This window comes from Coregonus clupeaformis, unplaced genomic scaffold, assembly GCF_020615455.1.
Source record: "Coregonus clupeaformis isolate EN_2021a unplaced genomic scaffold, ASM2061545v1 scaf0360, whole genome shotgun sequence".
NCBI lineage: Eukaryota > Metazoa > Chordata > Actinopteri > Salmoniformes > Salmonidae > Coregonus > Coregonus clupeaformis.
This window is the reverse complement of record NW_025533815.1, coordinates 322,312-394,400: the sequence shown is the minus strand read 5'-3', so window position 1 is coordinate 394,400 and position 72,089 is coordinate 322,312. Positions and strand designations below refer to the sequence as shown.

Genomic DNA, 72,089 nt, shown 5'->3' with positions numbered 1-72,089 from the left:
TTTATAGCATTCTATTGTTTCCAGTAAAAATAAAAGATCTGCCTTAATTTTGCTGGACCCCAGGAAGAGTTGCTGCTGCCTTGGCTGTGTGATGTCCTCTCTCACAGGAATGACCGTGGTGTTGGCGACAGCCACATATGATCCTCTGTCCATCCTACAATGGATATCCTCTTCTCTGTGGAATCAAAGACAGCAAGTATAATGTCAATGTGCTGTGTTTGTGTGATTTTGAGTAATCCATTGTTCATTAATGCAATGATTGGAGACGCTTCATTTCAATATCCATTCTTGTATATTTCACATCTAAGCACCGTGGCACAAACTCTCAATATTTTCCCTGAATTATGGACTTGATGGAATGTGGTGGAAACTCCACCTGAGCCATACCTACTCCATCATACATATATGTATATACTTAACTGTATTCTTGATAAACTATGTTGGGAATTAATGTTGAGCATCCAACATTTCGTTTACAGCTTTCAGATCTGCTGTCATGAAATGGTTAAGGGGAATGGAATGAATTGGAACTTATCTGACATAATGTGTGTGTGTGTGTGTTAGCAGTACACTCTTTTTAAGGATACAGATTGATGACCACACCTCCATGTCTGTGTGGCATTAACCCCGGTACCCATTTTACACTTACCTGAGTTCTCTTCATGTTTCTAGTGCTGCCACATTCCATCAACCCGGCGGGAAGTATTCTCCTCACCAAAGAGCTCAACACTGGGAATCGACACAATGTTACAATTGCAACATCAACTATGTAGTGACCTGACTAACTCACTTTTTTATGTAGCTGTCATTAGTACTGTAGCCAGCACATCTTCCTTTTTTTCACAGCTGTCACTAATCCTGTTTTGTCCCAGAAACATAGATTGTTAAATTCTATTTGCTTCCATTTAGTTTGAAAATGTGTGTTTTTTTGTTGTTATTATTATAACGTATATTCTTTATATCTGGACATGGTCCAATTTGTACAACTCAGAGCAGTTTATCTTGCTGCCAAAATAAATAAAAATCATTAGTACTGTACATCCCCTTTGCCCATGTTTCTTGGAGATCCTTTGAATGGTTAAGTGTTGTGATACTATCAACTCATCCTGTGATATAAGCACATTCATAACTGTTTTATAACATCTAAAATGAATGTCACTTTATTTAAGGCGTCTGTGCACACTAGAAGGGCATATGACATGGTTATGACGCCCATCATCCCATTCAATGTAATAATGTGCAAGTTTGGTAAATTAAATAATACCCTGTTATAACATCTTGCATGTAGACTTATGTAGCATGTAATAACATTACAAAAGTACTCATGCAGACTTTGTAATAGCAGTTGTTATTAACAGCTGACAGAGCATATGACAACAGTATGAACAGTCATCTAGAAGACCAATTATAACTAGTTTTATAACATTGTATGGGGTTACTAAGTCATGACAACTTATACCAAATGTGATAGTGTTATATAGCTATTACAAAGGCATTATGAATGCATGCATAAGGACACCTACAGTAAAGTATTACTGTAGGTGTGGTCCTCTGTAGCTCAATTGGTAGAGCACGGCGCTTGTAACGCCAGGGTAGTGGGTTCGATCCCCAGGACCACCCATACGTTAAAAAAATGCCACTTTGCAGACGCTTTTATCCAAAGCGACTTACAGTCATGCGTGCATACATTTTTTGTGTATGGGTGGTCCCGGGGATCGAACCCACTACCCTGGCGTTACAAGCGCCGTGCTCTACCAGCTGAGCTACAGAGGACCACACTGGAAACTGTTGAGCGTGAAAAACACAGCAACATTGCAGTTCATGACACAAACTGATGCGCCTGGCACCTACTACCATACCATAATCCGTTCAAAGGCACTTCAAACTTTTGTCTTGCCCATTCCCCCCCTGAATGGCACACAGACACAATCCATGTCTCAACTGTCTCAAGGCTTGAAAATAATTATTTAACCTGTCTCCTCCCCTTCATCTACACTGATTGAAGTGGATTTAACAAGTGACATCAATACGGGATCATAGCTTTCACCTGGATTCACCTGGTCAGTCTATGTAATGTTTTGTACACTCAGTGTATATGGTTCAGCTAGTAACTAGCTAAAGTTAGCATTCCGCTAACTAGTGGATAATGATCTACCCTTACAAAAATGTACCATGGTACTACTATGGTACTTTCATTCATACCATGGCACTACTATGGTACTTTCACTTATACCATGGTATAGTCTGAATCATGGTATTTTTCAACAGTTGACTGATCATTTTCCAAGTTGACTTTATATTATTTAAGGATTCTTGGAATTTGTTAGTAAAATCTATTTTGAGATATTCGAAGTAGGTGAGTAAATTGTTTCTTGTACTTTTTGTAATTTGCAGAATTCAGGGGAGAGGGATTTGTGAGAAACTTTTTATACAACTTTTCTTTTTTAAACTGAGAATTTTTGTAGACTGGTTGTAAACCAAGGTTTCCAGAAGCCATCTGCTGCTCTCTTATGTGGTTTAACTAAGGGAAAGCAGTGGTGAAATACAGAATTCACCACTGCTTTCTGGACAGCAGACTCCACATCGGCCTGATTATCTAAATTGTCCCATTAAATATCATCAATCAACATTTTAAAGCGCTCACAATGACTTTGCTACTAATCATTCCCATCTGTTCATTTCCAGCTGCCAAAGAGAAGTGGAAAATTGGAAAGTGGTCAGAAATGTCAGTATACCTGTATTAGCCACATTATTCAAAGAATTTGTACAAATATTATCAATAAGGGTGGCAGATGAACTGGTCACTCTTGTGGGCTTATAGATGAGGGGATACAGATAGCTGGAGTATAAAGTATTCAAAAAGTCTGATGTCAGTGAATGGTTCTCACTTTATATAAGTTTGTTGTAATCACCCAATAGAAAACACATTTTATATTCATTATTAATCAAATCCAAGGTTGATACAAGGATATCAATGGCCGATAGATGCATCCAATTACCACTTTTTTACCAATAAAAAAATGAACAAAAAAAATCCTCTCTTACAAAGAATTGAAAATGTTTATGAACAAAAATGGACACTCATCCTCCCACTCTTGAGGTTCTACAGTGGTGAATAGCGTTATAAGGAGACATGTCATGAAGCATGGTTGTCTCTTCAGTCAACCATGTTTCTGAAAGGGAAACAATGGAAAATTCATGATTGAGAGAAGACAGATAATGAACAAGGTGGTCATGATTTTTAGGAACACTGCAAACGTTCAAATGAAATGTTGAAAATGAGCTGCTATACAGGTTGTTAAATGGCTTAACATTATAGTAATCACAAGTGGTAGACTCATCTCTTGTAAATCTCAGGAAATTTGAATCAACAGTCATATTTATTGTTCGCTTCATTAATATCTAATGGGTTAAAGACCATGTTATCAGGGTTGATATCCTGCCCAACTAAAAGAGATACGCAGTCGTAATCATCCAGAGAATGGAACGGAAACACAGAAGTGCATGCCTCACATGTCCAATACAACCATACATGTGTGTTAGTTTTATCAATAGGGGTGCACTTCCTATGGAATGCACACTGACACTGTCCACATAACACCACTGAAGACTTCAGCGGGTTATGACATTTATGCGATGTTGCCTTTCTTTCATTATTTACTTAGTCATGGCAGCAGTTCCTTTCTTTTGAGGCATACCTTTTTGGAGAAGTCTTCATTGATGAAGATTTTGGTTGCCTTCAGGCACTTGGCTCTCCTGAGAATCTCCTCCTTGTCTTTGAACCTGAGCAGTTTCACCACTATAGATCTGGGCCGTCCATCGGGGAACAAAGTGCCATTCCTGTGCGCCCTCTCCATCTCGAGGAGTTTAGTGTCCAGTTTGAGTTGATCTGCCAGGAGTTTCTTGCCTTGACTTCTGTGTTATGCCAAGATTCAGTTTTTACGTCTTCAATACCATCGATTAAAATGTTATTGCGCCTCGAATGGTTTTCGAGGTAGTCTCCTTTGGAAGAGTGCTTGTCAAGTGTTGTTTGGAAAATTTATAAATCTTCAGACATGGTTTTGAATGTAGTCTGGCTTTTGACATTCACACCCTTTAGCTCCTCCACCTCCGACTGCGTAAATTCCAAACTGTGTTTAAATTCCATTACATCCTTAAACAGATCAACCCTTTTGTTGGTAGAATCCCTAAAGAGTTGCAGGAAGGAGTTTAAGTTATTTTCCTGCAGATATATTAGATCTTTATATAACTTTTTGTTGATCGAGTAGTTCATGGAGTGTAATGCTTGATACGCATTCCTCTTCCGCATTGAGCTTTGCAGCGTTTTTCTTTCTAGTATTCGCCATGCTACAAGGTTGTTGTGAGCTAAAATGAGTCCGCAAACACAACCCACACCCCGCCTCCCAAAAACAAGCTCCGCCAGTGAAATGGCAAACACACACAAGCAACACACACTTCATCACACATGCACCAGTACGATAAATGGAGAAAGCAGAAAAATTGTTCACTGTATGGATCCTGGCTACACTTTACTAAACGAGCGGGAGATTACCAACTAGCAAGTTAGTGCTATGGATACAAGCAATATGCGGGGCAGTAAGCCAAAACACCGGTCAAAGATGCTTGGGCAAGACAGTGGTAGGAGCATTCGCTTAACCACGGAACGAGCAGCGTGAACGAGCAGCCAATGAGGCCCTTTATCTACTTCCCCAGTCAGATGAACTCGTGGATAACATTTTTATGTCTCTGTGTCCCATATGAAGGAAGTTAGAGGTAGTTTCGCGAGCCAATGCTAACTACATTTAGTGCAATGACTGGAAGTCTATGCCAACAGATACCCATAGACTTCCAGTCATTGTGCTAATGCTTGTTAGCAATTACGCTAGCTCTAGTTACCATAAAAATGGTATCCATGACTTCATCTGATTCTGGGGAAGTAGATATTTCCAAAACACCGAAGTATCCCTTTACATTTCTATCGGGAATCATGGAAGCTTTACAGATTAAATAGAGCCCTAAAGCTAGACCTTACCTAGCAGGCCTCTGGTGGCACTCATAAATAATCACTGCACATGCATGGGTGCCCAGAAGGAGCTGGAACCTTTTAGATGCTTCCAGAATATATATACTGACATGCAAATCACTATACAGTATTGAGGCTATAAACATTGCAGCGATAGCATGCAAAAATACACATTGGTAATACAATCAGGAGTAGGCCTAGTGGTATTCTATAAACACATGTAGCAATGGTAACCACACTGATAGAAAATAGCATGTAAGAGGTACATACAAACTTTCCTCTCTAATCCAAACAAGTAGTAGAGCTGTAGGCTAGCAAACAACACTGTAACTTATCTTAACCCTACAAACCTAACGCAGGACAGCCATAAACACACCGAATATCAACCCGATAATATTCCCACACTTACATGCCAAATAGAAGCACAATATCTCAAGTAGAAAGGCAGCATGTACAAAGTCCGTCAGCACAACATTAATTCTTCCAAATGCTTCTTCTTCTTCAGTGGGGTTTATCGGAGGTTGGCATCCAACGTTATGGTGCATTACCGCCACCTACTGTACTGGAGTGTGGGCCAGAGACAGGGAGAAACTAAATCCTACCTGCCAGCTCCGTTACAAAATATCTAATGACGTTCTACTCAATATACTCTTTAAACTAATTTCCTGTATCTCCTTCTCCCGCATACTAGATCTCATCCTCTCTCTTTCCCTCTGATACTGCCCACACTGTCGCAATACACGCTCTACGGTCTCTGTTTCTTGACAATAATCACACTTTCCTGTTGGGTGCTTTCCTATCACATTTAATGTCTTATTCAACTGGCTGTGTCCCACCCTTAATCTTGTAAAAATAGCCTCCTCTCTTCTGCCCCTTCCTGCCGTCCTCCCCTCCCTGACTTTCCTCTGTACTTGAAATAAATGCCTTCCCTTATTATCTCTTTTCCGCTGCTTCTGCCATCTCTGCACCATCACTGTATATATCAGTCTTTTTGCCTCTGCCTTGCTCATTGACACTTCAACATCAACATCCCCACTACTAAAAGCTTGTTTAGCCTCGTTCCCCTCCACCCCCACATGGACGGGGACCCAAGTAAATCTTATCTGTATACCCATCTGTTTAATCCTGCCATGGGTTTGTAGCACCTCATAAAGCAGGTCTTGTCTGCCACGTGCGCTAAAGGACTGGAGACTCATTAACACTGCACATGAATCAGAGCAAATAACTACTCTGTCTTGTTTGACTTCCTCCACCCACTGCAAGGCCAACAGTATGGCCATCAGCTCCACCGTATATACAGCCAGATGATCGGTAATACGTTTCCTGACTTCCACCCCACATTCCTGCTGACCCAGTACGTCCTGTCCTTGGATCTTATGAACCATCTGTGTAAATGGCCACAAAATCCTGATACGCAGTATCCAGACGTCTCTTAAACAAATCAGATGGATCAACACCATCCCTATCTTTCTGTAGTCTCTTCAACACTTCTAGATCAACTACTGGAGGCGGGAGTAGCCATGATGGATTTACAGGAATAACTACCGTTGGACTAAACTCCCTTCCATACAGTCCCATCTCCTTTGCCTGGGTATTACCCACCCACCCACCCACCCAAAGCTCGTGTTCTGTCTTCGCTCATGTTCCCAGCATGCCTGTAAAATCCCTTTCGCAGGATGAGACACCCCATGTCCTTGTAGGTTGACCCAATAATTAATTGCCAGCTGCTGTCTCCTAATCTGCAATGGCATTTCCCTATCTCCACCTGTTATGCAGCCACTGGGGACGTCCGAAACGCCCCACTACATATTCTGAGTCCTTGCCCCTGTATGACATCTAGCCTTTCCAGTGAGGTCCGGGCTGCCGAACCATATGCTATACTGCCATAGTCTATTACAGATCGGATCAATGCAACATACAGTGGGGAGAACAAGTATTTGATACACTGCCGATTTTGCAGGTTTTCCTACTTACAAAGCATGTAGAGGTCTGTAATTTTTATCATAGGTACACTTAAACTGTGAGCAACGGAATCTAAAACAAAAATCCAGAAAATCACATTGTATGATTTTTAAGTAAATAATTTGCATTTTATTGCATGACATAAGTATTTGATACATCAGAAAAGCAGAACTTAATATTTGGTACAGAAACCTTTGTTTGCAATTACAGAGATCATATGTTTCCTGTAGGTCTTGACCAGGTTTGCACACACTGCAGCAGGGATTTTTGGGCCCACTCCTCCATACAGACCTTCTCCAGATCCTTCAGGTTTCGGGGGCTGTCGCTGGGCAATATGGACTTTCAGCTCCCTCCAAAGATTTTCTATTGGGTTCAGTTCTGGAGACTGGCTAGGCCTCTCCAGGACCTTGAGATGCTTCTTACGGACCCACTCCTTAGTTGCCCTGGCTGTGTGTTTCGGGTCGTTGTCATGCTGGAAGACCCAGCCACGACCCATTTTCAATGCTCTTACTGAGGAAAGGAGGTTGTTGGCCAAGATCTCGCGATACATGGCCCCATCCATCCTCCCCTCAATACGGTGCAGTCGTCCTGTCCCCTTTGCAGAAAAGCATCCCCAAAGAATGATGTTTCCACCTCCATGCTTCACGGTTAGGATGGTGTTCTTGGGGTTGTACTCATTCTTCTTCTTCCTCCAAACACGGCGAGTGGAGTTTAGACCAAAAAGCTCTATTTTTGTCTCATCAGACCACATGACCTTCTCCCATTCCTCCTCTGGATCATCCAGATGGTCATTGGCAAACTTCAGACGGGCCTGGACATGCGCTGGCTTGAGCAGGGGGGACCTTGCGTGCGCTGCAGGATTTTAATCCATGACGGCGTAGTGTGTTACTAATGGTTTTCTTTGAGACTGTGGTCCCAGCTCTCTTCAGGTCATTGACCAGGTCCTGCCGTGTAGTTCTGGGCTGATCCCTCACCTTCCTCATGATCATTGATGCCCCACGAGGTGAGATCTTGCATGGAGCCCCAGACCGAGGTTGATTGACCGTCATCTTGAACTTCTTCCATTTTCTAATAATTGTGCCAACAGTTGTTGCCTTCTCACCAAGCTGCTTGCCTATTGTCCTGTAGCCTAGTGCAGGTCTACAATTTTATCCCTGATGTCCTTACACAGCTCTCTGGTCTTGGCCATTGTGGAGAGGTTGGAGTCTGTTTGATTGAGTGTGTGGACAGGTGTCTTTTATACAGGTAATGAGTTCAAACAGGTGCAGTTAATACAGGTAATGAGTGGAGAACAGGAGGGCTTCTTAAAGAAAAACTAACAGGTCTGTGAGAGACAGAATTCTTACTGGTTGGAAGATGATCAAATACTTATGTCATGCAATAAAATGCAAATGAATTACTTAAAAATCATACAATGTGATTTTCTGGATTTTTGTTTTAGATTCCGTCTCTCACAGTTGAAGTGTACCTATGATAAACATTACAGACCTCTACATGCTTGGTAAGTAGGAAAACCTGCAAATTCGGCAGTGTATCAAATACTTGTTCTCCCCACTGTACATGGTCTTCAGTGAGGATAACCCAGCCCCCCACTCCTTCCCCGTCAGACAGCACATCACATTTAGCACCTTCCTACACTTTCCCACCACTCTCTCAATGTGTTCTGCCCAGGTCAGTCTAGTGTCAAAGTATACCCCAAGGAACCTGAAGTCCCCCACCCTCTCCAAGTTTCTCCCATATAACCTCAAGCATACCTCATCTCCCACTTTCCTGCTGGTAAAGAACACTGTTTGAGTTTTCTCTACAGAGAACCTGAATCCCCACATTAATGCCCACCGCTCTACCTCATCATTTGCTTCCTGGTGTCCCAAAGGCATGTAAGCACACTCTGCTTGAGGTGTAGGAGGCAGGGCCCTGGAGTGCGTCTGAGCGTCCTGATTGGGTGGCATCGGCGGGTGATTGACGGGCCTGAAGGCCAATCAGATTGATAGTGCCTGCCTTTTTTTACATTTATTTTTTTACACATGATAATAACACAAAAACAATCTATGGCATTAGCTAACTAGTGCAACTATCCAGCTAACCTTTGTAGCTAGCCAGCAAAGCTAGCTAGCAAAACTAAAAGGATTGCATATATAACTCTAGCCAAACAAAATAAATGTTTTTCCAAATATTAGCTACAGTGAGGGAAAAAAGTATTTGATCCCCTGCTGATTTTGTAAATTTGCCCACTGACAAAGAAATGATCAGTCTCTAATTTTAATGGTAGGTTTATTTGAACAGTGAGAGACAGAATAACAACAAAAGCATCCAGAAAAACGCATGTCAAAAATGTTATAAATTGATTAGCATTTTAATGAGGGAAATAAGTATTTGACCCCTCTGCAAAACATGACTTAGTACTTGGTGGCAAAACCCTTGTTGGCAATCACAGAGGTCAGACGTTTCTTGTAGTTGGCCACCAGGTTTACACACATCTCAGGAGGGACTTTGTCCCACTCCTCTTTGCAGATCTTCTCCAAGTCATTAAGGTTTCGAGGCTGACGTTTGGCAACTCGAACCTTCAGCTCCCTCCACAGATTTTCTATGGGATTAAGGTCTGGAAACCGGCTAGGCCACTCCAGGACCTTAATATGCTGCTTGTTGAGCCACTCCTTTGTTGTCTTGGCCTTGTGTTTTGGGTCATTGTCATGCTGGAATACCCATCCACGACCCATTTTCAATGCCCTGGCTGAGGGAAGGAGGTTCTCACCCAAGATTTGACGGTACATGGCCCCGTCCATCGTCCCTTTGATGCGGTGAAGTTGTCCTGTCCCCTTAGCAGAAAAACACCCCGAAAGCATAATGTTTCCACCTCCATGTTTGACAGTGGTGATGGTGTTCTTGGGGTCATAGGCAGCATTCCTCCTCCTCCAAACACGGCGAGTTGAGATGATGCCAAAGAGCTCAATTTTGGTCTCATCTGACCACAACCCAGGTCTCCTCTGAATCATTCAGATGTTAATTGGCAAACTTCAGACGAGCATGTATATGTGCTTTCTTGAGCAGGGGGACCTTGCGGGCGCTGCAGTATTTCTGTCCTTCACGGCGGAGTGTGTTACCAATTGTTTTCTTGGTGACTATGGTCCCAGCTGCCATGAGATCATTGACAAGATCCTCCCGTGTAGTTCTGGGCTGATTCCTCACCGTTCTCATGATCATTGCAACTCCACAAGGTGAGATCTTGCATGGAGCCCCAGGCCGAGGGAGATTGACAGGTCTTTTGTGTTTCTTCCATTTGCGAATAATCGCACCAACTGTTGTCACCTTCTCACCAAGCTGCTTGGCGATGGTCTTGTAGCTCATTCAAGCCTTGTGTAGGTCTACAATCTTGTCCCTGACATCCTTGGAGAGCTCTTTGGTCTTGGCCATGGTGGAGAGTTTGGAATCTGATTGATTGATTGCTTCTGTGGACAGGTAACTTTTATACAGGTAAGATTATGAGCACTCCCTTTAAGACTGTGCTCATAATCTCAGCTCGTTACCTGTATAAACGACACCTGGGAGCCAGAAATCTTTCTGATTGAGAGGGGGTCAAATACGTATTTCCCTCATTAAAATGCAAATCAATTTATAACATTTATGACATGCGTTTTTCTGGATTTTTTTGTTGTTATTCTGTCTCTCACTGTTCAAATAAACCTACCATTACAATTATAGACGGATCATTTCTTTGTCAGTGGGCAAACGTACAAAATCAGCAGGGGATCAAATACTTTTTTCCCCCACTGTAGCTGGCTAGCATTAATGAGGCCAGAAAAAACTTTCCTCACACGCTAGGAAGGTATTTCCTCCAACTTAATAATGATAAGGTGCCTCTCTTTCCCAAAACACAAGTTTTCTGGAGACTAGTGGGCGGAATGCTGATAATGTTGGCCACTGTACTGTATGTGCTTTTGGTAGCCTGATTGTTTCCAGACTGAGGAGAAAGACTGGAGAAATCCGCAAAATATTCTGAAATTGAGGCCACAAATGCTCAAATCTAAGGTCATCCATCCTTTAATCATATCACTGTAGTACATTATTTTTAATAATTTTGCTCACAATGTTATGTCCCTTCATTTAAATTGACTAACACCATGTGATACTTTGGATTTAGACACACCAAATTATCAATGGAATCTTCAAATGTATGACATACTAAAAGGGTGTGATTAGCTAATAACCTTCTTTAATATAGACCCCTCCCCGATAAGTTTTCCACTGGGGAGAATGCTCAAGGTCCTTGTATGTCTTTGCAATCAGTGATTTTCAAGGTAGTAATACCAATGATATAGAAACAATGAGAACAGAAGGGTTCAGAACATTTGTGAAACATCACAGTACAGTTGAAAAATATATGGCAAATAGAAATCCAATATGGATGGTGTTAAGAGATAGATGGGAGGTGTTACATTTTACATTTTAGTCATTTAGCAGATGCTCTTATCCAGAGCGACTTACATGAGCAATTAGGGTTAAGTGCCTTGCTCAAGGGCACATCAACAGATTTTTCACCTAGTCGGCTCGGGGATTAGAACCAGAGACCTTTCGGTTACTGGCACAACGCTCTTAACCACTAAGCTACCTGCCGCCCCCAGGCTAAATGAAGCTGAAGGATGGGACTAATGACAACTAACAACAACTAATAACAACAAGATAACTAATGTACAGCATGGGCTCCCGAGTGGCTCAGTGGTCTAAGGCACTGCATCTCATTGCTTGAGGCTTCACTACAGACCCCTTGGTTTGATTCCAGGCTGTATCACAACCGGCTGTGATTGGGAGTCCCATAGGGCGGCGCACAATTGGCCCAGCATTGTCCGGGTTTGGCCGGTGTAGGCCGTCATTGTAAATAAGAATTTGTTCTTAACTGACTTGCCTGGTAAAAATAAAATAATGTGTCCATAATAAGTATATAGGTTGAGAGCTTTTGTGAAAGAGCACAGTTAGAAAGATATGGCATATGGAAGCAAACCGAACGGACATCATGAAAATGATCGGAGAGGTTGAGGGTAGAGGAATTTCAGGAGTAAAAACAAACTAAATAGAATTATTATAAAATTGACTGTGTCCATAAAATGTATATAGTATGTATAAGCTGGAAGTAGAGGCCTAAGCGTTGTTGTTCACTAGTTTACTCCAATTAGGGAAGGGGTGGTGGGGTTGGAAAGTAATAAAGAAAAAACAATAAATAAAAACACCAATGACATAAAACTGTTTTGTATTTTAACAGCCTTTGTTTTCATTGATCTATACCATAAATACTTCAATCACCTAACCAAACCTTCATGTAAATATTACCTCAATCAACCCAACTACCTCGTACCCCAGTACACTGACTCGGTACCGGTACTCCTTGTATATAGCCTGTATATAGCCTCATTGTTATTTTATTGTGTTACTATTTTCTTTTTATCTATTTGTTAATTTTGTTACTTTTTAACTCCATTGTTGGGAAAGGGCTCGTAAGTAAGCATTTCACAGTAAAATCTACACTTGTTGTATTCGGTGCATGTGACAAATACAATTTGATTTGATTTTTATTTGATAGCAGTGTCTAGGCTGGTGTTGACTGAAAAACTAATGAAGGATTGTGGCTTTAAACAATTTATGTTAGAATGCCTTTTTATCAAAAACTATTCACTTTTGGGTATGATAAGGTATGTACAGTATTTCTGCCAACAGAAAAAATATATCTACTAATTGAACATCCTGGAATTTGTTGGTGCAGACATCCTGCAGCCCCCAGGACCTCCATCAGTGTGACTTTATTGCTGCCCTCTGAGTCAGACTTAGGGCGTAGCTGCAGACTAAACCAGTAAAAGCATCCGATTCCAATCACTGTCACGAGCCAAATACAGTGGGGGAAAAAAGTATTTAGTCAGCCACCATTTGTGCAAGTTCTCCCACTTAAAAAGATGAGAGAGGCCTGTAATTTTCATCATAGGTACACGTCAACTATGACAGACAAATTGAGGGAAAAAAATCCAGAAAATCACATTGTAGGATTTTTTATGAATTTATTTGCAAATTATGGTGGAAAATAAGTATTTGGTCACCTACAAACAAGTAAGATTTCTGGCTCTCACAGACCTGTAACTTCTTATTTAAGAGGCTCCTCTGTTACCTGTATTAATGGCACCTGTTTGAACTTGTTATCAGTATAAAAGACACCAAGACCAAAGAGCTGTCAAAGGACACCAGAAACAGAATTGTAGACCTGCACCAGGCTGGGAAGACTGAATCTGCAATAGGTAAGCAGCTTGGTTTGAAGAAATCAACTGTGGGAAAAATGATTAGGAAATGGAAGACATACAAGACCACTGATAATCTCCCTCGATCTGGGGCTCCATGCAAGATCTCACCCCGTGGGGTCAAAATGATCACAAGAACGGTGAGCAAAAATCCCAGAACCACACGGGGGGACCTAGTGAATGACCTGCAGAGAGCTGGGACCAAAGTAACAAAGCCTACCATCAGTAACACACTACGCCGCCAGGCACTCAAATCCTGCAGTGCCAGACGTGTCCCCCTGCTTAAGCCAGTACATGTCCAGGCCCGTCTGAAGTTTGCTAGAGTGCATTTGGATGATCCAGAAGAGGATTGGGAGAATGTCATATGGTCAGATGAAACCAAAATAGAACTTTTTTGGTAAAAACTCAACTCGTCATGTTTGGAGGACAAAGAATGCTGAGTTGCATCCAAAGAACACCATACCTACTGTGAAGCATGGGGGTGGAAACATCATGCTTTGGGGCTGTTTTTCTGCAAAAGGACCAGGACGACTGATCCGTGTAAAGGAAAGAATGAATGGGGCCATGTATCGTGAGATTTTGAGTGAAAACCTCCTTCCCTCAGTGAGAGCATTGAAGATGGGTCGTGGCTGGGTCTTCCAGCATGACAACGACCCGAAACACACAGCCAGGGCAACTAAGGAGTGGCTCCGTAAGAAGCATCTCAAGGTCCTGGAGTGGCCTAGCCAGTCTCCAGACCTGAACCCAATAGAAAATCTTTGGAGGGAGCAGAAAGTCCGTATTGCCCAGCGACAGCCCCGAAACCTGAAGGATCTGGAGAAGGTCTGTATGGAGGAGTGGGCCAAAATCCCTGCTGCAGTGTGTGCAAACCTGGTCAAGACCTACAGGAAACATATGATCTCTGTAATTGCAAACAAAGGTTTCTGTACCAAATATTAAGTTCTGCTTTTCTGATGTATCAAATACTTATGTCATGCAATATAATGCAAATGAATTACTTAAAAATCATACAATGTGATTTTCTGGATTTTTGTTTTAGATTCCGTTTCTCACAGGTAAAGTGTACCTATGATAAAAATTACAGACCTCTACATGCTTTGTAAGTAGGAAAACCTGCAAAATCGGCAGTGTATCAAATACTTGTTCTCCCCACTGTAGATACTTTTGTACCTCCAGCATCTTCACAAGGTCCTTTGCTGTTGTTCTGGGATTGATTTGCATTTTTCGCACCAAAGTATGTTCATCTCTAGGAGACAGAACGCATCTCCTTCCTGAGCGGTATGACGGCTGCGTGGTCCCATGTTGTTTATACTTGTGTACTATTGTTTGTACAGATGAACGTGGTACCTTCAGGCGTTTGGAAATTGCTCCCAAGGATGAACCAGATTTGTGGAGGTCTACAATGTTTTTTCTGAGGCTGATTTCTTTTGATTTTCCCATGATGTCAAGCAAAGAGGCACTTAGTTTGAAGGTAGGCCTTGAAATACATCCACAGGTACACCTCCAATTTACTCAAATTATGTCAATTAGCATATCAGATGCTTCTAAATCCATGACATCATGTTCTGGAATTTTCCAAGCTGTTTAAAGACATAGTCAACTTAGTGTATGTAAACTTCTGACCCACTGGAATTGTGATACAGTGAATTATAAGTGAAATAATCTGTCTGTAAACAATTGTTGAAAAAATTACTTGTCATGCACAAAGTAGATGTCCTAACCGACTTGCCAAAACTATAGTTTGTTAACAAGAAATTTGTAGAGTGGCAATGTATTCGAAGCTAAAGTCTTTTAAAGTTTTATATTTCGAATTCAATATCACAGACCAGATTTGCCGTAATGAAAAATGCATCAACCCAGAACAAATATGTCAATTTATTATAATCTAATAAAAAGCATGAGCTGGCACACACCCAGAGAACATCACTTAGTGTAGAGGTGCTGACCAATGGAGAATAAACTGTAAGCTATATAAACAAATAAAGAGAGTCTCACACTCCATGTATAAACTCCCAGCAATTTATTGGGTAAGAAACCACCAACGTTTCGGCATCACTGTGCCTTCTTCAGGGTAATGTCATGAATGCTTGAACCTGGTTATGTAGACAAACGGTAGTGCAACCAATGACAATAGTGAGGGGTGTGTCATAATTCCTAGGTTAATCAGAATGAATTAAGCGAAACTATTAAAAGACAATAGCCCACAGCATGTTGAATATATTATGCCATTGTTATCATTTGTATCAACATACATTGTTTCATTTAATTTCACATCTATATTTAAATATTTTCAATTTAATTAAATGTTTTTGTTACATGTAATCTTTTGGTTCAACCATAATGCATAATAAGCATCATCAACAGGGGGAACATATTGGGTGTACGCTGATAAGCTGTAGAAAGAATGCATTCATTTTCAAGACCTGTTCACAAAAAATATAATTGGTCATAAGAAGGGCCTGAGATCAAAGTCAATATTCAGACCACTAGGGGTCAATGTTTTTAAGTAGGATATCCAGTAGGCCTCCCTCTGTAGTAGTAGGGTCTCGATGTTACCTCCTCTCCTTGGTAGAGCAACATGCTCAATGCCTGTGTATTTGAGGGAGGAGATGGGATGGTTAGCTTCAACAAAGTGAGCTGCTACTACCACCCCACGATACCTACCAATTGAGATCCAGGACGGGCCCCCAGTCCAACAGGAGCTAAATGTATTCAACTTATCAAGTAAGACCCTGACACCAGCCCACCTTAGTGTTCTCTTTTGTACCTACTACATACATTAATGACTTTGACGTCCAGATAGATCTATTCAAGTTTTTCCGTAATCTGAGATTGCGTGAGTTCTTTGATAAGAGTGAAATTTACATGACCACTTGAAATGTCATCCTCAGTGAGATATACAGTCGTGGTCAAACGTTTTGAGAATGACACAAATATTAATTTTCACAAAGTCTGCTGCCTCAGGTTTTATAATGGCAATTTGCATTTACTCCAGAATGTTATGAAGAGTGATCAGATGAATTGCAATTAATTGCAAAGTCCCTCTTTGCAATGAAAATGAACTTAATCTCAAAAAAACATTTCTAATGTATTTCAGCCCTGCCACAAAAGGACCAGCTGACATCATGTCAGTGATTCTCTCGTTAACACAGGTGAGAGTGTTGACGAGGCCAAGGCTGGAGATCACTCTGTCATGCTGATTGAGTTAGAATAACAGACTGGAAGCTTTAAAAGGAGGGTGGTGCTTGAAATCATTGTGCTTCCTCTGTTAACCATGGTTACCTGCAAGGAAACACGTGCCATCATCATTGCTTTGCACTAAAAGGCTTCACAGACAAGGATATTGCTGCTAGTAAGATTGCACCTAAATCAACCATTTATCGGATCATCAAGAACTTCAAGGAGAGAGATTCAATTGTTGTGAAGAAGGCATCAGCGCGCCCAAGAAAGTCCAGCAAGCGCCAGGACCGTCTCCTAAAGTTGATTCAGCTGCGGGATCGGGGCACCACCAGTGCAGAGCTTGCTCAGGAATGGCAGCAGGCAGGTGTGAGTGCATCTGCACGCACAGTGAGGCAAATACTTTTGGAGGATGGCCAGGTGTCAAGAAGGGCAGCGAGGAAGCCACTTCTCTCCAGGAAAAACATCAGGGACAGACTGATATTGTGCAAAAGGTACAGGGATGGGACTGCTGAGGACTGGGGTAAAGTCATTTTCTCTGATGAATCCCCTTTCCGATTGTTTGGGGCATCCGGAAAAAACTTGTCTGGAGAAGACAAGGTGAGCACTACCATCAGTCCTGTGTCATGCCAACAGTAAGCATCCTGAGACCATTCATGTGTGGGGTTGCTTCTCAAGGGAGTGGGCTCACTCAGAATTTTGCCTAAGAACACAGCCATGAATAAAGAATGGTACCAACACATCCTCCGAGAGCAACTTCTCCCAACCATCCAAGAACAGTTTGGTGACGAACAATGCCTTTTCCAGCATGATGGAGCACCTTGCCATAAGGCAAAAGTAATTACTAAGTGGCTCGGGGAACAAAACATTGACATTTTGGGTCCATGGCCAGGAAACTCCCCAGACCTTAATCCCATTGAGAACTTGTGGTCAATCCTCAAGAGGCGAGTGGACAAACAAAAACCCACAAATTCTGACAAACTCCAAGCATTGATTATGCAAGAATGGGCTGCCATCAGTCAGGATGTGGCCCAGAAGTTAATTGACAGCATGCCAGGGCGGATTGCAGAGGTCTTGAAAAGAAGGGGTCAACACTGCAAATATTGACTCTTTGCATAAACTTAATGTAATTGTCAATAAAAGCCTTTGACACTTATGGAATGCTTGTAATTATACTTCAGTATACCATAGTAACATCTGACAAAAATATCTAAAAACACTGAAGCAGCAAACTTTGTGAAGACAAATACCTGTGTCATTCTCAAAACTGTACACATAGGTCCACCACGTTAATCTATAGACTTACCTGCCCTACCATGAGTCAAGCAGGAGATGGAGCCATCAACCAAGCTGAGGTACCTGAGAACTCTGAGAGAACCACATTTAGAGCAAAAGGTTCATTCGTACCGCCACCCAAATGCAATGCATCCATAGAAACCTTCTGCAGGATTGTTAAAAATAATTTAGGTGACCTACTGAAAGACAAACAGAAACACAAATCCTATGATAACCTGTGTATAGACGAGAGAACGGCTCTTAAGGACTTACAATCAGATCCTTCGATTATCATTTAAAAAATGTGACAAAGGAGGAGGATTTGTATACAAAACAAATGTGACTATGTGAATGAATGTCGCTGACAACTATCTAAAGGTGACTTCTACAAACTGAATCATGAGAATTCCAACATAATATCACATCCACAGTGGAAAGCTATTTGGAATCAGGACAAATCACACACAAAAAAAAGTGAATTGCTATGTATGAAATTCCCTAAGAAATGTCCTTTTTATACAGTCGCTAAATTACATAAACAAGGGAGGAGGATGAATGCAGCAACTGACTCTATGACGTCCAACATTTCTAAGATTGTGGACCACCACAATAAACCGATTGTTGAGAATCTCCCATCTTATGTCAAAGACACTAGTCACATGATCTCATTGATAGAGAATGATAAACAATACTCAAAATGCAGATGTTTATTTCAACTAAATTTCAACTATATTTTAGTTGTACTTCCCCCCAGCTCCACGACCACGGGTCGTTGCTGAGATGATCTATGTAGTTGTTGCAATGGCCTTCACTAGTTAATGTTTGCTTGTAGGCTTGGCAGAGTTACAGATGAATGTTTTCAGTTGATGCCAAACAAGTTTGATCAGGTTCAAATCAGGAGATCTACATGTAGAGTTGAAGAAGAAAAGAAAACAGTTAGACATGCTGTAGGCCTACAGTAGGCATGATGAGTCTCACTACTGTAGAAGTGTTGAGTCATGTGCTGTGAAAAAGTTTTGTAGGTCTACTTAATCTGCTGGCGTCTTGACCCAGTTTATGCCCTCTTTTACAACGCAAACCCGGGCCGCAGTTTGTTTTGGGTCATTGTCTGCATTTGGGGAAAAGAAGACATTAGCCTAATAGCCAACATTAGGTAAAATAATAGATATAAGCATACTGTACATGTAAATAGGCCTAAACATAACAAAATAAACATGGCTAGTAGCCTACCTTGAAAGAAACAATGTGGTCCCAGAAAACCATCCCATCTCAAGCCTGAATAAGGAAGCAACAGTGAATTATTGTGGAACACATTGCAGTCCGTGAGGTGTAGGCTACAATATTTTATGTAGCCTTTGTTTGGTAAAGAGCTAAACTTACAATCAAAAATCAAATATGGGCCTGGTCCCTGGCGAGAAATTGCTTTCCACACATCGAGATTGAGGGGCTCCTTGGGACTCGGCTTCTTTGATCTTCCTCGTTTTATTTCTCGCATGGAATAGCCATCATTTCTCAGAACAAGAATAGACTGACAAGTTTCAAAATAAAGTTATTTGTTTCTGGACATTTTGAGCCTGTAATCGAACCCACAATTGCTGACGCTCCAGATACTCAACTAGTCTCAAGAAGGCCATTTTTATTTCTTCTTTAATCAGCACAACAGTTTTCAGCTGTGCTAACATAATTGCGAAAGGGTTTTCTAATGATCAATTAGCCTTTTAAAATGATAAACTTGGATTAGCAAACACATCGTGCAATTGGAACACAGGACTGATGGTTGCTGATAATGGGCCACTGTAGGCCTATGTAGATATTCTATACAAAATCAGCCGTTTCCAGCTACATTAGCCATTTACAACATTAACAATGTCTACACTGTATTTCTGATCAATTTGATGTTATTTTAATGGACAAAAAAATTGCTTTTCTTTTTAAAAAAAAAAAGACATTTTTAAGTGACCCCAAACTTTTGAACAGTAGTGTATATACACCTGTTATCAAAGTCCCCAGAGTCTGCAACACCACTAAGCAAGGGGCACCACCAAGCAAGCGGCACCACGAAGACCAAGGAGCTCTCCAAACAGGTCAGGGACAAAGTTGTGGAAAAGTACAGATCAGGGTTGGGTTATAAAAAAAAATCAGAAACTTTGAACATCCCACGGAGCACCATTAAATCCATTATTAAAAAATTGAAAGAATATGGCACCACAACAAACTTGCCAAGAGAGGGCCGCCCACCAAAACTCACGGATCAGGCAAGGAGGGCATTAATCAGAGGCAACAAAGAGACCAAAGATAACCCTGAAGGAGCTGCAAAGCTCCACAGCGGAGATTGGAATATCTGTCCATAGGACCACTTTAAGCCGTACATTCCACAAAGCTGGGCTTTACGGAAGAGTGGCCAGAAAAAAGCCATTGCTTAACGAAACAAATAAGCAAACACGTTTGGTGTTCGCCAAAAGGCATGTGGGAGACTCCCCAAACATATGGAAGAAGGTACTCTGGTCAGATGAGACTAAAATTGACCTTTTTGGCCATCAAGGAAAACACTATGTCTGGTGCAAACACAACACCTCTCATCACCCCGAGAACACCATCCATGGTGGTGGCAGCATCATGCTGTGGGGATGTTTTTCATCGGCAGGGACTGAGAAACTGGTCAGAATTGAAGGAATGATGGATGGCGCGGAATACAGGGAAATTCTTGAGGGAAACCTGTTTCAGTCTTCCAGAGATTTGAGACTGGGATGGAGGTTCACCATCCAGCAGGACAATGACCCTAAGCATACTGCTAAAGCAACACTTGAGTGGTTTAAGGGGAAACATTTAAATGTCTTGGAATAGCCTAGTCAAAGCCCAGACATCAATCCAATTAAGAATCTGTTGTATAACTTAAAGATTGCTGTACACTAACGGAACCCATCCAACCTTGAAGAATGGGTAAAAATCCCAGTGGCTAGATATGCCAAACGTATAGAGACATACCCCAAGAGACTTGCAGCTGTATTGCTGCAAAAGGTGGCTCTACAAAGTTATGCATGCTCAAGTTTTCTGTTTTTTTGTCTTATTTCTTCTTTGTTTCACAATAAAACATATTTTGCATCTTCAAAGTGGTAGGCATGTTGTGTAAATCAAACGATACAAACCCCCAAAAAATCCATTGTAAGGCAACAAAATAGGAAAAATGCCAAGGGGGGTGAATACTTTCGCAAGCCACTGTATGTTTGGTCACTGTGGGGACGACGTCATCTATGCACTTATTGATGAAGCCAGTGACTGATGTTGTGTACTCCTCAATGCCATCGGAAGAATCCCGGAACATATTCCAGTCTGTGATAGCAAAACAGTCCTGTAGCTTAGCATCAGCGTCATCTGACCACTTCTGTATTGAGCGAGTCACTGGTACTTCCTGCTTTAGTTTTTGCTTGTAAGCAGGAATCAGGAGGCTAGAATTATGGTCAGATTTGCCAAATGGAGGGCGAGGGAGATCTTTGTACGCGTCTCTGTGTGTGGAGTAAAGGTGGTCAAACGTTTTTTTTTCCCCTCTGGTTGCACATTTAACATGCTTGTTAGAAATGAGGTAAAACGGATGTAAGTTTCCCTGCATTAAAGTCCCCGGCCACTAGGAGCGCCGCCTCTAGATGAGCATTTTCTTGTTTGCTTATGGCCTTATACAGCTCGTTGAGTGTGGTCTTAGTGCCAGCATCGGTTTGTGGTTGTAAATAGACAGCTACAAAAAATATAGATGAAAACTCTGGTGATGACGAATGCCGAAGCCTGCCCGAACAAGGAGGGGAGGCAGCTTCGGAGGAAGTCGTGACAAGTAGTCAATACATGTTAGTCACCTTTGGCAGCAATAACAGCTGTGAGTTTTTCTGGATAAGTCTATAAGAGCTTTGTACACCTGGATTGTCCAATATTTGCACATTATTATTTTTCAAATTTCTTCAAGCTCTGTTAAGTTGATTGTTGATCATTGCTAGACAGCCATTTTCAAGTCAAAACTGTAACTAGGCTACTCAGGAACATTCAATGTTGTCTTGGTAAGCAACTCCAGTGTATATTTGGCCTTGTGTTTTAGGTTATTGTCCTGCTGAAAGGTGAATTTGTCTCCCAGTTTCTGTTGCAAACTGAACCAGGTTTTCCTCTAGGATTTTGCCTGTGCTTAGCTCTATTCCAATTGTTTTTATTTATTTTACTCCCTAGTCCTTGCAGATGACAAGCATACCCATATCATGATTATAATATAATAATATATAATAAGCCATTTAGCAGACGCTTTTATCCAAAGCGACTTACAGTCATGCGTGCATACATTTTTTGTGTATGGGATGTCCCAGGGATCGAACCCACTACCTTGGTGTTACAAGCACCATGCTCTACCAGCTGAGCTACAGAGGACCACCATGATGGTGGCTATGATTCATCCACCACCATGATTAAAAATATGAAGAGTAGTACTCAGTGGTGCGTTGTGTTGGATTTGCCCCAAACATAACGCTTTGTATTCAGGACATAAAGGTCATTTCTTTGCCACATTTTCTGCAGTTTTACTTTAGTGCCTTATTGCAAACAGGATGAATGTTTTGGAATATTTTATTCTGTACAGGCTTCCTTCTTTTCACTCTGTCAGTTAGGTTAGTATTTTGGAGTAACTACAATGTTGTTGATCCATCCTCACGGTTTTAAAGTCACCATTGGCCTCATGGTGAAATCCCTGAGCGGTTACCTTCCTCTCCGGCAACTGAGTTAGGAAAAACGCCTGTATCTTCGTAGTGACTGGGTGTATTTATACACCATCCAAAGTGTAATTAATAACTTCACCATGCTCAAAGGTGCTGTTTTTTTACCAGTGGGTGCCCTTCTTTGCGAGGAATTGGAAAACCTCCCTGGTCTTTGTGGTTGAATCTGTGTTTGAAATTCACTGCCCGGCTGAGGAACCTTAAATGTAATTGTATGTATGTGCTACAGAGATGAGGTAGTCATTCAAAAACCATGTTAAACACTATTATTGCACACAGTCGATGCAACTTATCTGACTTGTTAAGCACAATTTTACTCATCGTTGTAGTGTCTTAAGGCCTGGGTAAGGCCAAAATGTCAAAAATTTCCCAACTTATTTGTTATTTCTCAGTAATTATTTTGCATACGTCAAAGGTATGCCAAACATCCTTCCCCCAAGGGACCTTTCTATGAATTTCATGTCAGTAAGATCCAAAACATAATAAATATCTTTGGGCCAATCTCATATGGTGCAGGCAGCCCGCTATTGCGCTGCCTGCAAAGCACTGCAGTCTACCCTGGAGTTATATGAAGTAGACATACCATTTATGTCTTGTTTCAATAGTCTACTATGAATTGATTGAGAACATAAATGTTTTTTATTTTATTTTTTAAACAACTTTATTTGGCGTGCCATGTACATACTAATAAAAACAGGCATTTGCAAAGATTTGGTGTGCTGAAAACCTGAGAAAAAATAAGAAACCTGCACACTGCTCTTGCTAGTATCGTTGCTCTTTTTATTAAGCTTTACGTATCGGCCACAAGGCCTTCTTCAGAGCTTTTGTGAGTGTTTTTAATTTGCACCCTTATATAAACATTGCTCCACCCACATCCGTTCAATGCATCGATTGGGGTTGGTGTATAAGGAAAACAAGCATGTTCCCAAAATATAACAATATGCATTTCATAAGTATTCTAATAATTCTAAGGAAGTGTGTACATAAAACGTATTAAACAAGACTTTGTTATTTTTATTTTGTACTTATCTCTTTTTTACTTAACCAACAATGCAGTTTTAAGAAAAATAAGTGTTAAGGGCTTGTAAGTAAGCATTTCACTGTAAGGTCTACCTGTTGTATTCGGTGCATGTGGCAAATACAATTTGATTTGAAACCACAATGAGGACATCGACCTATCAAATAAGTTTTCATAAATCATTGGTTACAGTACAAGAAAAAACGTAATCTGAAGTGGCGGCATTAACTCATGTTCATATTTACAACATAACATTCATGGGCATTTCATCATTAAGAACTTTTGGGTATAATATCTGGAGGGTGAAAATCCAGAAACATTCGCTTTTGCTCAGAGTATTATTTATATCACCTCCCCGGTTTGATATCTTGACTTTCTCTATGCTACAAAATCTAAAGGTAGAAATGTCATGTTTTTGGTCATTAAAATGAACTTTGACCGGATAATCCCTGTAGTTTCTCCTGATTTAACTTTTATGTTCACTAATACTCTGAGAGAACGAGATGTTTTACCTACATAACACAGCCCATATGGACATTTAATCATATAGATAACATGGGTGGTGGAGCACGTAATAATGTCATTTATTTGGAACCGTTTTCCTGTATGTGGGTGGCAGAAATATTCGCACTGTGCGCAACTTCTGCATTTATAGCTAACATTCGGAAGAGGGCGTAAAATAGTGTAGTGTATTAAAATTATGTCTTTGTTAAATGTTTTTCATGAAGAAATGGAATGTTGGTTATGTTAGTATCAAAAGGCCATGTTTAGTATAATGTCACATATAATAGTCAGGAAGTGTGTTGTAAACTGGTGATTGGCCAGAAGAGGGAGCCACCCCTCTTTTTGCATTGTTAATAAATAGGGGGGTTAGGCGAGGAAGACGTCAGAACGGCCATGGCAATCGGGGAGCCGTTCTCCGGACACCGCGGGTCTGTACCTATGCTGTAATCTCGTGGTTTTAATAAAGGCCTTTGAACACGATACAGACTAAGGGGATTCTTTGATCGACAGCAATACCCACCAGCATTCGACACGATACCACAAATGGAGGTCCTACCGAGATTCTGATTGCATTATTCTGCCCCCTGCCTGAGACGCGAGGTGACTACTGCCCAAGCCGGCTAAAGGTGAGATTACTCACAAAATTTGGGCATTAGTGATTTCGTTGATTGGGGAGAGGGCATTGAAGGTGTACAGATTAAAAATACTTGGATCGTTGTTGATGTGGGGTGTTGCGGTCGATTACGGGTCTTTAAAAATATTCTAAAATTTATATTTCATTGGTAACGGGTGGCAATGACAAATTTAGAGCAAAAGGAACGGTAGAAGTTTATATTTCATTGGTAAAGATAGACAATGAGGATTTAGAGCATTAAAATGTTATTTCATTGGTAACGGGTGGCAATGAGAAATTTAGGGGAAAAAATGATAAGGTTATTTCATTGGTAACGTTGGGCAATGATGAGGTTATTTCATTGGTAACTATGGGCAATGATAAGGTTATTTCATTGGTAACTATGGGCAATGATAAGGTTATTTCATTGGTAACTATGGGCAATGATAAAGTTATATTTCATTGGTAACTATGTGCAAGGATACGGTTATATTTTAAGGGAAGCGCAGGATGTGTGATTGTGTAGTAGGCCGCAGTTAGCTAGAGGCTAAGGCTAAGGCTGGATTGTTTTGGGCCACGTGGTGCCTCGTGGCTAATGCTTGATTGTTTCAGGCCACGTGGTACATCGTTGCTAAGGCTAATTTTTGTAAGGCTAAAGTGTGAATCATGCTACATTCTACCTAGTGGCTGAGGTTAATGCTAAAGACTAATGCTAATTGTGTTGTGTGCTACATGCTAACGTATCCTTAGAGGGCCATTGCGATGGATTTAAGCCTCTTAAATTTGTTTGCATTTGGGTGGAATTCAGAGTTCTACGCAAATGTAAGGTCTGTTGTGTAATTGTCTGATTGTAAGTGTAAAATAGAAAAACTGAGGTAGGATGCTGGCGTTCTATTGGGCGTTCTATTGTGCGGTAAGCATGGGTTTAATTGGATGTGCGCATGCGCGGGATTTTACAGGGGCTAAAAACTACGACATGAGGTCGCGCTGAGCCTACAAAACAAAATGGTGGGTACAGGTCATAGGTCCCATTTGGCGTTACCCTGCAAGGGAAATAGACAGACAGAGGAGAGATTTTAGTTTCAACGGCGGCTGGTTAAAGATGAAACTTGTTTTGTGACCTATTGAATTTATACATTAGATATATGGTAACGGATTATAATAAAGGGAATTAAATTAAAGACGGATTAAAATAAAAATGTTTTTTGAGCGATCTATTTAGTTCTGAGTTTAGTCTTAGAGTGAATAATGTAGAACGAACGAATATTGAATGGTTGGAAATACTCAGTGATTGCATTAACTGCTGAAATCTTGTGTGTTTCTATGTTTTTTGAAATATGAGAGGAACATGGAATGAGAGGAGAGAGAGAGAAGGGGCTGACGTGTGCGTCACGTGACAAGGTGTGACGAGGCAGACGAGATGATCAGATCAGGCTAGTACACAAAATCATCCTGACAAAATATGTGATGTTATGACAATTTCACATAGGCTTGGCAAATACTATTTCATTAAAAATTGCATTTTGGAAGCTCTGTGTATCACTGGGGTTTGATTACAGATGTGTTGGGAATCGAAGACTGACATTCTTCTGTAAATTTATGATAATTATGGGTTATAGAGCAAGGGGTTACAGGCTTTGTTTATGGGTATTTTAGTCTGAAGAGGACTAACTTGCATTTACTTGCAGTTGATGGGTTGTGGTAAGATAGCCAACACTACTTGATAGATTGGTAATATAGGAATAAAAATTGGTTTTAATTATTCATGATTGTTAATTGATTTATTTGGAGTTTATTTGAATTTATTTGGAGTTGTTAGGGTTATATTAATAATTTAAGGGGGGAAGCCTTAGGCTATACAGTCTAAAATAACATAGTTCACAATAAAGGAATATAAAAGGATTGATATAGGGGTAAAATAGTAATCCTTTAATTAAAGTAGGGTTAGAAAGTAGGGTTACAAAAACTAATGGCAGAAGTTAGTACACCTTTCTCACATACGGATTCAGCAAAAAGACACCCACCTTATGAGAAGGAAGCTTTCAGTGATCATCTAGGAGGGTGATTATGGCATCAGAGATGAAGACGAATACAAGCAGAAACGACGATAAAGATGAATCCAAAACTCCAGAAGGAAGAAAAACCGAGATGTCTGGGAAGTTAAAGAAGATGAGTGATGATGAAGAGGTTATGCATGGGTGGATATGACTCTGTGATCAGAAGGAAGTTGGCAAGAGAGAAACGAAGGAGACAAGAGATTCGAGTTCTGATGAAGAAAGCGATGAAGATTTGGAGATTAAATGTGTTTTATGTTCAAGAGGATTTTATCCTACAATGACTGGTAAAGAAGAAATAGGAGATATAGACCGATGCTTATCATGCCTGGATAAAGCAAATAGTTTAGAAGTAACACAGTTGAAGATACAGAAGAGGAGAAACTGCTGAGAGGATCCCAAGAATTGGAGAAGAAGAAAGAACAGGACGAAGAAACTCTGAAAACTCAATCATACAACGGGTGGAGAAGATAAGTTTTGGTTATGAAGAATCAGAGTGAACCAAATCAACAATCACTGTTACAGCTTTAACTGAACAATATCAAATGCAATTGTACCAGCCAAGGGGGTACCAGTTGATTCATATCCAAAGCCAGTTTCTGGACAGACACAGAATTGACGAGAAGAAATAGAAGATGGAGGAATATTTCAGCTACACTTTCAGCAACTTTCAGAAGGCTGTTATAATTGTGGACAGATTGGTACTTTACCTGTGATGAAAATGAGTCGGGAGAAAACAACAGAGGAAGATGAAGGAGCAAGTGAAGATCCCCTGTTAGTGTCTAGAAGAGACGAAGGGGGGTGCATTGCTGAGGGAATCGATTAGAGAAGAAGAGAAAATAGCTAACAATTGAAGTAAAAACAACCGACCATTAGAAGTGATAGTGAATAGGGGAAAACTTATCTGGGTTCAGCCTAAAGAGGTTAAACATCTCACTAATTGCTAACTAATTAGGATAGGGATTTGAGGTAGTAAAACAGTTAATCAAAATAGACATACTAATATTAGAAGATACTGTTATTGCAGTGTTGGGAAGAGAATTGAATTGTACAATAAGATGTACACTAGACGGCTGTCTATTAAGACAATCTGTCTGAAAAGTTAAAAGGGGTGACTGTTTATTCGGGGTTACATTCTTACACTAAGAGATTTCAGGCTAGGCTAAAAGGTGTTTAGTCGGTTTGCCAAGTCTGTGTGTAATGAGTCAGAAGCAGGTGGGGAACTTTCCCAATCACATATTCTACAAATTTGGTGGTAAGGGATTTTGTGAAAATCAGGGGGAAAAAGTTGTAAATGTTATGAGAGAAAAGATTAGATTAAAATAAGTTAGGAGTAGATTAGGGTTGAAGGAACTCTGAGACAGTAAGCTAAGTTTCAAAGTTAGTGGTAAGACAGAGAGAGAACAGTGAGGAAGGACATTTTAAAGTTTAGTGGGAAGATATGGTAGGAGTTTAGATCGGTTAGGAGCAGATGCATTGAGAAAGTATGGGTTGCTGAATGATAAGAGAAGATTGAGGGTGAGTGAGTATCTCTATTTACAGTTCCCAGCAGGAAGATCAAGGTAATTATAGGTGTATTTTGTGTAATCAAAAGTTTGAAAGTCAGGGATTTAGAGAAAGGATTGAGATTTGGGGAAAAAGTGACACTAGTGGTGATAGATGGAAGTACAAGTAAAGAGTTCAAAGTCTTAGGGGAAAACTGGGGAAAATTAGGAGGAACTAAGGACATCAACACGTGAGTCTATTATAACAACAGTGAGAAGCAAGTTAACTCTTTCAACATTGATAGTTATTAAAGTCATAAATATATTGCATTTGATTATAAGGGAACCAATACAGCACCAATTTTAGGGGAAAGAATACTTATTAGGGTTAGGATGGTGACGTTCCTCCCATATGGAGAGATAATTATGGAGAATAAGTATTGTTATCAGGACCAGGACTAGAAGCTGTTGCACCTAGTCAAAGGAGGGATAGTTTGTACAACGATATGAAGTGGAAGAGGTTAGGAGTGACTGTTCACTTATTTGGCGTAATGTTACAGAGAAAGGTCAGGGAGAATAGATGTATACTTATCTAGTGCAAGCATTAGAATTTGTTATGGTTAAGAATTATGGGTTAAAAGGCTATGTAATTCGTAAAGTGATGCCTATAATGGAAGATTTGAAATTTGTTGAAGCTTCCGCAGTCACCGAGGGAGTTCAGGAGTAGATTACAGTAGCCACTCCAACAGTAGATAATACACAGAGGATATCGGTAGCTTTCCTACTAGAAGTAATTAAGGTTAATACATCAGGTAAATCAACTACTTTAATGGTAACTTTGGAAGGGATTAATGATACGATGTAGGGAGTATGGCATCGACAACAACTGTTCTGAAATTAAAGGGGGTTAGCAAGAAGGACTCAGGGGTTTATGTTACGGATGGAGAGTGCTGTCAATGATAGTACGAATGGGGTTAAAATAGGAGAACAGAGAGTAGTAGAGAGAATATAGATTCATCATGAAAGGACAGGATGAGGTCTTTGATTTTAATGACAGACAAGGAGAGGTATCTGATCAGTACCGCTCGTTCTTCTGTTGTGGAAATTAGAGATAGATTAACTCATTCTGTAAGATCAGTGAGGAATCTTGAGGGTCCATGTCTGTTGAGAATTCCAGCCCCAAACATGTTAGACGGTTGCGCGGCCTCTATCAGGTATGGGTCAGTCTTATGCTTTGTCATGACTGTGGTATTAGCAACAGTCATTGACAGATAAAATAATGTCGTTGTCAGAACAGTGGTTTAAGCCTAGGTTTAAGTGTTCTTGGTTAAATTAATTACCCTATGGGAATTGTTAAATGGGAAAGGAAAATCAGGTAACAACGGAATCCTGAAGTATTCAGGTGAAATATTGAGGGATAAAAGTTGTTTTTGTTCTAATAAAACATATGAGGTAAAGGGTATGTTTATGGGAATATCAGATTGGGATGTTATATGATAACTTTGGATAAGCATGAACATAAGGTTAGAGATGACACATATAATGTAATTTTTATGTACCAGGTAGTAGGAAGAGCAGGACTTTGATGGTTAAACGATTAGCTTTTGTCTGACAATGTGACTATGGACAATTTTAGAGATATTTGGTGGGTTTGTGATGATAAAATATATATTCTTACATTATGGATGGACAGGATTTGGTTACATGTCAATGTTGAAGCTTCCATAGGAGGCTTTTGTTATTAAAAGAGGAGTAGCACCGAACACAGATCAATTTGAAACTAGAGTTCAAAATAGGATGAAAAGGGACATGTCATAGTCTTCAAGCCTATTATTGAAGAATAAGTCTAAAGGAGAAGGGGGGACTTTATTCATGGTATGGTGTAACATTTGGGAAGATCATAGTGATAAATATTAGTTATACTTTCAGATAATATCACTGGGGTTAAATAAGGGATGCATTTGGAAGACTTGGTTGCATGATCAGTTAGGCCCAGTAGGGGCAGTGATGGGTCAGATTTTAGTTTCAGCTTTGATAACACTGTGTGATGTTTGTAATTTGTTACTGACCTTTGAGAAAGCTTTGATATTGAGATAGGTTGGAGAGTAATTCCTGGAGACAACACTCAGATGCCGGTGTTGACTGTTCCTGATCTGGATAAAGATGGACCAGTGGAACTGAATGGATAAATATCATTTTTGATTATTTGATGATTTTTCAACAACAAAAAAATTCCCTTCTCAATATTGGGGTGATGTTGGTATGATTTATGAATCAAAGGGGGGAATAGGTTTATGTGATTCATGCATCATTTATATATCATTGTTATATTCCTAGTGGATATTGATGTTTAATTTGAAAGGGTTGTTTTGCAAAGGATACTGTTTGGTCTTTTCTTTTCATTCCAGAAGCATTTGGGAGAACATGTGGAGATTGGAATATTCAAACAAAGACAATATGAAGGGACAATATGACTGGAGGAGATGAAACAAGGAGGGTGTGGCTGATTCCATCATCAACAATCCATTGGAAGTCGGGACTACAGGGAGATGAAGTGTAGTGGACTACATTCCAGTGTTTGCAATGAAATATAGACATGTGTAATACATAATTGTGTAATAGCCTCAGGGATTAATTTTTGTAGAATGATGTTTGATGTTATTGAATACATGTGAGGATCTTAGATGTTTTTGTTTATTTCGTGAATGTTTAGGGACAGAGAGGCTAGGAAGGGAGAGTTTCGTTGTACGGTCCAATGGGTTGACCAGCCTTACAATGGATATTTATTGGATAGGATTTTGTTTGCAGGGGCTTACATGTGTATTTAATTGCATCATAGTTTCAAAGGCATTTACATGGTTTATGAGGTTATCTGGAGTACCGAGGTGGTTGCCTGGGGCAGAGGGACCGTGAGAGAATTTTACTGTCTTGATTGATGGATGGATATCTGAAAAGATGGCTGCCGGACAGTTTTTCGCTCTTACACTCCATACAGATTTCTTCATATGTCATAGTAATGTATTCACACTTCATAAACAGTTATTGCATAGAAAGGTATTTACACTCTAGAGGAGAATGTTTTTGGTTTAATGTTAAAGATACTCAATAAGATAAATGGTTACTAGTCATAATCCTATTCTGTTTGTTTTCGAGACGTTTAGTTCGTCTCGAAGGGGGGAATATGTAGTGTATTAAAATTATGTCTTTGTTAAATGTTTTTCATGAAGAAATGGAATGTTGGTTATGTTAGTATCAAAAGGCCATGTTTAGTATAATGTCACATATAATAGTCAGGAAGTGTGTTGTAAACTGGTGATTGGCCAGAAGAGGGAGCCACCCCTCTTTTTGCATTGTTAATAAATAGGGGGGTTAGGCGAGGAAGACGTCAGAACGGCCATGGCAATCGGGGAGCCGTTCTCCGGACACCGCGGGTCTGTACCTATGCTGTAATCTCGTGGTTTTAATAAAGGCCTTTGAACACGATACAGACTAAGGGGATTCTTTGATCGACAGCAATACCCACCAGCATTCGACACGATACCACAATAGCCTGTCTTATTTTCTTTTGTGGATGGCAGTTGGCATGGACCAATTTGTCGTGTAAATTGCGACCTCTCCTATATACAATGTGGTGGGTTCTTAAATTTAGCTGGCAGAGCTGGGTCCGATGATAAAACATACGAGTGTTTCTTGACAGCATCTCCCACTTTGCACGAGTTCAAAGTGTATAATGGTTGTGAACATTACAGAGTGTTCTTTAGCTCTAGTGGGTCTTTTTTGTAGCCGTTAATTTCGTGTTTTCCCTAATACCAAATCAAGAGCTTCATCCACTCATAGTGGGGAGTAGCCTCTTCTTAGAAACCTATTGCGTATCTCCTCTGCTTTTTCTAGATAGTCCTCTGTGGAGTGGCATGTACGGCGCAGTCTGAAAAACTGGCTTCTTGGAAGTCCTCTTTTTAATGGCTCAGGGTGGAAGCTGTCCCCCTGTACTAGAGTATTTCTATCCGTTTCAATTCTGTACAGAGTTGTAAACAGGGTTCCATTTAATTTCTCAAACCACATATCGAGGTAATGAACATATTTGTCACATTCCATAGTGAATTTGAGATTGGGGTCAATGTCATTGAGTAATGCCATAAAGTCTGACAGCTCTTCTCCCGTTCCTCCCCATATGCAAAAAATGTCGTCAATATATCGATACCACTTCAGGATTTTATTCAAAAATGGATTTTCATTGTTAACAAAACGTTCTTCAAAATGACCCACATCAAGGTTAGCATAGCTTGGAGCGAATGCGGAGCTCATCGATGCTCCTTTTGTTTGGAGGTAGTATTCATCATCAAACCTGAATTATGTATACGTCAAAACATATTCAGCCAGCTCTAGAATAAAGTTTGTTGGTGGGTATTTGTTAGCAGTGGCGGCTCCTGAAAAAATTCTCAGGAGGGGCAATTTTTCTGATGATTTAGGTGACCTACACACATTTTAAAAAAGATATGTCCAGCAACAACATGAAGACAGGGGCAGCATATAAGTCAATACCAGAAGCATTTATTGACTGATCTGGGGAGATGGATTCCAGTTTCTGTGACAGATTATAAATAATCTCTGATGCCTTTGTTATATTAGCTTTTGGTTGAATGTACTGTCGTAGTAAATATATAATGTTATAGCTTGGTCTGACTAAAATCTTGTGCATGACCCATTTTGTGTTGGGCGTTTGTTTTCAATCAATGCTGTTCCTATCCTATAACAATGGACAAAAGAGTCCTATCTTGTCAGCCTTGTCAGCAGGTGGCCAAGGACAACACCCACGCCATAGGTCTCTCAGTTCTTCCAACTCACGAGTTCTTGCTCTGAGGACACACACACACACACACACACACACACACACCATCACTGATAACACACACACATCATCACTGTTAAACACACACACACACACACAAAACTCCCCTCTCTTTAGGCTGAACATTTGAAGACAGAGAACCCGACTCAGAGCCAATGCAACAGTGGAGGGGACCTCGCCCAACTCATCAGGACCAATCAGAAGATCAGAACTACTAGATTCAACCTACATCATTTATTGTATAAAATGTCTGCACACAATGTTTTCGGGGCTCTCTTCTCCCTAAGAGTTTGACGAACGAGTCCGTGCACGCGATTCCAGATATCTTTACCTCTGAATAAACTGCCTTTATTATACCATATCCACCCTGTCCAAAGTCTCTACTTGGTCTCAGTTCTCCAGTAAACTTGTGATTATCAACAGTACACAACGGTAACAAACAATTGGGGGAACTCACGGGGCAGATAGTAAGGTCGCAATGACACAGAAAGCAGTTCAATGTCGGGGTACAGAGTCGCTCTCTTACCAGGATCGCGGTCCGCTCTGACCAGGGTGAAGCCGGCCGGCTCCACTTCTCTGTCCGGGACTCTGTCATCCAGCCAAGTCTCCCAGCTGTATTGGGATTCCGCTGCCAGCAGCGTTTTCATTATTTAGTCCGTTCGTAGCGGGTATGTACACGATCAACAAGATCAGTCCAAAACCAACCACTGGAAATCCATGGTTGGCAGAATGTTTGTAAACTAAGTCTACAAATTAAAAACATAAAATAACGCCACACTGCAGGTCGCAACAGAGACGCTGCTAGCCGCTATTGTCTTAGTTACGTTCATGGTTACGTCACGTATGACGAAAGCGCGTAAGTGCAAGCCCACAGACACCCATAGAGAATGTATTGAAAGCTTTGAAATTTGAAAAAAATAGATTTTACATGACAGGCTATGAGAGACTTCTGGGCGATTTTCAACTTGACTGAAATCGCCCCAAAAACGGGCGGGGCCATTTGAAGCACGACTTTAGCCTGATTTGACATTTAGTGGCTGGCAGATCAGACGTGAACACTGATAACTACTGTTGCCGTGATATAATTGATTAGAAAAAAAATCCCTTCCTTTTCCCGTTTGGCAGTGCGTCGCCCATATCGCCCTATTGAACAGGCCGTCCCTGTTTGTTAGTATCTCGGTCTCTCAAATAGTGAGCTAGGGCTGCCAGCATGGGGAATGCTGGTATATAGACTCCCGACATCTAATGTGCCAAAATACCGTATTCTGTTAATCCCATTATTGGTGAGATCTTATTTATGAAGTCTATATTATTTCACATATGATGGCAATGCTTGCACATGAGATTTAATAAGAGTCTACAAAGTTCGACAATGTGCCGAAAACCTGACATACAAATTAAGCTCCAACACAAAATGACATTTTTATTTATTTCTTAGCCAGAATAAAATTATCTTCAAATTCATTCTATTCTCACTCTGTAGGCAAAACTTTTGTTTACAAACTAGGCTTATGAGCGGACACATTTCAATATTTCCATAGCAAGGCACAACAGAACTGCTGTAAGTAAATTAAAAACATGTCTTAACTATTTATTGTGTAGCCTAATAAATAACACATTCAGTGCAAATCAGGAACGAGACAGGACCAGTGCATTTGGCAAACGTATCTTTTCAAAAAAAAAAAGTGGATTTGCCAAATCAGTAATTTTGATAATCAAAGTCAATGTAAGAAAGGCTCTCTACACACCCGCAAAGTTATGGTTTAAGTGAGAGAGAAAAAAAGTGGTAAATTCTTGCTCTATATGGGTTTGAATGCAACTTGACTGGAAAGGTATATAATATGTAAACTCCAAGCAAAATAGATTATTATTTCACTACCAAACAACATCTACATAAAACATTGTGCATTACAAGCAGCTTATGTAAATCCAGGAGCTGGGTACCACATGATTTTAAACACTGCACCATGTCAGTTGATATACATGGAGGGGAGGGTGGGAGGGGGGCATTCAATGTTTTCTACTCTGTTTCCAACTGGGGGACTTCTTGCTTTTCTCCTGGTCTCTCAGGCTCCTCTTCTGTGTGTACGGTCTCTGCGGCCTCTGGTTTCTCTACATTGGGGTCTGGGGTCTCCTCTGTAGACTGGGCCTTTTCAACTTGGGGCTCCACTTCATCAGAAGGGGCCTCCAGCTCCTTCTCATCTGCAACCAGAAGACAGACATTAACAATACAATCTACCACTTGTTTGTTTCTGATAACAGGACTCTCTCTCTGCCTCTGAGCCACTATGTACAAATCACACATTCATAAGCCACTATAATATATTTACTGTATAATATTACTGTCAAACTGTCAGAGCAGCCTATCAAACATTACTAAAATATCAGAGAAAGAAGTGTGTGTGGGGGGGGTGAGTGAATGAGTTAAAGAATTTTAACAGTCAAAACATTTAATCACTACAACTTTGTGTAATTACACAACAATAATAATTTGCAGCATGCACAGCCTGTTAATATTATACCCAATGACCCGATCTGCAAACGCTGAAGCTTTACATTACTCCAGAATTAAGTTAATTATCAACAACTCTCAGGGTTAAAAGAGTGGAATCAGTATAATGGTCAATTGATGGTCATTTTAATGGTCCAACATGAAATAATGCAGCAACATCATTGTGATGCCATGCCATGTGTAGCTGTGTAGCGGGGAATTTCAGTTAATTTCCTGAATTAAAAATAAATTGACCCCAACTCTGGTTGTTAGTTGCTTGATCATATTAAGATTGTGATACGATTATGGGGCCAGATGCCACAAGAAGCCACATCATTTAAATAGCCTTTAATCAGGGTAAGTGATTGGTAGGACTAAAATCATTATTTGTAAGGGAATGCAAAGCACCAGGCTGTGATAAGATGGGACCTTTGTGGTGATGGTGGACAATGGCGAAACTGTGCACTGAACTCCATGAAGCAGTTGCTAAAGACACAGTGGGCACCCTGGTAGCCACATGACTGGGACCACAGTCTTCACTTTGATCAGCTATTCAAAGACAATGTATAAAGCAATGGTAAATATTATAAAACAAACATGCACAAAAATACAAAAATGGTTAATTGATCATTGAGTTTATAGCAAAACACTATGCTACATTTACCATGTAATTCTAATGACTTGAAGATTATGAATTCATGACTAACCAAGTTGGTCACTCTGTCATTTAGGTTAGTATTGTGGAGTAACTACAATGTTGTTGATCCATCCTCAAGTTCTCTCCCATCACAGCCATTAAACTCTGTAACTGTCTTAAAGTCACCTTTGGACTAATTGTGAAATCCCTGACCAGTTTCCTTCCTCTCCGGCAAATTAGTTAGGAAGGATGCCTATATCTTTGTAGTAACTGGGTATATTGATACAGCATCCAAAATGCAATTAATAACTTCACCATGCTCAAAGGGATATTCAATGCTTGTTTTTTGTTTACCCATCTACCGATAGGTGCCCTTCTTTGCGAGGCATGGTCTTTGCGGTTGAATCTGTGTTTGAAATTCACTGCGACAGAGGGACCTTACAGATAATTGTATGTGTGGGTACAGAGATGAGGTAGTCATTCAAAAATCATGTTAAAACACTATTATTGCACACAGAGAGTCCATGCAACTTATCATGTGGCTTATTAAGCACATTTTTACTCCTGAACATATCTAGGTTTGTCATAACAAAGGGGTTGAATACTTAAGACTCAATACATTTCAGCTTTTCGTTTTTTATTTAATTAGTAAACATTTCTAAAAACATAATTCTACTTTTACATTATGGGGTATTGTGTGTAGGCCAGTGACACAAAATCTCAATTGAATCTATTTAAAATTCAGGCTATAATATAACAAAATGTGGAAAAAGTCAAGGGGTGTGAATACTTTCTGAAGGCACTGTATGTGGTTGTCCCACCTAGATATCTTAAGATTAATGCACTAAATCACTCTGGATGAGCATCCGATAAATGACAAATGTTTTACAGAAATGTAAAAACAGGAAAATAGTGCTATTACATAATATTCCACAAATGACTAAATTCAATGACAGGTATTTCTATCAATATTTTACCTTTTTATAATAAACATGTATTTACAGGGTTACATATGAGTTTCTAGGGCACAACATGTGCTTCAGAAGTAGCTAGAATTCATATAGGATATACCTCAATCGATTTTTTTTATCGTATTTTCTGGCGCTCCTAAATTTTAACTAACTTTTTAAAGTTGGGAGCACCAGTGCTGTTAATTTAGAACCTGTTAATTTAGAGCCCTGAATCAAATAAATACAACTTTAATGTCAACACTGATATATTTGGGTCCGCTTAACTCCTCTGATCTTTTGACCCCTGGATTTGGCCAAGTGCTACATATGATTAGTTCATTTCCAAACGGTAACTCTAGTTACTATACCTCCAGAGGGGGTTGCGCTCTCATCAGTGGCCTCTGATGCCGCTGATTTTTCTGGGGTGGGTGATTCCGAGCGCATTCTCCGCTCAAAGCTAAATTCTGGGAGTCTTGGTGCTTGAGGTCGGGTCTTCCTTGCAGGGTTCAGGACGTAACAGTAAGCACACCTGAAAGCTAAAGGGTCATAATGTAAGTAAAATGATTTTAAAGGGAAGGTGCCATGTGCTTCAACAATTGCCCCACAATTTTTTTAAGACCTGTTGAAGATGCATAATCTGCTCAATGGATTACCCTTATTTCAATGTCATAGCTTGAGCTACTTTGGTTACAAAAAGTTGGTTGCACCAGCATATGTGAAAAACTTATGCCAAGGACATTCAACAAGCACAGCACTTACACAAAGGAATGATGATTGGCTGAGAAAAATTAATGATACAAAGTTTGTGGGAGCTGTTTTGTTAGACTTCAGTGCGGCTTTTGACATTATCGATCATAGTCTGCTGCTGGAAACACGTACAGTGGGGAGAACAAGTATTTGATACACTGCCGATTTTGCAGGTTTTCCTACTTACAAAGCATGTCGAGGTCTATAATTTTTTATCATAGGTACACTTCAACTGTGAGAGACGGAATCTAAAACAAAAATCCAGAAAATCACATTGTATGATTTTTAAGTAATTCATTTGCATTTTATTGCATGACATAAGTATTTGATACATCAGAAAAGCAGAACTTAATATTTGGTACAGCAACCTTTGTTTGCAATTACAGAGATCATACGTTGACCAGGTTTGCACACACTGCAGCAGGGATTTTAGCCCACTCCTCCATACAAACCTTCTCCAGATCCTTCAGGTTTTGGGGCTGTCGCTGGGCAATACGGACTTTCAGCTCCCTCCAAAGATTTTCTATTGGGTTCAGGTCTGGAGACTGGCTAGGCCACTCCAGGACCTTGAGATGCTTCTTACGGAGCCACTCCTTAGTTGCCCTGGCTGTGTGTTTCGGGTCGTTGTCATGCTGGAAGACCCAGCCACGACCCATCTTCAATGCTCTTACTGAGGGAAGGAGGTTGTTGGCCAAGATCTCGCGATACATGGCCCCATCCATCCTCCCCTCAATACGGTGCAGCCGTCCTGTCCCCTTTGCAGAAAAGCATCCCCAAAGAATGATGTTTTCACCTCCATGCTTCACGGTTGGGATGGTGTTCTTGGGGTTGTACTCATCCTTCTTCTTCCTCCAAACACGGCGAGTGGAGTTTAGACCAAAAAGCTATATTTTTGTCTCATCAGACCACATTACCTTCTCCCATTCCTCCTCTGGATCATCCAGATGGTCATTGGCAAACTTCAGACGGGCCTGGACATGCGCTGGCTTGAGCAGGGGGACCTTGCGTCCGCTGCAGGATTTTAATCCATAACGGCGTAGTGTGTTACTAATGGTTTTCTTTGAGACTGTGGTCCCAGCTCTCTTCAGGTCATTGACCAGGTCCTACCGTGTAGTTCTGGGCTGATCCCTCACCTTCCTCATGATCATTGATGCCCCACAAGGTGAGATCTTGCATGGAGCCCCAGACCGAGGGTGATTGACCGTCATCTTGAACTTCTTCCATTTTCTAATAATTGCGCCAACAGTTGTTGCCTTCTCACCAAGCTGCTTGCCTATTGTTCTGTAGCCCATCCCTGCCTTGTGCAGGTCTACAATTTTATCCCTGATGTCCTTACACAGCTCTCTGGTCTTGGCCATTGTGGAGAGGTTGGAGTCTGTTTGATTGAGTGTGTGGACATGTGTCTTTTATACAGGTAACGAGTTCAAACAGGTGCAGTTAATACAGGTAATGAGTGGAGAACAGGAGGGCTTCTTAAAGAAAAACTACCAGGTCTGTGAGAGCCGGAATTCTTACTGGTTGGTAGGTGATCAAATACTTATGTCATGCAATAAAATGCAAATTAATTACTTAAAAATCAAACAATGTGATTTTCTGGATTTTTGTTTTAGATTCCGTCTCTCACAGTTGAAGTGTACCTATGATAAAAATTACAGACCTCTACAAGCTTTGTAAGTAGGAAAACCTGCATAATCGGCAGTGTATCAAATACTTGTTCTCCCCACTGTATGTGTTATGGCTATATTGTGGATAAAGAGTTACCTGTCTAACAGAACACTGAGGGTGTTCTTTAATGGAAGCCTCTCCAACAAAATCCAGGTAGAATCAGGAATTCCCAGGGCAGCTGTCTAGGCCCCTTACTTTTTTCAATCTTTACTAACGACATGCCACTGGCTTTGAGTAAAGCCAGTGTGTCTATGTATGCGGATGACTCAACACTATACACGTCAGCTACTACAGCGACCGAAATGACTGCAACACTTAACAAAGAGCTGCAGTTAGTTTCATAATGGGTGGGAAGGAATAAGTTAGTCCTAAATATTTCAACAACTAAAAGCATTGTATTTGGGACAAATCATTCACTAAACCTCAACTAAATCTTGTAATAAATAATGTGGAAATTGAGCAAGTTGAGGTGACTAAGCTGCTTGGAGTAACCCTGGATCGTAAACTGTCATGGTCAAAACATATTGATACAACAATAGCTAAGATGGGGAGAAGTCTGTCCATAAAAAAGTGCTACTCTACCTTGTTAACAGCACTATCAACAAGGCAGGTCCTACAGGCCCTAGTTTTGTCGCACCTGGACTACTGTTCAGTCGTGTCGTCAGGTGCCACAAAGAGGGACTTGGGAAAATTGCAATTGGCTCAGAACAGGGCAGCACGGCTGGCCCTTGGATGTACACAGAGAGCTAACATTAATAATATGCATGTCAACCTCAAAGTGGAGGAGAGATGGACTTCATCACTACTAGTATTTGTGAGAGGTATTGACCTGTTGAAAGCACCGAGCGGTCTGTTTAAACGACTAGCACACAGCTCAGACACCCATGCATACCCCACAAGACATGCCACCAGAGGTCTCTTCACAGTCCCCAAGTCCAGAACAGACTATGGGAGGCGCACAGTACTACATAGAGCCATGACTACATGGAACTCTATTCCTATTCCACATCAGGTAACTGATGCAAGTAGTAGAATCTGATTTAAAAAATCTGATATGAATGTATTGTAATGTTTTTAATTGTATAACTGCCTTAATTTTGCAAGACCCCAGGAAGAGCTAATCGGGATCCATAATAAGTACAAAGCTGGCTGCCAAGCACCGACGGGCAAAGTTAATGCAGTGTTTGAAGGGTAGTGACAGGAAGCAGTGTTTCTCAAAATCTTACCAATATATTCAAATTCCTCTTTTAATGCCATGCCATTATGGGAGAAGCACTGCTGGCATATAAGGGCATATCTGGGGATAAAAGAGCATAAATATTATTGAGAAGAGATTAACCTTGAAGTTGCCTAGATGCAAAACTGTTAAAAGGAGAACTCTAGTAAAGGTCTGCCATTTAAAACTGTATGTTACAGTAACCGTCACAACTGATGAGCACAAAATAGTGAGGCCAACCAGAGAGAATACGATCATCTGCTCACTGTAGGCATAGTACTCTACGAAGCACATCAGTAAAGAGGTAATTGGAAATGCTTATTTAAGAACAGGGAGCCTCTCTGGACGGAAGTACAGACCTGTTCTGAGGGCCATCTCCCACAAGGTATTCGATGACTCTGTCCACAGCACCTCTGTCTCGAGGTAAGACGGGTCTGGCCAGGGGTGGGCCTGGGGGGTGCATACCTAACATTAAATTATAGCACATCATTCAATGACATCATAGGAACACAGTGACAATTAGTGCTTAGTTTAGTTTCTACACATTTTAATACAACAGCCTTTAAAAAACTACACAGGCTGGTTTTTAACAGGTTCTTCTTGAAATAAGGTAAGAATGTAAATCACACTTGTTTAGTGCATAATATGGCATTTAGATTTTGGTTACATAATAAAGTATTGGCTATGGAAAATAAGATCAACTATTTTAATAATCTACACAGGAAACCATTAACAACCAATAAGCAGCTTGGAGGGCTACATACAGAGCCTAGTGAAAGTCTACACACCCCTTGCAGTTTTTAAATTTTGCTGCCTTCAAATTAAAATCCCAAAAAGTAATTTACATTTGTGTTTTCCCCCCATAATGAGCCACACAACCTACTCCAAATTTTGAAAGTGAAATAAATTATAGAACCTTTTCTAAATTAATAAAAAATGAAGATGTCAGAGTTAATACTTGGTGTAAGCACCTTTAGCAGCAATTACAGCTGTGAATCATTTTGAATAATTCTATAAACTTTGCACAACTCTTAGGGTAACAAAACCATTATTTTTGTCAAAATTGCTAAAACTGGTTTGATTGGGAACCATCGATGGACAGCGATTTCCAAACCTTGTCTCTGATTATCAAGCAGATTTAAGTCAGGACTAAGACTGGACCACTCAGGAACACTCAACACCTCTTGGAAACCCATTCTGGTGTGTCTGTGGCATTACAATTTTTGCAATTGTCCCGCTGAAAAATAAAACTCTATCCCAGGGTAAGGTATTCAGAGGACTGAGGCAGGTTTTCCACTAACTTTTTACCTGGGCTTTGCTACTTTAATATTTCATTTGATACTGACAAACTAAGTCCCTGCCAGTGACAAGCATATCCATAACATGATTATTCCACCACAATACTGGAAATTACGGAGGGTTTCACTCAGTGATGTTGTATTGGATTTGACCCAAACCTGAAGTTGTTAATATAGGCCAAAAAGTTAATTTGAGTAATACTGCAAGACAACATGGCAAACAGTCTTGCAGTACTATTTAACGGCGTTGTTGCAATTATTTCTCAACCTATGCTGGTCTGAAAATGTATCCCAGACATGCTTTAAAAGCTAATTGGCGGCTCTGAGGTTGAATCATTGTTTGACATTCACTATCAAATTGAGTGACCTTGCAGAGACAGGGGAATTTATTTATATATTTTTGTCATTTAGCATACGCTCTTATCCAGAGCGACTTACAGGAGCAATTAGGGTTAAGTGCCTTGCTTAAGGGCACCGACAGATTTTTCACCTAATCGGCTCGGAGATTCGAACCACCAACCTTTTCGGTTACTGGCCCAACGTTCTTAACCGTTTGGCTACCTAGCGGTTAAGTTGTTCTTAAATCATGAGCACCACTACTTTTGCAAACAAATGGACCTCATCCCCCAAAATTGTTGATTTTGTATGAAAATATTACATCCCAAACTTATTTAGATGTGCCAGTGCCACAGCAAGGGGTGTAAAGACCTTCGCAATCAAGACTTCTTTGTGGTTTAATTTTAATTAATTTCATACATTTACATTTTATCATTTAGCCAACGCTCTTATCCAGAGCGACTTACAGTTAGGGCATTCATCTTAAGATAGCTTAGTGGGACTAGGGCTGTTACGGTGACCGTATTACTGCCACACCAGCAGTCAAGAGTCATGACGGCAGTCAAATTCCATGTGACCGTTTAGTTATGGTAATTAGGCTTCTTTAAGCTCTGATGCTGCAGATAATCATTAGTAGCCTACCAAACTTGCAAACTGCCTGGTACTCAGCACTCTATTGTCCCTCTAAATCCCTCTGACATCAATGCAAATGTATTGGAAATCTAATCGAACACTTCATGAGAACCCATGAGCTCATGTTGCACAACATTTCTATAGGCTATGCAATTGCTTGAGAAAACAGAGTTTTGATGGCCTCTTAAAAAGAGGAGGATCCCATCAGCTCGGCCACATTTTCCAGATTGACTGACCTTCATGTCTTCAAGTAATGATCGACTGTCATTTCTCTTTGCTTATTTGAGCTGTTCTTGCCATAATATGGACTTGGTCTTTTACCAAATAAGGCTATCTTCTGTATACCACCCCTACCTTGTCACAACACAACGGATTGGCTCAAATGCATTAAGTAGGAAAGAAATTCCACAAATGAACTTTTAAGAAGGCACACCAGTTAATTGAAATGCATTCCAGGTGACTACCTCATGAAGCTGGTTGAGAGAATGCCAAGAGTGTGCAAAGCTGTCATCAAGGCAAAGGGTGGCTATTTGAAGAATCTCAAATATAAAATATATTTTGATTTGTTTAACACTTTTTTGGTTACTACATTTACATTACATTTACATCATTTAGCAGACGCTCTTATCCAGAGCGACTTACAGTTAGTGAATACATATATATTTTTTTATACTGGCCCCCCGTGGGAAACGAACCCACAACCCTGGCGTTGCAAACGCCATGCTCTATCAACTGAGCTACATCCCTGCCGGCCATTCCCTCCCCTACCCTGGACGACGCTGGGCCAATTGTGCGCCGCCCATGAGTCTCCCGGTCGCGGCCGGCTGCGACAGAGCCTGGATTCGAACCAGGATCTCTAGTGGCACAGTTAGCACTGCGATGCAGTGCCTTAGACCACTGCGCCACTCAGGAGACATGATTCCATCTGTGTTATTTCATAGTTTTGATGTCTTCACTATTATTCTACAATGTAGACAATAGTAAAAATGAAGAAAAACCCTTGAATGAGTAGGTGTGTCCAAACTTTTGACTGGTACTGTAAGTAATCAGACCCTTTACTCAGTACTTTGTTGAAGCACCTTCGGCAGCGATTACAGCCTCGAGTCTTCTTGGGGATTACGCTACAAGCTAGGCACACCTGTATTAGGGGAGTTTCTCCCATTCTACTCTGCAGATCAGGCTGGATGGGGAGTGTCACTGCACAGCTATTTTCAGGTCTCTCCAAAAAATTTAGATCGGGTTCAAGTCCGGGCTCTGGCTGGGCCACTCAAGGACATTCAGAGACTTGTCCTGTGTTGTCTTGGCTGTGTGCTTAGGGTCGTTGTCCTGTTGGAAGGTGAACCTTTGCCACAGTCTCGAGGTCCTGAGCGCTCTGGAGCAGGTTTTCATCAAGGATCTCTCTGTACTTTGCTCCGTTCATCTTTCCCTTGATCCTGAATAGTCTCCCTGTCCCTGCCGCTGAAAAACATCCCCACAGCATGATGCTGCCACCACCATGCTTCACCGTAGGGATGGTATTGGCCAGGTGATGAGCGGTGACTAATTTCCTCCAGACGTGACGCTTGGCGTTCAGGCCAAAGATTTCAATCTTGATTTGATCTCCCGAGTGGCGCAGTGGTCTAAGGCACTGCATCGCAGTGCTAGCTGTGCCACTAGAGATCCTGGTTCGAATCCAGGCTCTGTCGTAGCCGGCCGCGACCGGGAGACCCATGGGGCGGCGCACAATTGGCCCAGCGTTGTCCAGGGTAGGGGAGGGAATGGCCGGCAGGGGATGTAGCTCAGTTGGTAGAGCATGGCGTTTGCAACGCCAGGGTTGTGGGTTCGATAAAATAATGTATGCGCTAACTGTAAGTCGCTCTGGATAAGAGCGTCTGCTAAATGACGTAAATGTAAATGTAATGTAAATGTTGATTTCATCAGACCAGAGAATCTTGTTTCTCATGGTCTGAGAGTCCTTTAGGAGCCTTTTGGCAAACTCCAAGTGGGCTGTCATGTGCTTCCGTCTGGCCACTCTACCATAAAGGCCTGATTGATGGATTGCTGCAGAGAGGAACTCAGGAGCTTGTCAGAGTGACCATTGGGTTCTTCCATAAATATAGGTGTTCCAAGCTTGTAGCGTCATACCCAAGAAGACTCGAGGCTGTAATCATTGCCAAAGGTGCTTCAACAAAGTACTGAGTAAAGGGTCTGAATACTTATTTAAATGTGATCGTTTTTTATTTTTAATAAATTTGCAAAAATTTCTAAAATCCTGTTTTTGCTTTGTCATTATGGGGTATTGTGTGTAGATTGACGTGACGCTTGGCGTTCAGGCCAAAGAGTTCAATCTTGGTTTCATCAGACCAGAGAATCTTGTTTCTCATGGTCTGAGAGTCCTTTAGGAGCCTTTTGAATACTTATTTAAATGTGATCGTTTTTTTATTTTGAATAAATTTGCAAAAATTTCTAAAATCCCGTTTTTGCTTTGTCATTATGGGGCATTGTGTGTAGATTGACGTGACGATTTTTTTTACATTTAATCCATGTTAGAAAAAAGGCTGTAAAGTAACACAATGTGGAAAAAGTGAAGGGGTTTGAATACTTTTCAAATGTATGTTCAATTGTATTCTTCATACTATAAAATAATACCACGGAATTCTAAGCAAATGTTGTCTGCTAAATGAACTACTGTAGCCCACAGCCATATGATATAGCTAGATCAGGACCTAACATAAGGACAACTCAGAGAATGCTATTCTGTTCTTCTGAAATAGACTACATTTTCTTCATATCATGTTTCTTTAGACCTGTCTAAAATAAATAATGGATTTATTGTGATGGTGTAGGATTTGGTGTACATGGATTTATTACACTTTTTTAAATGTAGATGTTCCAAAGGTCTGCATCAGTGGCTTGTAGGCTATGCGTGGAAGCCAGGAGATGCTAAATGTGTTTATGTTAATTAACGGTCAATTACTGTGAGACCAGCAGTTATTTGCTTGACAATCACCAGCTGACAAAATATAGTGAGTGGGACCAGTGGACTCAATAGGCTTAGCGAATGAGGAGCGGATGTCGTCAACCTTCTTGTCAAAGTGGCTGGCAAAGTCATCCACAGAGAGGGAGGAGAGAGAGGGAGGAGGGAGAGGAAGGAGGTGGAGGATTAAGGAGGGAGTAAAAGGTGGAAAATACTTTCCTAGGGTTAGAGGAAGAAGCTTGAAATGTAGAGTGATAGAAAGTGGCTAAAGAAGCGGATACAGAGGAAGAGAAGTTAGAGAGGAGGAAGTGAAAGGATGATAGGTCCTCCGGAAGTTTAGTTTTCCTCCATTGTCGCTCAGCTGCCCGCAGCCCTATTCTGTAAGCTCACAATGAGTCACTCAGCCACGGAGCAGGAGGGGAGGGCCGAGCAGGCTGGGAGGAAAGGAGACAGTGCGAGTCATAGGATGCGGAAAGGGAGGAAAGTAGGGTCGAAGAGGCAGAATCAGGAGACCGGAGGGAGAAGGATTTAGCAGAAGAGAGAGATGATAAGATCGAAGAAGAGAGAGTAGCGGGAGAAAGAGTGAAGATTGCGACGTCGCATGACCATCTGGGTAGGGGCTGAGTGGCTAGGGTTGGAGGAGAGGGAGACAGAAAATGAAACAAAGTAGTGATCAGAGACCTGGAGGGGATTGCAGTGAGATTAGTGGGCAAACAGCCTCTAGTAAAGATGAGGTCAAGCGTATTGCCTGCTTTGTGAGTGGGAGGGGACTGGGAAAGGGTGAGGTCAAAAGAGGCAAGGAGGGGAAAGAAACAGTTGGAAAGAAATTAATCGAAGGCAGACGTCGGGAGGTTGACGTCACCCAGTACAAAGAGCAGTGAGCCATCAGGAAATGAGTTTCACTTGGAAAATGTTGAGTAGGTTGTGTAGATCAGTTTAATCCCTTTTTAGATTGAAATTTAAGGCAGCAAAATGTGAAAACTGTGCAAGGCAGTGTAGACAAATCTATTCAAGCAATGATAGTTATTTTCTACACATAAGATCATACACAATTATTGCCTGATGATCTTCCCTGATTGAAATACTGTCTAGAAATACTGTCAGACTGAACTTGCTATTGATTACATAGCTTTTTTCACATGGTGGGGTCACCTAGAAGTTTCTGATATCAAAATAGGGTCGTGGGCCACAAAAGTTTGGTAAGCCCTGATATAGGTGGACCTGAAAGCGCTATAGAATGTTTGTACAATTCTGGCCAAAGCAGCCTACAGTTTACTAACTATCCTATTAGAGCTTTACTCACCCATTCCTGGGATAGGGGTACAGGGGGTCATAGGGGGTCTCCTCATCATGGTCTGCTGGGCGACCGCAGCAGACAGGCCTCTATCCGGGGGTCCTCCTGGGGCCGAGTGAGGAAGGGGACCAGTAGGTGTGGCTACAGCGCCCATGGGGGGGCAGACACCAGGAGGGGGGGTCATGGGAGTTCCCATGACAGGGGGCCTCATGGCTATGTTGCGTTGACGGAGTTCTGAAGAAGAGGGACATGTAGAAAAGGTATTCTTTCTCAAATGGGGGACACTACACAACTGGTTCTCAGAGTTCTTGCCGTGCTCAACGGCAAAACGGCAGGAGATGGCATCTAGGATTTGACACCAGCAACCCTTGGTTGCCGGCTCACATTATGCCAGATTTTTCCTGTCTGATTAGGGATTCAAAACGGCAACATTCCGATTGCTAGCCCATCTCTAATGGCACATTTCCATACAAGATTTACCCCAGTGTTTTACCCAAAAGGCTCAGGCTTTTTTGTTTCCATCTACGTGGACCGGCACCCGTGTCTCACTGGGCCATGGCTCCGGTGGACCTGCTCTCACTTGGGGCCAAAGCCAGGCCACTGGTACTTTTCAGCTGGCATTTGCATAACACTGGCTATCTGTGAACTTTTACACCTTCTCACAAAGCAACTGAACTTTTACACCTTCTCACAAAGCAACTGTTTTGATTATGCAGAGGTTGTTGATTCTGCACTTCACAAGTCCTCACTGTCAGCACTAGCTATGGAAACACAATTTCCCAGTATAACATAAGTGTGTATACACTAGTGCAGGGGTGGGCAACTTTTTTGCTCGAGGGCCACATCGGGATTTCGATAAAATCAACAGAGGGCCACGCAGATTATTTTGTTGTTGACCGATTTGTTTGTCAATTTATTTCTGGGCCAGAAAAAGGGCAGTAATTTCGTAGTTTGCCCAACCCTGCAGCATAACATCAAGAATACCTGCCGACCCCATTGATTGAACTGAAGTCCCCAAGGGGCATTGAATAAACAACTTTTCCCACAAGTGTTCACTCCATTATGGTAAACGTATTTGTTCATAGTCTAAAAGGTAGAGAAAGGGAAGTGTGCGACTGCTCTCCTGAAGTGGCGCAGCGGTCTAAGGCACTGCATCTCAGTGCTTGAGGCGTCACTACAGACCCCCTGGTTCGATTCCAGGCAGTATCACAACCGACCGTGATTGGGAGTCCCATAGGGCGGCGCACAATTGGCCCAGCGTCGTCCAGGTTTGGCCGGTGTAGGCCGTCATTGTAAATAAGAATTTGTTCTTAACTGACTTGCCTAGTTAAATAAAGGTTTTTTTAAAATAAAAAATTCTACAGGACTGTTGGCTCAGGCTCACACCGTGAGCACATGAACAGATACATTCTATGTAACCTAGTCAACCACAGGAATTATGTGGTAGCAATCAAAAGGAAAGTAAGACATTTATAGTTTCTCAATCTCTGGTTTTATGCTTCGATACAGAAACACAACTAATGTAGAGAGGATGCCTTTACCTTGGCCCGTTCTAGGAGTCATCTGACCTGGCCTGACTGGCGTGAATTCCATTTCCTTTAAAAATTAAATAACAATCTCAGATCAATTCATAATTGAAAGAAATAGCAGAAGAAATAATTGATTCGTTTTCTTTAAAAACAGACACTGTACTTGCCACTTTTTTATTTGCTTCAGGATCAAACCTCTCAAGAATTAACTTGGCATTTTTGTAGGTTTCAGTCTCCATCACCTCTTCCAACTGTAGAAAAAAAGTACCAAAAATAAAATTGGTTAAGGAACTCTATCTGCACAGCATTGGGTTGCAAAGGGAGGGTATATTACCATTAAACTACAAGAATTTTAGTAGATTTCAAGTTAAAATATATATATATACACACACTACCAGTCAAAAAGTGGTCCTCTGTAGCTCAGCTGGTAGAGCACGGCGCTTGTAACGCCAAGGTAGTGGGTTCGATCCCCGGGACCACCCATACACAAAAAAAAATGTATGCACGCATGACTGTAAGTCGCTTTGGATAAAAGCGTCTGCTAAATGGCATATTATATTATTATTATATTATTAAAAGTTTGGAGACACCTACTCAAGGGTTTTTCTTTATTTTTACATTGTAGAATAATAGTGAAGACATTAAAACTATGAAATAACATATGGAATCATGTAGTAACCAAAAAAGTGTTAAAATAATTAAAATATAGTTTATATTTGAGATTCTTGAAATAGCCACCATTTGCCTTGATGACAGCTTTGCACACTCTTGGCATTCTCTCAACCAGCTTCATGAGGTAGTCACCTGTAATGCATTTCAATTAACAGTTGTGCCTTCTTAAAAGTTAATTTGTGGAATTTCTTTCCTTCTTAATGCATTTGAGCCAATCAGTTGTGTTGTGACAAGGTAGGGGTGGTATACAGAAGATAGCCTTATTTGGTAAAGGACCAAGTCCATATTATGGCAAGAACAGCTGAAATAAGCAAAGAGAAACGACAGTCCATCATTACTTTAAGACATGAAGGTCAGTCAATACGGAACATTTCAAGAACTTTCAAAGTTTCTTCAAGTGCAGTCGCAAAAACCATCAAGCGCTATGATGAAACTGGCTCTCATGAGGTCCGCCACAGGAATGGAAGAACCAGAGTTACCTCTGCTGCAGAGGATAAGTTCATTAGAGTTACCAGTCTCAGAAATTGCAGCCCAAATAAATGGTTCAGAGAGTTCAAGTCACAGACACATCTCAACATCAACTGTTCAGTGGGGACTGTGTGAATCAGGCCTTTATGGTAGAATTGCTGCAAAGAAACCAATACTAAAGGTCACCAATAAGAAGAAGATACCTGCATGGACCAATAAACAGGAGCAATGGACATTAGACCGGTGGAAATGTGTCATTTAGTCCAAATTGGAGATTTTTGGTTCCAACCGCCGTGTCTTTGTGAGACGCGGTGTGGGTGTACGGATGATCTCCGCATGTGTATTTCTCACCGCAAAGCATGGAGGAGTAAGTGTTATGGTGTGGGGGTGCTATGCTGGTGACACGGTCTGTGATTTATTTAGAATTCAAGGCACACTTAACCAGCATGGCTACCACAGCATTTTCTGAGGCTGGTAACTCTAATGAACTTCCAGTGGCGGTCCTCATGAGAGCCAGTTTCATCATAGCGCTTGATGGTTTTTGCGACTGCACTTGAAGAAACGTTCAAAGTTCTTGAAATGTTCCGTATTGACTGACCTTCATGTCTTAAAGTAATGATGGACTGTCGTTTCTCTTTGCTTATTTGAGCTGTTCTTGTCATAATATGGACTTGGTCTTTTACCAAATAGGGCTATCTTCTGTATACCTTGTCACAAGACAACTGATTGGTTCAAACGCATTAAGAAGGAAAGAAATTCCACAAATTAACTTTTAAGAAGGCACACCTGTTAATTGAAATGCATTCCAGGTGACTACCTCATGAAGCTGGTTGAAAGAATGCCAAGAGTGTACAAAGCTGTCATCAAGGCAAAGGGTGGCTACTTTGAAGAAACTTTTATTTGTTTAACACTTTTCTGGTTACTACATGATGCCATATGTTATTTCATAGTTTTAATGTCTTCACTATTATTCTACAATGTAGAAAATAGTAAATATAAAGAAAAACCCTTGATTGAGTAGGTGTGTCCATATACACACATATACATTTAATTTTTAGTCACTTAGCAGACGCTCTTATCCAGAGCAACTTACAGGAGGAATTAGGGTTAAGTGCCTTGCTCAAGGGCACATCGACAGATTTTTCACCTAGTCGGCTCGGGGATTAGAACCAGCGACATTTCGGTTACTGGCACTACGCTCTTAACCACTAAGCTACCTGCCGCCCTTTACACACACACATATACATACAGTGGGGGAAAAAAGTATTTAGTCAGCCACCAATTGCAAGTTCTCCCACTTAAAAAGATGAGAGGCCTGTAATTTTCATCATAGGTACACGTCAACTATGACAGACAAATTGAGAAAAAATAATCCATAAAATCACATTGTAGGATTTGCAAATTATGGTGGAAAATAAGTATTTGGTCACCTACAAACAAGCAAGATATCTGGCTCTCACAGACCTGTAACTTCTTCTTTAAGAGGCTCCTCTGTCCTCCACTCGTTACCTGTATTAATGGCACCTGTTTGAACTTGTTATCAGTATAAAAGACACCTGTCCACAACCTCAAACAGTCACACTCCAAACTCCACTATGGCCAAGACCAAAGAGCTGTCAAAGGACACCAGAAACAAAATTGTAGACCTCCACCAGGCTGGGAAGACTGAATCTGCAATAGGTAAGCAGCTTGGTTTGAAGAAATCAACTGTGGGAGCAATTATTAGGAAATGGAAGACATACAAGACCACTGAATCTCCCTCGATCTGGGGCTCCACGCAAGATCTCACCCTGTGGGGTCAAAATGATCACAAGAACGGTGAGCAAAAATCGCAGAACCACACGGGGGGACCTAGTGAATGACCTGCAGAGAGCTGGGACCAAAGTAACAAAGCCTACCATCAATAACACACTACGCCGCCAGGGACTCAAATCCTGCAGTGCCAGACGTGTCCCCCTGCTTAAGCCAGTACATGTCCAGGCCCGTCTGAAGTTTGCTAGAGTGCATTTGGATGATCCAGAAGAGGATTGGGAGAATGTCATATGGTCAGATGAAACCAAAATATAACTTTTTGGTAAAAACTCAACTCGTCGTGTTTGGAGGACAAAGAATGCTGAGTTGCATCCAAAGAACACCATACCTACTGTGAAGCATGGGGGGTGGAAACATCATGCTTTGGGGCTGTTTTTTCTGCAAAGGGACCAGGACTGACTGATCCGTGTAAAGGAAAGAATGAATGGGGCCATGTATCGTGAGATTTTGAGTGAAAACCTCTTTCCATCAGCAAGGGCATTGAAGATGAAACGTGGCTGGGTCTTTCAGCATGACAATGATCCCAAACACACCGCCCGGGCAACGAAGGAGTGGCTTCGTAAGAAGCATTTCAAGGTCCTGGAGTGGCCTAGCCAGTCTCCAGATCTCAACCCCATAGAAAATCTTTGGAGGGAGTTGAAAGTCCGTGTTGCCCAGCGACAGCCCCAAAACATCACTGCTCTGGAGGAGATCTGCATGGAGGAATGGGCCAAAATACCAGCAACAGTGTGTGAAAACCTTGTGAAGACTTACAGAAAATGTTTGACCTGTGTCATTGCCAACAAAGGGTATATAACAAAGTATTGAGAAACTTTTGTTATTGACCAAATACTTATTTTCCACCATAATTTGCAAATAAATTCATAAAAAAATCCTACAATGTGATTTTCTGGATTTTTTTCTCATTTGTCTGTCATAGTTGACGTGTACCTATGATGAAAATTACAGGCCTCTCTCATCTTTTTAAGTGGGAGAACTTGCACAATTGGTGGCTGACTAAATACTTTTTTCCCCCACTGTACATACTGAACAAAAATAAAAACGCAACATTTAAAGTGTTTGTCCAATTTTTCATGAGCTGAAATAAAACATCCCAGAAATGTTCTATACACACAAAATGTTTATTTCTCTCAAATGTTGTGCAGAAATGTGTTTACATCCCTGTTGGTGAGCATTTCTCCTTTGCCAAGATAATCCATCCACCTGACAGGTGTGGCATATCAAGAAGCTGATTAAACAGCATGATCATTACACAAGTGCACCTTGTGCGGGGGACAATAAAAGGCCACTCTAAAATGTGCAGTTTTGACGGAGCGTGCAACTGGCATGCTGATTGCAGAAATTTCCACCAGACCTGTTGCCAGAGAATTGAATGTTCATTTATCTACCATAAGCCGCCTCCAACGTCATTTTAGAGTATTTGGTAGTAAGTCCAACCAGCCTCACAACCGCAGACCACATGTAACCATGCCAGCCAAGGACCTCCTCATCTGGCTTCTTCACCTGCGGGATTGTCTGAGTCCAGCCACCTGGACAGCTGATGAAACTGTGGGTTTGCACAACCGAATAATTTCTGCACCAACTGTCAGAAACCTTCTAAGGGAAGCTCATCTGCGTGCTCGTCGTCCTCACCAGGGTCTTGACCTGACTGCAGTTCGGCATTGTAACTGACTTCATAGGGCAAATGCTCACCTTTGACAGCCACTGGCACGCTGGAGAAGTGTGCTCTTCACAGATGAATCCCGGTTTCAACTGTACTGGGCATACGGCAGACAGCGTGTATGGCGTCGTGTGGGCGAGCGGTTTGCTGATGTCAACGTTGTGAACAGAGTGCCCCATGGTGGCGGTGGGGTTATGGTATGGGCAGACAACGTATACAACTGCATTTTATCAATGGCAAATTGAATGCACAGATACCGTGACGAGATCCTGAGGCCCATTGTCGTACCATTCATCCGCCGCCATCCCCTCATGTTTCAGCATGATAATGCACAGCACTGTGTCACAAGGATCTGTACACAATTCCTGGAAGCTGAAAATGTCCCAGATTTTCCATGGCCTACTCACCAGACATGCCACCCATTGAGCATGTTTGGGATGCTCTGGATCGACGTGTACAACAGCGCGTTCCAGTTCCCGCCAATATCCAGCAACTTCGCACAGTCATTGAAGAGGAGTGGGACAACATTCCACAGGCATCAATCAACAGCCTGATCAACTGTAGGCGAAGGAGATGTCGCGCTGCATGAGGCAAATGGTGGTTACATCAGATACTGACTGGTTTTCTGATCCATGCCCCTATTTAAAAAAAAAAAGTTATGTGCCCAACAGATGCATATCTGTATTCCCAGTCATGTGAAATACATAGATTAGGGCATAATGCATTTATTTTAATTGACCGATTTCCTTAGTAACTTTAACTCAGTAAAATCTTTCAAATTGTTGCATGTTGTGTTTATATTTTTGTTAAGTGTATATCAGAAAACATCTAGTGGCTTTTTGGGGTACTTCAGATTATCACAGGTGTCTATCTCTGGCCCTCTGTGTGGCCTTTGCACAAAATATATACAATAATTGAATGACAAATATGTAAAACATTATCCTAAATATAAACCATCAACTAAGTGAATACCGTTTGTTTACTATGAGGGTTTCAGCATTGATATATTTGTTAATATACCTTTATTTTACTATGTCTTTGTTGTAAATGTTGTGAGAAAAGTCAATAGTTGGAAGAGTTGCAGAGTTAATTGAAAATAATGTCATTGTAGATGCTTTTTTCATTAATTAGGCAATTTTCTCTTGAACCATATGGTCTATCCACTAGAAACTCAAGGACAATATGGACACAGATATACAAAAATGAATACAAGTACAAATTACCAAAGTCACCATTGCTTGCCATAGATTACCTGTTAATTACCAAAATTACAGAAGACTCCGGTAATTTTGGTAAATTTCCGGTAGCTTTGCAACCCTAGCAGAGCAAATATTTTTGATGACCTTTTTAAATACACAAAAGCTACAATAACATGATAAACACTAATAGTAAATCATAGGGGAAATACCTTACAACAGGATTTAAAAATAATTTTACGCTTATACCATTATCCTAGTGGTTTCATTTGTTGTAACCGAAAATGTGTACTCTGTGGCAGAAAAAACTCTGTTCGTGAACACCAAAACTGCCAAGTAAGGAAATTCTGATTTTGCAAGTCAGCAACCATATGGTTTGCAATTCAAATTTGCATCAGGAAAACACCAGTGTGAATTGTTTGCTAGTAGAAGATAAATAATAACACGCAGCAATATCGATAATGGGGTGTGAAAATCCATCAGCCACAATTATTGGAAGTTATTAGACATGAAATCCTCTAAATGCTTACTGCTATTAATTTACAAAGGATCGTTAAGGGAGCGCTTTATTGAACACAGTCTCTCTGCCAATTAGCCTGCTGTCTGCATTGATTTTAGATAATTTCTTAGCACTGGGAATTAGGGTTTGGGTCACAGGGGTGTATTATGCATAGATCAGCACAAATTATATCATAATGGGTTTCAAAGGTCAGAGCGCATGAGAGTTGTGCAAGGAGCTCCAGACACGATTAAACGTTTAGGACTATTAAAAGGCAATCAGGGAAAGTGTCATTGTGTCATTAAGATATCAGCTCTGGATCAATGACAATGACACGTTTACTTCAAAACACTAAGGGCTGGTTTCCCCATTGAGCATGCTTTTTAGTCAAGGACTAGGATTAATTTGTGCCCAGGAAACCAGCCCTGCCCTGAATGATATAAAAATAATTGGAAGATATAAAAATCTACACTTACGATTTTTCTTTTTCCAACTTTTAAATCTTCTAGTTTGTCATCTGAAACAAAAGTGACGAGGCATGCGTTGTTGAGTATTTGTCATGAAACACACATGCATTTTCAAACATCTGCATTTTAAGAGACATTTACATTAATATATATACAGTGGGGAGAACAAGTATTTGATACACTGCCGATTTTGCAGGTTTTCTTACTTACAAAGCATGTAGAGGTCTGTCATTTTTTATCATAGGTACACTTCAACTGTGAGAGACGGAATCTAAAACAAAAATCCAGAAAATCACATTGTATGATTTTTAGGTAATTAATTTGCATTTTATTGCATGACATAAGTATTTGATCACCTACCAACCAGTAAGAATTCCGTCTCTCACAGACCTGTTAGTTTTTCTTTAAGAAGCCCTCCTGTTCTCCACTCATTACCTGTATTAACTGCACCTGTTTGAACTTGTTACCTGTATAAAAGACACCTGTCCACACACACAATCAAACAGACTCCAACCTCTCCACAATGGCCAAGACCAGAGAGCTGTGGAAGGACATCAGGGATAAAATTGTAGACATGCACAAGGCTGGGATGGGCTACAGCACAATAGGCAAGCAGCTTGGTGAGAAGGCAACAACTGTTGGCGCAATTATTAGAAAATGGAAGAAGTTCAAGATGACGGTCAATCACCCTCGGTCTGGGGCTCCATGCAAGATCTCACCTCGTGGGGCATCAATGATCATGAGGAAGGTGAGGGATCAGCCCAGAACTACACGGCAGGACCTGGTCAATGACCTGAAGAGAGCTGGGACCACAGTCTCAAAGAAAACCATTAGTAACACACTACGCCGTCAAGGATTAAAATCCTGCAGTGCACGCAAGGTCCCCCTGCTCAAGCCAGCGCATGTCCAGGCCCGTCTGAAGTTTGCCAATGACCATCTGGATGATCCAGAGGAGGAATGGGAGAAGGTCATGTGGTCTGATGAGACAAAAATAGAGCTTTTTGGTCTAAACTCCACTCGCCGTGTTTGGAGGAAGAAGAAGGATGAGTACAACCGCAAGAACACCATCCTAACCATGAAGCATGTAGGTGGAAACATCATTCTTTGGGGATGCTTTTCTGCAAAAGGGACAGGACGACTGCACCGTATTGAGGGGAGGATGGATGGGGCCATGTATCGCGAGATCTTGGCCAACAACCTTCCCTCAGTAAGAGCATTGAAGATGGGTCGTGGCTGGGTCTTCCAGCATGACAACGACCCGAAACACACAGCCGGGGCAACTATGGAGTGGCTCCGTAAGAAGCATCTCAAGGTCCTGGAGTGGCCTAGCCAGTCTCCAGACCTGAACCCAATAGAAAATCTTTGGAGAGTGCTGAAAGTCCGTATTGCCCAGCGACAGCCCCGAAACCTGAAGGATCTGGAGAAGGTCTGTATGGAGGAGTGGGCCAAAATCCCTGCTGCAGTGTGTGCAAACCTGGTCAAGACCTACAGGAAACGTTTGATCTCTGTAATTGCAAACAAAGGTTTCTGTACCAAATATTAAGTTCTGCTTTTCTGATGTATCAAATACTTATGTCATGCAATAAAATGCAAATTAATTACTTAAAAATCATACAATGTGATTTTCTGGATTTTTGTTTTAGATTCTGTCTCTCACAGTTGAAGTGTACCTATGATAAAAATTACAGACCTCTACAAGCTTTGTAAGTAGGAAAACCTGCAAAATCAGCAGTGTATCAAATACTTGTTCTCCCCACTGTGTGTGTGTGTGTGTGTGTGTGTTATATATATATATATATATATATATATATATATATATATATATATATATATATATATATATATATATATATATATATATATATATATATATATATATATATATATATATATATACACACATACACAGTACCAGTGAAACATTTGGACACACCTACATTCAAGGGTTTCTTTATTTGTTACTATTTTCTCCATTGTAGAATAATAGTGAAGACATCAAAACTATGAAATAACACATATGGAATCATATAGAAACCAAAAAAGTGTTAGTCACCCTTTGCCTTGATTACAGCTTTGCACACTCTTGGCATTCTCTCAAACAGCTTCACCTGGAATGCTTTTCCAACAGTCTTGAAGTTGTTCCCAATTATGCTGAGCACTTGTTGGCTGCTTTTCCTTCACTCTGCGGTCCAACTCATCCTAAACCATCTCAATTGGGTTGAGGTTGGGTGATTGTGGAGGCCAGATCATCTGACGCAGCACTCCATCACTCTCTTTCTTGGTCAAATAGCCCTTACACAGCCTGGAGGTGTGTTGTGTCATTGTCCTGTTGAAAAACAAGTGAAAGTCCCACTAAGCGCAAACCAGATGGGATGGCGTATCGCTGCAGAATGCTTTGGTACCCATGCTCATTAAGTGTGCCTTGAATTCTAAATAAATCACAGTGTCAACACCATCACACCCCCTCCTCCATGCTTCCCGGTGGGAATCACACATGCGGAGATCATCCGTTCACCTACTCTGCGTCTAACAAAGACATGGCGGTTGGAACCAAATATCTCACATTTGGACTAATCAGACCAAAGGACAGAATTCCACCGTTCTAATGTCCATTGCTCGTGTTTCTTGGCCCAAGCAAGTATCTTCTTCTTATTGGTGTCCTTTAGTAGTGGTTTCTTTGCAGCAATTCGACCATGAAGGCCTGATTCATGCAGTCTCCTCTGAACAGTAGATGTTGAGATGTGTCTGTTACTTGAACTCTGTGAAGCATTTATTTGGGCTGCAATCTGAGGTGCAGTTAACTCTAATGAACGTATCCTTTGCAGCAGAGGTAACTCTGGGTCTTCCTTTCCTGTGGTGGTACTCATGAGAGCCAGTTTCATCATAGCGCTTGATGGTTTTTGCGACTGCACTTGGAGAAACTTTCAAAGTTCTTGAAATGTTCCGTATTGACTGACCTTCATGTCTTAAAGTAATGCTTATTTGAGCTGTTCTTGCCATAATATGGACTTGGTCTTTTACCAAATAAGGCTATCTTCTGTATACCACCCATACCTTGTCACAACACAAATGATTGGCTCAAACGTATTAAGGAAAGAAATTCCACAAATTAACTTTTAAGAAGGCACACCTGTTAATTTAAATGCATTACAGGTGACTACCTCATGAAGCTGGTTGAGAGAATGCCAAGAGTGTGCAAAGCTGTCATCAAGACAAAGGGTGGCTACTTTGAAGAATCTCAAATATAAAATATATTTTGATTTGTTGAACACTTTTTGGTTACTACATGATTCCATATGTGTTACCTGATTAGTCCTGTAGCTCAGTTGGTAGAGCATGGCGCTTGCAACGCCAGGTTTGTGGGTTCGTTTCCCACGGGGGGCCAGTATGAAAAATGTATGCACTCACTAACTGTAAGTCGCTCTGGATAAGAGCGTCTGCTAAATTACTAAAATGTAAATGTGTTATTTCATAGTTTTGATGTCTTCACTATTATTCTACAATGTAGAAAATAGTAAAGAAAATAAGGAAAACCCTTGAATGAGTAGGTGTGTCCAAACTTTTGACTGGTACTGTACATATTTTTTTTTTTACAATGACTTGCAATTCAAAACAAGACAAGCTAAACTTAATGTAAAGAAGAGAATCCTATGTTTGTAAAAACAAAAATGTGGTGGTGGATGGGCCAATAAAAAATATACAATTTAAAATAAGAGAAGCCTTACTGTTTCTTTCTGTTCGCTTTGAGAAAAGGAATATCAGCAGCTTCCTCATAAACCACACTCTGAAAAGCAATCAGGAATATTAGAATGCAGCAGAAACAGTCTTCCATTGTTGAATAGTTACTCAGAAAAGCAGTTCAGAGAGAGCATCACTTTCTGTGGTAAAGCAATTTGTGATCAATGGAACAATACAGAAGATTCTTCACTTTGAAGATTATGTGGTGGTGTTTTTACTTGGCGGGACATTTTGATGACCTGAATGAGTAGCATAGGCCTACATATTGAAAAGTAACTTTGGCATTAGATACACAAAACCAGAACAGTTGTGGAATAAGATGAAATATTGATTGAAACAATAAATATAAAACATCTATGTCTGTGCTTGGGAGATTTCATGTTAATGAAAAATGTGTGGATGCTCGGCATCTTCTCTGACTTATGTGCCCCGAGGTAATTTTGAACTGCCAACAAACATCTTTACAAAGTAAGCTACATGCACATAATAGTATACATACTTAAAGAGGCAATCTGGAATTAGTGCATACATTTTTTTACTTTTAAATAAAGGACAGCCATTGATTGATTCTTGAAGAATACAACTTATGAATGCCTTATTTACCATGTTTGTAAACAATGTAATTTCAAACAAACACTGTATAGCTATAAAACATGATTTTGATCAGTGCCGTCTATGAATTTGAGAGTGGGTACATTCCTCCAGTCCCATGGCTCAGCTGTTATCCCAGATTGCCCTTTTAAGGTTATGTGTGACAGAGGACAGAGTAGGCTATACTTACAATATAGGAAATAAAAATAAGGGCAAAGTCATCACGATGCGTCCTGTCCATTGTTCGGGGAGATACCAGAAGTAAACACTTATGCAAGTAATAAGATAGAGCACAGATGAATACAGAAGTAGTCTTCCCACCCACAACTTCTCCAGTCTCTGATTCTTCGCTCTAAATTCCTCAAGGTCCTTAATATCCTGAAAAGACAACAAAATGCCATGACAAGTATTTTAAAAAAGAAAACAGGTCACTATAGTTTGATTATATTAAATTATGGAATGCTTGGGTAATGCCAGAGTATTAACCCAGCCTTATGCTACACATGAAAAGGGTTTTGTAAAATGTTAAGCTTTGTTTCTTCTAATTCTTCTCAAAAAAGTATAACCTCTTTCCTAGTATCTGACGGCCAATGTGCTGGCCAAAGTCAGAGTTGTAGACATCTGTGCCTATCACTAAAATATCAAAACAGATCACTGCCTGACTGATAATTACAGGGGGATACAAGATGAAGCTCATGGACAGGACTGCGGGAGAAGCTTGGTCCTGTAGGTAGCTTAGTGGGTAAGAGCGTTGTGCCAGTAACCGAAAGGTCGCTGGTTCTAATCCCCGAGCCGACTAGGTGAAAAATCTGTCGATGTGCCCTTAAGCAAGGCACTTAACCCTAATTGCTCATGTAAGTCGCTCTGGATAAGAGCATCTGCTAAATGACTAAAATGTAAATGTATATTGACTGTAGAAACTGTTTTTAATACCAGAAGCCTATATATAATGTTGAAAAGTAGGGATTATAGCAATATTTAACCTAATACTTACCTTGTCAATGCCTTCTAGAAGTTCAACCGTCGTTGGTTTAGCCTGTTCGAAGATTAGATACAATTTACTTCTGAATCACAAAACAAATGGCTAGGACCATATGTGTGTGCTGAATGCAATGTTTTTGCTCTCTCTTAATATAAAAGGTAACTAGGCTAATATGTATAAAAGACAACTGTCCCTATAATAGATATTATAAACATCTGTAACTTCAACACATCATGCATGCCCTCAAACAACGCCAAAAACATTGGCTCAATTCCATTTTGAAACTAGCCAGACAGTACAGTATAGTTGACTAGTCAGTGATGTAGGCTACTTGATTGCATTAAACTGAAAGCTTGAAATGCTAAGGGTGCATTGGGTTGGTAGCTAGCTAGTTAGGCCGTTGAGTAGACATATTCTCCAGATGTATGTGGCGCAGCGGTCTAACTGGTTCGATTCCAGGCTGTATCACAACCGGCCGTGATTGGGAGTCCCATAGGGCGGCGCACAATTGGCCCAGCGTCGTCTGGGTTTGGCTGGTGTAGGCCGTCATTGTAAATAAGAATTTGTTCTTAACTGACTTGCCTAGTTAAATAATGGTAAAAGTAAACATTTTAATAAGCTCAGATATCGACTCTGCCACATGAGCATGCTGTTGTGGCACAGTCGATGGACTGCTGGGCCAGAATATTAAGGGTTCCCACATCTGACACCAATGTAATGAAACAGGAGTGCGGCTCTAACCCTCAACCTTCTGGCCCGAAGCCCAGCGAGCCATCGACTGTGCCAAAAAAAGCATGCTCAAGTGGCAGAGTCGATATCCGCGCTTATAAACCAGCGTCGCTAGAATCCTTAGATAGCTAGTGTAGCTATAATAATCCTAATGTTACGGACTTGTTTAACGTGCATATAGTTACCTTCCACCGGGAAACAACAGCACCCATCTCTGTAGAATGTATTGGTGTCCCGCTCCTCGTCTTTGTCCACTCTTTCCTTTATGTTAGCTAGCTGCCTAAAACTGTTGAAAAGTAAAGGTAAGATATAGCTAGCTACCTAAACAATAACTCAGACAGCTAACGTTAGCTAGGTAAGATTACAGAATGGAAAGTGCAAACGATAGCAAGCCCATTCAGATGGTTGTTACTGGCTACAACGTAGAAATTAATGAAAACAAAAATGTCTGGTCTTAATTTACAGTTAGGGTTAGGCATAAGGTTAGCAGTGTGGTTAATGTTAGGTTTAAAATCTGATTTTAAGAAGATACATTTGAGAAATAGGCAGGGTAAACTTTAGCCATAATTAAGACTTTGTGGCTGTGATAACTAGTGGAAACCCCATTCAGAGACAAAAAGTCAAAGCTAACGCTAAACAGCCCTGACGTCCTGGCATGTCCCATTGAAGCCCCTGCAGGAAAATACTCACTTGTTGGGCACGACCGTGATACGGTTTTGTAATCATGAGTCACTCAACATAATTGTATTGACTAACGTAACACTGTAGATTGATGCTAGTGATAGCTCGCTAGCTGACAATGATATAAACTGGCTAGCAGCATACGCTACGTTACCATGTAACGTTAACCTAACGTTAGTGTGTTAGAAACAGACAGACATTGAAATACATCCAAGTCTGCTACTTACGGTTGCTTGCTAGCTAGCTAACGTTAGATAGCTTATTGTCATGCAAGAAAGAGTCAATAACAACACTGGGGGAATTCGGTTTCTTCTTCTCCTTCTCCTTCTATGCTATAATGGCGGTCCGCAAACAAACGTTTAGGGTGCATGGCGCCAACTACTGTGCTGGAGAGTGTGGTCATCATGGTTTACTACATACAGTAGTAGCTCTAGCAACATTAGTATAAAATCAAATAAACACAAAAACCTCCTACCTAATAATGAACTACTAAGGACATAAAAAAGAGCCCTACAAACCCTTCTCGATTCCCCAAACCCCCCCCAACCCTGTCCAACATCAATAACCGTACACATAAATGTTTCCCTCTCTTCAACATACTTACAACAATACCACAACACATGCTCCACCGTTTCACCGAATATACAATCTGGTCACAAAACATTCACATACTTGCCAACCAGATGTAATGATGAGTTCAATAAACAATGTCCTAGTCGCAACTTAGCAAACATCACCTTCCTAGTCTGGCCTTTGACCTTTCTTTGGAGGGCCTTTCTACTCCGGCCCTTGGTCTCGGAGTAGATACAATTGCGTAGTATAATATTCACAGGGGATAAAAAACGAAGGTTATCAGAACATACACTACATGACCAAAATGTACAGTTGAAGTCGGAAGTTTACAAACACTTAGGTTGGAGTCATTGAAACTAGTTTTTCACCACTCCACACATTTCTTGTTAACAAACTATAGTTTTGGCAAGTCGGTTAGGACATCTACTTTGTGCATGACACAAGTAATTTTTCCAACAATTGTTTACAGACAGATTATTTTACTTATAATTCACTGTATCACAATTCCAGTGCGTCAGAAATGTACATACACTAAGTTGACTGTGCCTTTAAACAGCTTGTAAAATTCCACAAAATGATGTCATGGCCTTAGAAACTTCTGATAGGCTAATTGACATCATTTGAGTCAATTGGAGGTGTACCTGTGGATGTATTTCAAGGCCTACCTTCAAACTCAGTGCCTCTTTGCTTGACATCATGGGAAAATCAAAAGAAATCAGCCAAGACCTCAGAAAAACAAATGTAGACCTCCACAAGTCTCGTTCATCCTTGGGAGCAATTTCCAAACGCCTGAAGGTACCACGTTCATCTGTACAAACAATAGTACTGAAGTATAAACACCATGGGACCACGCAGCCGTCATACCGCTCAGGAAGGAGACACGTTCTGTCTCCTAGAGATGAATGTACTTTGGTGCGAAAAGTGCAAATAAATCCCAGAACAACAGCAAAGGACCTTGTGAAGATGCTGGAGGAAACAGGTGCAAAAGTATCTATATCCACAGTAAAACGAGTCCTATATCGACATAACCTGAAAGGCAGCTTAGCAAGGAAGAAGCCACTGCTCCAAAACCACCATAAAAAAGCCAGACTACGGTTTGCAACTGCACATGGGGACAAAGATCATACTTTTTTGAGAAATGTCCTCTGGTCTGATGAAACAAAAATAGAACTGTTTGGCCATAATGACCATCGTTATGTTTGGAGGAAAAAGGGGGCCCTTGCAAGCTGAAGAACACCATCCCAAGCAGCACAGGGGTGGCAGCATCATGCTGTGGGGGTGCTTTGCTGCAGGAGGGACTGGTGCACTTCACAAAATAGATGGCATCATGAGGAAGGAAAATTATGTGGATAAATTGAAGCAACATCTCAAGACATCAGTCAGGAAGTTAAAGCTTGGTCGCAAATGGGTCTTCCAAATGGACAATGACTCCAAGCATACTTCCAAAGTTGTGGCAAAATGGCTTAAGGACAACAAAGTCAAGGTATAGGAGTGGCCATCACAAAGCCCTGACCTCAAACCTATAGAAAAGTTGTGGGCAGAACTGAAAAAGCGTTTGCGAGAAAGGAGGCCTACAAACCTGACTCAGTTACACCAGCTCTGTCAGGAGGAATGGGCCAAAATTCACCCAACTTATTGTGGGAAGCTTGTGGAAGACTACCCGAAACGTTTGACTGAAGTTAAACACTTTAAAGGCAATGCTACCAAATAATAATTGAGTGTATGTAAACTTCTGACCCACTGGGAATGGGATGAAAGAAATAAAAGCTGAAATAAATCATTCTCTCTACTATTATTCGGACATTTCACATTCTTAAAATAAAGTGGTGATCCTAACTGACCTAAAACAGGGAATTTTTACTAGGATTAAATGTCAGGAATTGTGGAGTTTAAATGTATTTGGCTAAAGTGTATGTAAACTTCCGACTTCAACTGTACATACATTGCCTTGCAAAATGATTCATCCCCCTTGGCGTTTTTCCTATTTTGTTGCATTACAACCTGTAATTTAAATGGATTTTTATTTGGATTTCATGTAATGGACATACACAAAATAGTCAAAATTGGTGAAGTGAAATTTAAAAAATAACTTATTTCAAAAAAATATAGAAAATGAATAATGGAAAAGTGGTGTGTGCATATGTATTCACCCCCTTAGCTTTGAAGCCCCTAAATAAGATCTGGTGCAACCAATTACCTTCAGAAGTCACATAATTAGTTAAATAAAGTCCACCTGTGTGCAATCTAAGTGTCACATGATCTGTCACATGATCTCAGTATATATACACACCTGTTCTGAAAGGCCGCAGAGTCTGCAACACCACTAAGCAAGGGGCACCACCAAGCAAGCGGCACCATGAAGACCAAGGAGCTCTCCAAACAGGTCAGGGACAAAGTTGTGGAGAAGGACAGATCAGGGTTGGGTTATAAAAAAATATAAGAAACTTTGAACATCCCACGGAGCACCATTAAATCCATTATTAGAAAAATTTAAAGAATATGGCACCACAACAAACCTGCCAAGAGAGGGCCGCCCATCAAAACTCATGGACCAGGCAAGGAGGGCATTAATCAGAGAGGCAACAAAGAGCCCAAAGATAACCCTGAAGGAGCTGCAAAGCTCCACGGTTGGTAGAGCATGGCGCTTGCAACGCCAGGGTTGTGGGTCGATTCCCACAGGGGGCCAGTATGGAAATGTATGCACTCACTAACTGTAAGTCGCTCTGGATAAGAGCGTCTGATAAATTACTAAAATGTCAATGTAAATGTGTTCACCAAAAGGCATGTGTGAGACTCCCCAAACATATGGAAGAAGGTACTCTGGTCAGATGAGACTAAAATTTAGTTTTTTGGCCTTCAAGGAAAACGTTATGTCTGGCACAAACCCACACCTCTCATCACCCCGAGAACACCATCCCCACAGTGAAGCATGGTGGTGGCAGCATCATGCTGTGGGGATGTTTTTCATCAGCAGGGACTGGGAAACTGGTCAGAATTGAAGGAATGATGGATGGTGCTAAATACAGGGAAATTCTTGAGGGAAACTTGTTTCAGTATTCCAGAGAGTATTTGAGACTGGGACGGGGACGGAGGTTCACCTTCCAGCAGGACAATGATCCTAAGCATACTGCTAAAGCAACACTCGAGTGGTTTAAGTGGAAACATTTAAATGTCTTGGAATGGCCTAGTCAAAGCCCAGACCTCAGTCCAATTGAGAATCTGTGGTATGACTTAAAGATTGCTGTACACCAGCAGAACCCTAGATTATAGAGACATACCCCAAGAGACTTGCAGCTGTAATTGCTGCAAAAGGTGGCTCTACAAATTATTGCCTTTGGGGGGGGTGAATAGTTATGCACGTTTTCTGTTTTTTTGTCTTATTTCTTCTTTGTTTCACAATAAAAAATATATTGTATCTTCAAAGTGGTAGGTATGTTGGGTAAATCAAATTATACAAACCTCCAAAAAAATCAATTTTAATTCCAGGTTGTAAGGCAACAAAATAGGAAAAATGCCAAGGGGGGGGGAATACTTTCGCAAGTCACTGTACATACACATATATATATATACATAAACGTATACATCCATCCATACATACATCCATACATACATACATACATATATACATACTTGGTCTTTTACCAAATAGGGCTATCTTCTGTAAACCCCCCAAACACACAACTGGCGACAGTGCCACTCTGGTGGCACGAAGGGACAGTACACCATATGTCGTAGTCAACGTTCTTTTGGGCCTGGAGGCGGCAGGCAGGGCACTCACGCATCACCCCAGGTATCGAACACCCACACTTGTTCAGAGCCCTCTGCTGCGCACTGTACCCTACCTATCCACTTTCCCGATCACATTGTAGTTCCCCAGTGTAAGGCGCTAGTCGATTCAGGCGTAGCTAGGAACTTTATGGACAGGGCATTCGCACGCCGTCAAGGCATTTCATTGGTTCACCCTATCCATTCCACTCCCCATCAGAGCACTCGTTAATCGACCATTAGGGTCCGGGTTTGTTACGGAAGTCACTATACCAGTCACCATGATCACCCAGGAGACACATTATGAGCAGGTAATTTTTTTGATTATTGAGTCTCCTGCTTTCCCTGTGGTATTAGGTATCCCTTGGCTAGCACTCCACAACCCCACCTTCTTATGGCCGCAGAGGGCTCTCACGGGGTGGTCGCAAGAGTGTCAGGGTAGGTGTCTAGATGTTTCCGTTGGTGCAACCACGGTGGAAAGTCCAGACGGTACCTCCAACGTGCGCATTCCCCCCGAATACCTAGATTTGGCGCACACGTTTTTCAAAGACGCGTGCTACTAAATTACCACCTCATCTGGCGGGGGATTGCGCGATAAACCTTCGGGTAGACGCTATACCTCCCAGGAGTCATGTGTACCCCCTGTCACAGGCTGAAACGGAGGCTATGGAAACATGCGTCTCCGAGTCCCTGGGCCAGGGGTATATACATCCCTCCACTTCAACCGCCTCCTCGAGTTTCTTCTTTGTGAAGAAGAAAGACAGCTGTCTGCGCCCGTGCATTGATTATCGATCACTGAACAAGGAGATGATTAGATTTAGTTATCCTCTCCCCCTCATTCCTTCAGTGATTGTGTCAATCCATGGGGCGTGCTTCTTCACTAAGATAGATCTCAGGAGTGCATACAACCTGGTGTGTGTTCGGGAGGGGGATTAATGGAAGACAGCATTCAGCACAACCACGGGGCATTATGAATACCTGGTGATGCCCTACAGTTTGATGAATGCTCCATCCGTCTTCCAGTCCTTTGTGAACGAGGTGCTTCGGGACATGCTTGGTCACGGTGTGGTGGTCTACATCGATGACATCCTGGTGTATTCCTCTACTCGCGCCGAGCATGTGTCCCTGGTTCGCAAAGTGCTAGCCCGACTGTTGGAAAATGACCTTTATGCCAAGGCAGAGAAGTGTATGTTTTTCCAGCAGTCAGTCTCCTTCTTCGGATACCGCATTACAACCTCAGGTGTGGAGATGGAGGGAGATCGCATTTCAGCCGTGAGTAATTGGCCGATTCCAACCACGGTTAAGGAGGTGCAGCGCTTCCTTGGCTTTGCCAACTACTCTCTGAGGTTTATCCGGGGCTTTGGCAAGGTTGCAGCTTCCATTACATCCCTGTTGAAGGGTGGGCCGTCCCTGCACCGCTGGTCTGCTGAAGCTGACCTGGCCTTCAGGAGAATGCGGGGTCTGTTCACCTCAGCTCCGAGGTAGGGATAGGCGCTGTCCTGTCCCAACGCTCGGGCACGCCACCCAAGCTCCGCCCCTGTGCCTTCTTCTCTAAGAAGCTCAGCCCGGCGGAGCAGAACTACGACATTGGTGATCTGGAGCTGTTGACTGTTGTCCGAGCTTTGACCATGTGGAGGCATTGGCTCGAAGGGGCGAAACACCCTTTCCTCGTCTGGACGGATCACCGTAACCTGGAGTACATTCGGGCAGCAAGGAGGCTGAATACTCGCCAGGCCAGGTGGGCCCTATTCTTCACCCGGTTTGATTTTACACTGTCATACATTCCGGGTACGAAGAACGTGAAGGCAGACACACTGTCCTGGCTGTATGACACAGAGGAGAGGCCCAGAGACAACACCCCCATACTCCCGGCCTCCTGCATTGTGGCGCCGGTAGTATGGGCGATGGACGCGGATATAGAGCAGGCATTACGCACAGATACATCTCCACCGTAGTGTCCAGCTGGGCTGCTGTACGTGCCTGCTCTTATCCGTGATCATCTGATTTCTGGGCACACACGTCACCCTCCTCTGGTCACCCAGGTATCGGTTGTACAGTGCGCTGCTTGATCGGAAAGTACTGGTGGCCAACCTTGGCTAAGGACGTGAGGGTGTAAGTCTCCTCCTGCTCGGTGTGAGCCCAGAGTAAGGCACCTAGGCACCTCCCAGAGGGTAAGCTACAACCTTTATCAGTTCCACAACGACCATGTTCTCACCTTAGTATTGATTTTTTGACTGATCTTCCCCTCTTCCAAGTTAACATCACCATCCTGGTCGTTGTGGACCGCTTCTCCAAGTCCTGCCTCCTCCTTCCTCTGCCCGGTCTCCCCACGGCCCTGCAGACTGTGGAGGCCCTGTTTACTCACGTCTTCCGGCACTACGGGGTGCCAGAGGATATAGTGTCCGACCGAGGTCCCCAGTTCACGTCCAAGGTTTGGAAGGCGTTCATGGAACATCTGGGGGTCTCGGTCAGCCTGACCTCTGGGTTCCACCCCGAGTTAAATTGGAAGGTGGAACGGTTAAATCAGGATGTGGGTAGGTTCCTGCGGTCCTACTGCCAGGACCGGCCAGGGGAGTGGTCGGTGTTCTTGCCATGGGCAGAATATGCCCAGAACTCTCTCTGCCACTCCTCTACTAACCTAACAACATTCCAATGTGTTTTAGGTTACCAACCGGTTCTGGCACCGTGGCACCAGAGCCAGACCGAGGCTCCTGCGGTGGATGACTGGTTTCGGCGCACGGAGGAGACGTGGGACGCTGCCCACGTTCACCTCCAGCGCGCTGTGCATCATCAGAAGGCCAATGCTGACCATCACTGCAGTGTTGTACCGGGGGATCGGGTCTGGCTCTCGACCCGGAATCTGCCCCTCCGCCTGCCCTGCCGGAAGCTGAGCCCGCGGTTTGTGGGGCCGTTCAAAGTCCTGAGGAGAATCAACGAGGTCACGTATAGGTTATTACTTCCCCCTGATTACCGTATTAACCCCTCGTTTCATGTCTCTCTCCTCAGGCCAGTGGTGGTTGGTCCGCTCCAGGAGTCTGAGGTGCGCGAGGTTCCTCCACCTCCTCTGGACATCGAGGGGGCCCCGGCGTACTCTGCACGTTCCATCCTGGATTCGAGGCGTCGTGTCGGGGGCCTTCAGTACCTCGTGGAGTGGGAAGGGTACGGTCCGGAGGAACGGTGCTGGGTCCCGGTGAGGGATATCCTCGATCCCTCCCTTTTGCGGGATTTCCACCGTCGCCATCTGGCTCGCCCTGCTCCGCGTCCTCCTGGCCGTCCCCGAGGCCGGGTTCGGCGCGCTGCTGGAGCTGTGCGTCAAGGTGGGCGTACTGTCACAACTTCGGCCGAGGCTGCCTCCCCTCCTTGTTCGGGCAGGCTTCGGCGTTCGTCGTCACCGGTTTACTAACCACTGCTGCCCCAATCATCATCACAATTGTCTTGTCTTGTCAATCACACACAACTGGTTCCTATCCCCTAATTAGTCTGTATATACAGTGGGGGAAAAAACGTATTTAGTCAGCCACCAATTGTGCAAGTTCTCCCACTTAAAAAGATGTGAGAGGCCTGTAATTTTCATCATAGGTACACGTCAACTATGACAGACAAATAGAGAATTTTTTCTCCAGAAAATCACATTGTAGGATTTTTAATGAATTTATTTGCAAATTATGGTGGAAAATAAGTATTTGGTCACCTACAAACAAGCAAGATTTCTGGCTCTCACAGACCTGTAACTTCTTCTTTAAGAGGCTCCTCTGTCCTCCACTCGTTACCTGTATTAATGGCACCTGTTTGAACTTGTTATCAGTATAAAAGACACCTGTCCACAACCTCAACACTCCAAACTCCACTATGGCCAAGACCAAAGAGCTGTCAAAGGACACCAGAAACAAAATTATAGACCTGCACCAGGCTGGGAAGACTGAATCTGCAATAGGTAAGCAGCTTGGTTTGAAGAAAACAACTGTGGGAGCAATTATTAGGAAATGGAAGACATACAAGACCACTGATAATCTCCCTCGATCTGGGGCTCCACGCAAGATCTCACCCCGTGGGGTCAAAATGATCACAAGAACGGTGAGCAAAAATCCCAGAACCACACGGGGGGACCTAGTGAATGACCTGCAGAGAGCTGGGACCAAAGTAACAAAGTCTACCATCAGTAACACACTACGCCGCCAGGGACTCAAATCCTGAAGTGAGAGACGTGTCCCCCTGCTTAAGTCAGTACATGTCCAGGCCCGTCTGAAGTTTACTAGAGTGCATTTGGATGATCCAGAAGAGGATTGGGAGAATGTCATATGGTCAGATGAAACCTAAATATAACTTTTTGGTAAAAACTCAACTCGTTGTGTTTGGAGGACAAAGAATGCTGAGTTGCATCCAAAGAACACCATACATACTGTGAAGCATGGGGGTGGAAACATCATGCTTTGGGGCTGTTTTTCTGCAAAGGGACCAGGACGACTGATCCGTGTAAAGGCAAGAATGAATGGGGCCATGTATCGTGAGATTTTGAGTGAAAACCTCCTTCCATCAGCAAGGGCATTGAAGATGAAACGTGGCTGGGTCTTTCAGCATGACAATGATCCAAAACACACCGCCCGGGCAACGAAGGAGTGGCTTCGTAAGAAGCATTTCAAGGTCCTAGAGTGGCCTAGCCAGTCTCCAGATCTCAATCCCATAGAAAATCTTTGGAGGGAGTTGAAAGTCTGTGTTGCCCAGCGACAGCCCCAAAACATCACTGCTCTAGAGGAGATCTGCATGGAGGAAAGGGCCAAAATACCAGCAACAGTGTGTGAAAACCTTGTGAAGACTTACAGAAAACGTTTGGCCTGTGTCATTGCCAACAAAGGGTATATAACAAAGTATTGAGAAACTTTTGTTATTGACCAAATACTTATTTTCCACCATAATTTGCAAATAAATTCATAAAAAATCCTAATGTGATTTTCTGGATTTTTTTTCTCATTTTGTCTGTCATAGTTGACGTGTACCTATGATGAAAATTACAGGCCTCTCTCATCTTTTTAAGTGGGAGAACTTGCACAATTGGTGGCTGACTAAATACTTTTTTTCCCCACTGTAAGTGTTCCCTCTGCCCCCTTGTCCTTGTGGGTGATTGTTATTTGTGAGAGTAGTGTAGCTCGGTGGAGCTACTCGTACATATTGTTGCCAGGGTAGATTTTCCCCTGTGCATATGTATTATTGGATATCCGTTACAGGGTATTTGCCAGGGATGATAGTTTCCCCTGTGCCTGTTTCGTTGATCGCTACTTGAGCGCATTTGTGTGTCTACGAAGGAATAAACTCTGTAGTCGGTGATTACCCTCCTGCGTCTGACTCCTTTCCATCACACTCATCACACTTTTGACTCGTACTATTTATATATATATATATATATATATATATATACATATATATATACAAATTTTTTTTTTTTTTTCACTATTTATTTATTTTGTCTTTTGCTGCCTCTTCGGACCCCCTCGTGCCTGAGCCCAGGTGCTTCAACTCCGGTAAATCCCTGC

General features: G+C 41.6%; 1 protein-coding gene across 4 annotated transcripts; it reads right to left on the bottom strand.

The window, feature by feature from the left end:
* Positions 1–34,308: 34,308 nt before the first annotated feature.
* LOC123484568 (endoplasmic reticulum junction formation protein lunapark-B-like) lies at positions 34,309–62,535 on the bottom strand. Of its 4 annotated transcripts, none has more exons than XM_045215053.1 (14): positions 62,451–62,535; positions 61,728–61,828; positions 60,826–60,867; positions 60,022–60,209; positions 59,228–59,286; positions 55,512–55,552; positions 48,896–48,979; positions 48,741–48,795; positions 47,209–47,433; positions 41,042–41,147; positions 40,693–40,763; positions 37,423–37,590; positions 35,897–36,016; positions 34,309–35,178 (listed from the first exon to the last, which is right to left on the bottom strand). In XM_045215053.1, the coding sequence occupies exons 2-14, from the start codon at positions 61,752–61,754 to the stop codon at positions 34,997–34,999; spliced, it is 1,368 nt and encodes a 455-aa protein (XP_045070988.1). In that variant the 5' UTR covers positions 61,755–61,828; positions 62,451–62,535; the 3' UTR covers positions 34,309–34,996. The 4 variants fall into 4 exon arrangements, with proteins under 4 accessions (XP_045070988.1, XP_045070989.1, XP_045070990.1 ...); XM_045215054.1 differs by having other exon boundaries at positions 41,042–41,132; XM_045215055.1 differs by lacking the exon at positions 35,897–36,016.
* Positions 62,536–72,089: the final 9,554 nt, after the last annotated feature.

Bases quoted from the DNA above. Each gene is read 5' to 3' on its own strand.
- LOC123484568 (XM_045215053.1), bottom strand. From the start codon at position 61,754: ATGGGTGCTGTTGTTTCCCGGTGGAAG. The intron at 47,434-48,740 runs GTAAAGGCATCC...CCTCTTCTTCAG, and splicing joins GACTCCTAGAACGGGCCAAG to AACTCCGTCAACGCAACATA. The intron at 36,017-37,422 runs GTATAGTAACTA...GTCTTTGAATAG, and splicing joins GAGCGCAACCCCCTCTGGAG to CTGATCAAAGTGAAGACTGT.